General features: G+C 51.0%; 1 protein-coding gene across 1 annotated transcript; it reads left to right on the forward strand.

Moving 5' to 3' along the window:
- The first annotated feature begins 13,835 nt into the window (after positions 1 to 13,835).
- On the forward strand, positions 13,836 to 19,142 carry LOC147094911 (BTB/POZ domain-containing protein 17-like). The gene has a single exon (XM_085974536.1). It carries the CDS (start codon positions 13,836 to 13,838, stop codon positions 15,144 to 15,146), a length of 1,311 nt encoding a protein of 436 aa, XP_085830662.1. The 3' UTR covers positions 15,147 to 19,142.
- Positions 19,143 to 71,501: the final 52,359 nt, after the last annotated feature.

A 71,501-nucleotide genomic window follows, 5' to 3' on the forward strand; every position in this document is an offset into this window, starting at 1 on the left:
CAGACACAAACTGTGGTCCATTGTCGGAGCAAATCTGTTCAGGCAGCCCATTTCTGGTGAATATGGTTCGTAAGACGGTGATGGTTTTTTCTGTGGTGGTTGAGGACATTTTTATTACCTCTGGCCACTTTGAATGTGCATCCACCGCAATTAAAAACATTGAGTCCATAAAGGGACCAGCAAAATCAACGTGCACCCTTTGCCATGGAGATGAGGGCCACTCCCATGGATGTAGAGGAGCTTGTGGTGGGGCGTTTTGGACCTTCTGGCATCCTGCACAGCTCTTGGTCATCTCTTCGATTTCTCTATCAATTCCCGGCCACCACACAAACGCTCTGGCTAAGTTCTTCATTTTTTCCCCACCCAGATGTCCCTCATGAAGCTCATTGAGCACTCTATCTGTCAACTTAGGTGGAATTACTACTCTGGATCCACACATCAAGGTTCCTCTGCACACTGACAGCTGTTCTCTTCTCGCTGAGAATGCTGGCAGCAGTGGTTCGCCATGTGCTGGCCATCCCTTCACCATTAAATCATAGACCCGGGATAGTGTCGGGTCATTCCGTGTTTCCTTTTCTATGCTTGCATTCGTCACAGGGAGACATTCGACTATGGTCGAGTGGAATATCTCCATTGGATCCACTGCAAGTTCTTCTTCCACCGTCGGCAACGGTAGGCGCGACAATCCATCAGCATTCCCATGCTGTTTAGTTCCTTTGTACTCGATGCCATATTGGTGTTCCCCTAGGAAAAGGGACCACCTCTGTAGCCGTTGTGCTGTCATTATCGGTATGCCCGTCTGAGGGTTGAAAATGGAGACAAGAGGTTGATGATCAGTTAGTAGAGTAAATTTTTGACCGTGCAGGTAGTGATTGAACTTCTTCACCCCCCACACTAGGCTGAGGGCCTCTCTGTCAATCTGGGCATAGTTACGCTCGGCAGAAGTTAACGAGCGTGACGCAAAAGCTATCGGCCTCTCTAAACCATCAAGGAATTTACGTGACAGTACCGCCCCAATGCCGTAGGGAGACGCATCACACGCCAGTCTCATCGGCAGTGCTGGGTTGTAGTGAGCCAATACTTCTCTTGAAGTGATTAAGTCCTTACTCTTCTGAAAGGCCCGCTTACAGTCATTGCTCCATTTCCACGCTACTCCCGTTCGTAGTAGGGCATTCAGTGGGTGCAGAATTGTGGACATATTCGGTAAAAACTTATGGTAGTAATTCACCAATCCGAGGAATGACCTCAGTTGCGACACATTTTCAGGCGCTGGGGCCTTAACAACCGCTTCAATTTTGTCAGGGGACTTATGTAACCCCTCTTCATCAATCACGTGGCCACAATACTGTAAAGTCTGTGTGTTCTAGTTGTAATTAATAACACACAGACTACAAGATTAAAGTTCAACAGGTCTTTACTGGTTGGAGGTCAGGACTATACTAAATACAATCTTACTACACAGTGCTTATATACCGGTGGTCACCACCGGTATTATGTATACAACAGCCAGAGAAAGTAGTACATCTCTTAAGGTGGAACAAGCTTAAGTTCTCTTAAGGTGGAACAGGTTACATACACCACAATCCTCCCTTTTTAGCTTAATAGTCATATCCCCATTTAACATAACATCATAACATATATACATATATAACTTCAGGTATAAACAGTTCAAAGGTTCAGTCTCTCAGGAGGCCTTCTGATTCGGTCTGGCTAATGCCTTTCAGTGGTCTCTGATTCTTGTTGCTGAGGTGACTCTTCTTGTTGGTTTCCTATGTATTGGACGTCATCATCAGGTACAGTCCCTGCTGAGGTAGATGCTTCAGGTTCATTAACGTCTTCCACAGTTGTCTCTGTCGCAACCATGGGTTCGACCCTTGCTCTTGATTCTACCAGTTGATCCGCATGATGCCTTATCACATTGTTACCAATATCTACTGTGTACATCAGAGGTCCTTGTCTGGCCCGAATTGTTCCGGGCTGCCATTTTTCGTTTCCATAGCCCTTTGCCAACACTGGTTGTCCTACTTCGAAACTTCGAGTGGACTTGTTATTAATATGCCGGAACTGTTTGTTTTCCACTTCCCTCCGCACATTTGGTTTCAACAAGTCCAACCTGGACCGCAACCTCCTGTTATAAAACATCATGTCAGGACTTTGGTTAGTTACTGCATGAGCGGCGTTTCGATACGCCATTAGGAAATTGTCCACCTTGTGCTGTAGCGGAATCTGATCATCGTTCATGGCCTTTATTGCCTTTTTGAATGTTTGGACAAATCTCTCGGCCAACCCGTTTGTCGCCGGATGATATGGGGCAGAGGTATAATGTTTCACCCCATTCTTCTTTAAGACTTTTTGGAATTCTTCCAACATGAACTGTGGTCCGTTGTCCGAACAGATCTGTTCTGGCAATCCGTTCCTTGTGAATATTGTTCTTAACACCGCAATTGTCTTTTCTGAAGTAGTGGTATTCATCTTGATCACTTCTGGCCATTTGGAATGTGCGTCCACCGCAATTAGGAACATGGAGTCCATGAATGGACCAGCAAAGTCAATATGTACGCGTTGCCATGGGGCTGAAGGCCATTCCCATGGGTGCAGTGGTGCGATCGGAGGTGCATTTTTCACTTTTTGGCACCCAGCGCAGCTTTTCGTCAACTCCTCTATCTGTTGGTCAATACCCGGCCACCATACATAAGCCCTAGCAAGACTTTTCATCTTAACTCCCCCCAGATGACCTTCATGCAGTTCTTTTAGAACTCTTTCCCTTAACTTGGGAGGAATAATCACTCTTGTCCCGTACATCAAAGTACCATGGCAGACGGACAGCTGGTCTCGCTTTGCCGAGAATGCCGGTAACAGAGGATCACCACGTGTTGGCCATCCTTTCACTGTCACCTCGTAGACTCTGGACAGTGTCGGGTCGTTCCTGGTTTCTCTTTCAATACTTGCATTGGTGACTGGTAAACACTCGATGATGGTCGAATGAAATAACTCAACAGGGTCAACTTTCGTCGTTTCTTCTTCAGGTAGTGGCAGGCGCGACAGCCCATCAGCATTGCCATGCTGCTTCGTACCTTTGAATTCTATTTGATATTGATGTGCCCCTAGGAAAAGGGACCATCTCTGGAGACGCTGTGCTGTCATCACTGAAACACCCTTCTTAGGGTTAAAAATGGATACCAACGGCTGATGGTTTGTCAGAAGTGTGAATTTTTGGCCTTGCAGGTAATGATTAAACTTCTTCACTCCCCATACAAGGCTGAGAGCCTCCCTATCGATCTGCGCATAGTTGCGCTCAGCGGAGGTCAATGATCTGGATGCAAACGCGACTGGCCTTTCCACGCCATTAGGAAACTTGTGTGAGCGTACTGCCCCAATACCATATGGAGAAGCATCACAAGCCAACCGAATAGGCAGTGTCGGGTTGAAGTGAGCCAACACTTCCTCTGAGGTGATCAATTCTTTGCTTTTGCGAAATGCCTTCTTACAGTTTTCGCTCCATTCCCATGGTACCCCCTTCTGTAAAAGAGCGTTTAGCGGGTGCAGTACCGTGGATAGATTTGGTAGAAATTTATGGTAATAGTTAATCAATCCTAGAAGCGACCTCAACTGAGAGACATTATCCGGAGCGGGAGCCTTTACAACTGCCTCTATCTTGTCAGGAGACTTATGAAGCCCCTCCCGGTCAATGACATGACCACAGTACGAGATCTGCTTCTGGAAGAACTCACATTTCTGCCGATTAACTCTAAGTCCATACTCTTTCAGTCTGTTGAGCACCAGTTCCAAGTTTGCGAGGTGTTCTTCATCACCATCACCTGTAATCAGAATATCATCCAGGTAACATTGTGTGCCTGGAATTCCCTGTAATACCTGCTCCATGGCCCTCTGCCAAATTGCTGGAGCCGATGCCACTCCAAAAACCAGCCTATTGTACCGGTACAAACCTCAATGCGTGTTGATCGTGAGGTATTGGCGTGACTCTTCCTCAACCTCCATCTGCAAGTACGCCTGCGCCAGGTCTATCTTGGTGAAGTGTTTCCCGCCAGACAACGAAGCAAAAATATCCTCAATCCGCGGAAGCGGATACTGCACCGTGTGAAGCACCGGATTAACAGTGATTTTGAAATCTCCACAGATGCGAACCTTCCCTGGTTCTCCTGGCTTGTTGCTCGAAGGACGTTTCACAACGGGAACAATGGGCGTAGCCCACTCACTCCAATCTACCTTAGACAGTACACCTGAATGTTCTAGCACTTCCAGTTCCGCTTCTACAGTAGGTCGTATTGCATAGGGTACCGGTCTGGCTTTAAAAGTTTTTGGGTGTGCATGTTCATCAATCTTGATGTTTGCCGTAATTCCTCTCAGTGTTCCCAGTCCCTGCTGGAACACCTCTTTAGCATCATCCAATATTCTGGACAATCGTTTAGGTTTGACATCTGTTTCCCCGGAATCTACCGTTAGTGCCTTCAAGGAGTGCCAGTCCATATTCATTTTCCTAATCCACTCCCGTCCCAGTAGTGGTGGACCTCCTTCAGGTAGCACATATAAGTCCATTACTTGGCTTTCTTCGCCCTTGTGGACCACCTTTACCTCTATCTTTCCGATGGGATACACTCTTTGCCCCGTGTATGTTTTCAATATAATCTCCGTATCCCGTAGGGGAATATGTTGGAATAACCTTTTGTAATCTTTCTTATTCATGACCGTCAATGCCGATCCAGTGTCCAATTCCATCTTTACTTGGATTCCTGCTATCTGAAGGGTGACCCAAATTGTCTGGAGATCTGCATCCTTACCAACGTTGTGTACTCTTAAGCTACCCAGTTCATTACTGCTAGTGTCTGAATCTGACTTCTGTTCGGTCGAACTGTTCTTTGTCACCTTGTGTACCTTTATGTATTTTCCTTGCGGTGACTTTTTGTTGCTGGTCTTCTTTCCTGACCGGCATACTTTAGCTATGTGGCCAAGCCTGCCACACGTTCTGCATTCTTGGTTTTTAAACCAACACTGGCTCTGATCGTGTGTTGTCTTTCCGCAACGATAACATTTTACAGTACTCAAACCCAATTTATTTGTACTGAGTTCCGGTGACCATAGCTGCATTACTGCCGTGCCTCTCGCTGCGGCTTCGTGTGCTGCTGCCATAGTGACCGCTTTCTCAAGCGTCAGCTCATTCTCCTCGAGCAATCGCTTTTGTGTATCTTCTTTTAATAAACCACACACAAATTTATCTCGTAGCGCCTCTGTCAGTCTCGTTCCAAATTGACAGTACTTTGCTAGCTTACGCAATTTAATTAAATATTCAGCATTGCTTTCATCCTTCAGCTGCCTTCTGCTGTAAAATTTAAATCGTTCCGCTAGCATCAGCGGCGTGGGGTTTAGGTGATTTTTCAGGACAGTAACAATCTCCTCGAACGTCTTATCCGCTGGTTCATCTGGTGATAAAAGGTGTTTCAATTGCCCGTATGTCTTCACACCCATTAAGTTTAATAATGTTAGTGCTTTCTCTTCATCTGGGATTTTATTTGCTTTACAATAATTTTGTATGCGTTCTACATACATAGCCCAATCTTCGATGTCGCTATCAAAGGTATTAATGTTCCCATGTTTAGGCATCATTGCAATTTAATTTATTTTAATTTTTATCCAAGATGGCGGCTTCCGCGCTCTTGTCTTCGTCCTCCGCCTACAAAATGGCGGTTTTCCCGCGCTTGGCGGTCTTCACCCGTCCCCCGACACTGTCTCCGCTTCACCGCGGCTCTCGCGCCTTCAGTTGCCCCCAGACGCTGCGCCTTTTTAGCCCGAATGCGGCCCGGCCCTTATCACCAGCCGCGATCGATTTCCCCGCGCTGCGCCTTTCGGCCCGAATGCGGCCCGGCCCTTATCTCCGGTCGCGATCGATCTCACCGCCCTTATTCCTCCGTCTTCCCTCCCCGTCTGTACAGCCAACGCGGCCGACTTTCTGGTCACGTCGCTGCCCGGCTTACCCACTACCGAGGTAGAAAGAAGATAGCTGACAGCCGCTGATGAAGGCTTCGAGTTCAGGATGTCTTCTGCCCTCTGGTTTCTCGATGTCTGCCGCGCGACGTGTCTTCCAGCAGTGTGATGAGGGTGGAAGCCTCTCTTCGACGTCCGTTCTGTGGACGAAGCCGCCGTGGATATAACTGCCGCAGGGTAAGAATCTGACTCGTCGCCACTGTAAAGTCTGTGTGTTCTAGTTGTAATTAATAACACACAGACTACAAGATTAAAGTTCAACAGGTCTTTACTGGTTGGAGGTCAGGACTATACTAAATACAATCTTACTACACAGTGCTTATATACCGGTGGTCACCACCGGTATTACGTATACAGCAGCCAGAGAAAGTAGTACATCTCTTAAGGTGGAACAGGCTTAAGTTCTCTTAAGTTGGAACAGGTTACATACACCACAAATACGATATCTGTTTCTTAAAAAATCGCACTTGGGGCAGTTGGCCCGTAGCCCATATTCCCGTAGTCCAGTGAGCACCTGTTCTAGGTTGCTAAGGTGTTCACTGTCATCTTCACCTGTCACAAGGATGTCGTTCAAGTAACACTGAGTCCCCGGAATCCCTTGCAGGACTTGTTCCATCGCTCTTTGCCATATCGCTGGAGCCGATGCCACTCCGAATACCAATCGATGATACTGGTAAAGACCTTTGTGAGTGTTTATCGTGAGATACTTCCTAGGGGATTCTTCAACCTCCATCTGCAAATATGTTTGTGCTAGGTCAATTTTTGTAAAACGCTTCCCTCCAGATAGTGAGGCGAAGATGTCTTCTATCCTTGGAAGAGGATATTGTACTGTGTGAAGGACTGGGTTCACCATCACCTTGAAGTTCCCACAGATGCGAACCTTCCTTGGCTCCTCAGACTTATTGCTTTACGTTTTTTTCATGACAGGAATGATGGGTGTCGCCCACTCGCTCCAGTCGACCTTAGACAACACGCCTGCCTTCTCCAGATTCTCCAGCTCTGCCTTGACGGCTGGGCGAATTGCATATGGTACCGGTCTTGCTTTGAAAAACTTGGGAATTGCATTCTCTTCTATTTTTATCGAGGCGGTTACGCTTTTAAGAGTGCCCAGTTCTTGTTGAAATACCTCTTTGGCGTTAGCTAAGATTGTTGACAATCGTCCAGGAGTGATGTCTTCATCTTTTTTACCATCCACCGTCATTGCATAATCTAAGCTTATCTTCCTGATCCATTCATGTCCCAATAACGGTGGTCCACCATTTTGCAGTATGTAGAGATACAATTTCCGTATTTTCTTGCCGTTGTATTCGACAGGCACCCTTATTTTTCCTCTGGGGTATACTTTTTGCCCCGTATACGTCGTCAAGACGATGGATGTCTCTCTCAAGGGTATGTGTGAGAATAGCCGCTCGTAGTCTCGTCGATTCATGACGGTTAGCGCTGATCCTGTATCCAATTCCATTTTACCTTGGGACCCTGCTATCGTGAGGGTGACCCAAATGGTTCGGTGATCCTCTTTTGCAATTACATTGTGAAGTTTGAGACAGCTTAGTCTCTTGTTCCCGGATTCACTATCGCTCATCTGGTCTTCGGAACTACTGTCCGTCATCTTTTGTACTTTCTTGTACGGTTCCTTAGTAGCCTTTTTGTTGTCGCTGGTCTTCTTCCCAGACCTGCAAACTCATGCAATGTGTCCCATCTTTCCGCATTGCCTGCATATTTTGTTCTTGGACCAGCAGTCCTTCTGGTCATGGTTAGTTCTGCCGCAGCGATAACATTTTGCAAATCCCCGTGTCATTTCGTGGGTGCCGTATTCCTGTGGCTTTTGTTGTATTTCCGCAGCTCCCCTGGCTGCTGCTTCGTACGATACTGCCATGCTGAAAGCCTTATCTAGCGTCAACTCTTTCTCTGAGAGTAACTTCTTCTGTGTTCCTTCACTCAGGAGTCCACAGACAAATTTGTCCCGTAGGGTATCTGCCAGTCCTGCTCCGAACTGGCAGTGCTTTGATAGCTTGCGTAGTTCCGTAAGGTACTCAGCATTGCTCTCATCTTTATGCTGAGTTCTCCTGTGGAATTTAAATCTTTCTGCTATCAGCAGCGGTGCAGGGTTTAGGTGTTCCTGTAGGACAGCAACAATTTCGTTAAAACTCTTCGCCTTCGGTTTGGCTGGAGTAATCAGGTCCCGCAATAGGCCGTACGTTCTAGCGCCCATTAAGTTTAGTACTACCGATACCTTTTTCACATCAGCTATTTCATTTGCCTCGCAATATACCTCGACTCTTTCCACATACGTGGTCCAGTCCTCTATTGTATTATCAAAGGCAGTGATACAGCCAGTCTTCGGCATCTTGAAAATCTAAAATGGCGCCTCCCGTGCTTTGCCTTCTTCCCCGATTTAACAAAATGGTGCCTCCCGCGCTTTGCCTTCTTCCCCGCTGATTAAGATGGTGCCTCCCGCGCTTTGCCTTCTTTCCCGCTGTTGCTAGCGCTGCTTTCTGCGGTTTCTGTTGCAACCTGCAGCTCCTCGCGGTTTCCTGCGTGTTTAATATTTCTTTTTTTTATTATTTTCCCGTCGTGGAACAACCCTGTGGGACTCTTGCCATCCTCTTCTCGGGTCTGTACGCTGCCCGGCTTCGTAGCACCAGCCGCGCCCTGTGTTCTCCACCCTCTCTCTCTCTCCTCTTCCCGACAACGCTGCTCGGCCCCGTTGCAAGCCACCCGCTCGAGTTCGCAACTGCCGCAGCCCAGGAAGGATCAGTGTACTACCTGCCACCAGCCCGATTAGCTGAAGCACTGTCGACAGGAACCAGGCCCCGCTTTCGACAGCTTCTCCAGCAATCTTCAACTCCGCTGACTCAGGGGTGGATGCCCACGGTCGACGCCCGTTTCTACTGCTGCTTTCTTCCTTCTGGCCTCAACCTCTGCTCACTTCGCTTCAGGAATGGATCCCAGGAGGTGGTGCAGACTGTAGGTAAGTTCGTATCTGCTCGTCGCCAGTATTATGTCCACGTATAATTGAGACACGGACAGCAGGAGTTGATTTAAACAAGTCTTTACTGAATGGAGCCAATCGGGAAACTGAAACTACAGAGGCTTGCTAGCCCCTTTTATACAGGGGTGGTCACGGCTGGTACTGCAGTCTGAGACCAGTTATTCTCTTAAAGGTACATACACAACACTATGGAGCCATGGCAGGTGATAAACAGCAAGGATGATGGACCCTACACCGTCAGGACAGCCCTTGGATGGGTAGTCAATGGACCGGTAAGGAGAGATGATGGCAACAAGTCGAACAAGGAGGAACGACAAAATGTCACAGTTAATCGCATCTCTATCGCAAGCATTGAAGAGCTGTTGATACAGCAGTTCAACGCAGACTCCTCAGAATGCAGCTGTGAGGAAAAGACAGAGATGTCATCAGAAGACTATCAGTTCATGGATTTGATGACAAGGTCTACACAGTTCATTGATGGCCACTATCACATTGGTTTGCCGCTGAGAAGACAGACCGCGAAGATGCCGAATAATCGCTGCATAGCAGAGCAGCGCGCCATCAGTCTAAAGAGAAAGCTGAACAAGAACCCTGACTTTCACGAAGACTACAAAGGCTTCATGAGAAACATCATAGCGAAAGGCTATGCTGTAAAAGTGCCCGAGGAACAGTTGAACAGAGAAGATGGAAGGGTCTGGTACATTCCTCATCATGGTGCGTATCACCCAAAGAAGAAAAAGATCCATGGTTTGACTGCACCGCTTCATTCAGATGAACTTCACTGAATGACCAGCTGCTTCAAGGTCCTGATCTTACTAATACCCTCATTGGCGTCTTGACGAGGTTTAGACAAGAGCTCTTTGCCATGATGGCAGATATAGAATCAATGTTCTACCAAGTCAGAGTCCCTGATGAAGATGCTTATCTCCTGTGTTTCCTTTGGTGGCCAGATGGCGATGTTAGTCAAGCTATGGTGGAATGTAGAATGGCTGTACACTTGTTCAGAGCCACATCATCTCCCAGCTGTGCAAGCTATGCTCTCAGAAAAACTGCAGAAGATGGCAAAGGCAAGGCACCATCAGAGGCTGTGGAGACAATCTTCAGAAACTTTTACGTCGATGACTGTCTGAAGTCCGTGTCAACAGAAGATGATGCCATTGCACTGTCAAGAGACCTTAGAACTCTGTGTTTGAATGGAGGATTCCATCTGACTAAGTTGATAAGCAACAGCAGAGCAGTTCTAGCTTCTATCCCAGAAAAGGAAAGAGCCACTGAAGTCAAAGATCTGGACCTGAGCCACGATGTCCTTCCTATCGAGAGAGCTCTTGGTGTACAATGGTGCATTGAGTCAGGCACATTCAACTTCAGAATAATGGTGAACGAAAGACCATCCACAAGACGAGGGATTATCTCCATGGTCAGTTCCATCTACGACCCTCTTGGATTCCTGGCACCACTCATTCTGCCGGTGAAGCTGATCTTATGAGAGCTGTGTAGAGGCAAGAGAGGATGGGATGAAGATATCCCAGAAGGTCAAGCTCAGAGATGGCTCAGATGGTTGACAGATTTGCAACAACTTTCTAGCTTCAACGTCAGTAGATGCATCAAGCCTGTGAGTTTTGGAGTTACAAAGACGGCTCAACTACATCATTTCTCGGACGCCAGTGAGGACGGCTATGGCATGGCTACTTACCTCTTGCTGACAAATCAACAGAGCCAGAACCATTGTTCCTTCCTCATGGGGAAATCCAGGGTGGCTCCGCTGAAGCAGGTCACCATCCCGAGACTGGAGTTGACGGCAGCGGTTGTTGCAGTTAAAGTTGACAAGGTGATGCGGAAAGAGTTGCAGCTCCCACTAGAAGAATCTGTCTTCTGGACGGATAACACTACAGTGCTGAAGTATGTAGAAAATGAGAAGGTATGCTTCAAGACCTTCGTAGCAAACAGAATCTCATCCATTAGGGAAGCTACCCAACCATCTCAGTGGAGGTATGTAAACACCTCATTAAACCCAGCAGATCAAGCCTCACGGGGATTGAAGGCTGAAAACTTCATGAGGAGCGAAACTTGGATACAAGGCCCAAGTTATCTGCTGGAAACAGAGAGATCATGGCCAGAAAGACCAGATATGCTGTCAGATTGCTGAAGACGACGTTGAAGTTAAGAGATCAGTCACAGCAAACGAAAGAGAACTTTGACACAGTGAACAAGCTTGTTAACCATTTCTCAGGATGGCACCAGTTGAGGAAAGCAGTTGCATGGTTTCTAAGGCTGAAAGAGTTGCTGCTACACCTGAGCAGTAAGAGAAAAAAGTATCGAGCCACTATCAGTCAGTCTGAAAGTAACCCTGATAAGCAGAGAATGCTTCTACGGCAGTATATGCACCATCACAAGACCACATTGGGTAAGAATTCATTTGACCGTGGAGGATTTGGCCAAGGCTGAGATGGAGATAGTTTGCTTCAGTCAAAGACAAAGATATCCAGAAGAAATCGAAGCTTTACAGCGAAATACTCCAATCAAGAAAGGTAGTCATATCTACAAGCTGGACCCTACACTCCAAGATGGAGTACTGAGGGTGGGAGGGCGACTGAACAAATCTGCTATGCCTGAGGAGGCCAAACATCCTGCTATCCTTTCTAAGGACCTCCGGGTTGCTACTCTCATTCTTCAGCATATACACCAGAGTATTGGACACAGTGGGAGGAACCACGTGCTTGCGAAGCTAAGACAAAGATACTGGATTCCAGGAGCTAATTCTGTAATAAGAAAAATACTCTGTGAATGCATTGTTTGCAGATGGTTACACGCTAGAGCTGGGGAGCAGAAAATGGCAGACCTGCCTGAAGACCGTTTGTTACCAGACAAGCCCCCATTTACAAACGTAGGGGTGGACTATTGCGGGCCTTTCGAGGTAAAGCGAGGTCGGAGCCTTGTCAAGAGATATGATGTGCTTTTCACTTGTTTGACCATCAGAGCAGTTCATATTGAGGTGGCACACACGCTTGACACTGATTCCTGTATTAACGCCCTGCGGCGCTTTGTCTGTAGAAGAGGACAGGTGTCCATTATGCCTTCTGATAATGGCACTAATTTTGTCGGAGCAGAGAGAGAACTACGGGAAGCTATTGAAGGTTGGAATCAGCTCAAAATACAGGAAGCCATGATGCAGACAGGAATTAAGTGGATCTTCAATCCACCAGCTGCATCCCACCACGGAGGTGTCTGGGAAAGACAGATATGCACCGTAAGAAAACTACTCAGTTCTGTACTGAAGCTGCAAATGCTTGACAACGAGGGACTTCAAACCGTTCTGTGTGAGGTTGAAGCCATCATTAATGACCGACCGATAACTAAGACATCAGATGATCCCAATGACCTCGAAGCCCTGACCCCAAACCACCTGTTGTTGTTGAAAACACAGCCAGTCATGCCCCCGGGAGTCTTCAAAAAGGAAGATCTGTATGCACGTCGGAAGTGGAGGCAAGTTCAGTATATGTCAGACCTTTTCTGGACCAGATGGACAAGAGAATACAGGAGTTACAGGAGCGTCAAAAATGGTCCAAAGTAAAGAGGAACTTCATTGTCGGAGACATCGTCTTAATCGTGGATGATTCAGCTCCCAGAAATTCTTGGTTGATGGGAAAAATAATTAAGACCATGCCAGACTCAAGAGGCGTTGTTCATCGCGTTTGTTTGCAAACCAAGACCAGTACCCTGGAAATACCGATCACAAAGCTCTGCCTGCTACAAGAAGCAGCGTGAAAGGTTCCTGAACAAAAAAAAGGGGACATTTATATTGTAAATATGTTGAACTCATTAGTTTATGACTCTTAAGAATGTTTGAGTAATTGCTATGCTTCATGTGCCTAGTCAATTAGGGGCCGGAATGTAAGAGTCATGAAAGTTTAAGAAAGTGTAAAGAAGGAAGAAAATACTTTAAAATATTGGTTAAATATTATGGTACAGTTTGTATGTACATTTGTTTATTATTGATGCATATTCTAGTATAATATAGTTAATTTACCTGACTGACTTATTGTATTGAGAAACCCCCTCTTTTCTTGTTCCAATAGTATAGTCTGAGAGACCCCCTTCATTCTTGCTCCAATGGTATAGTCCTTAAGCTTGTCACATGATATATCCAGCCATTTTTACAGTTCAAGCTCCACGAGGCTGGAAAAGGTAGAAGCTTTGAGGGCTGTGGAGCAATACAGTTTTTGACCATGTGTGTTAAACGTGTTTTACTTTGAAATTCTGTTTGAAATGTACTACAGTAAACAGTTAAAAGACAAAGTTATGTTTTGGAACGTTTTATTTCGACACGCGTCTACTCGTTGCTAAAAGCCTCAAAGCTCAGTGGCTGCATATTGAAAACTACGGAGCGCCACTACACTTTCCTCATTAGATAACCCGCCCATTCCAGATATTAAGTCTAGTAAACCTTCTCTGAACTGCTTCCAATGCATTTACATCCTTCCTTAAATAAGGAGACCAATACTGTACACAGTACTCCAGATGTGGTCTCACCAATGCCCTGTATAACTGAAGCATAACCTCCCTACTTTTGTATTCAATTCCCCTCGCAATAAACAATAGCATTCTATTAGCTTTCCTAATTATGTGCTCTACCTGTATAGTAACCTTTTGCGATTCATGCACTAGGACACCCAGATCCCTCTGCATCTCAGAGCTCTGCAATCTCTCACCATTTAGATAATATGCTTAGATAGGAACAGTGACAATGAGGGAGAGACAGTGAAAGAGAGGGGAGAGACAGAGACAGAGAAAGAGCTGGTTGATCTGTACATTAACTGCATGGTTTGCCCTTCACCGCCAGGTCATGGATGCCGTGGGGCCCTTGGAGCCACTGGATCACCACGCCAAGTTGATCGGGATCCTTTCCGCCCTGTTCAACAAGGAGGAGCTCAGTGACCTCCGACTGACCGTGAACAAGAAGCTAACGCTGAACGCCCACCGCTTCATCTTGGCCGCGCGCAGCGACGTCTTCAAGGCCTTGTTGGACACCGAGAGCTGGTCGGATGCCAGAGGCCGGGTTGTCCACCTCACCGAGGACGAGGGCTGCCTGGCCCACTTCCCCGACTTCCTGAGGTACCTCTACAGCGGCAGCATCACCCTCAGCACCGGGAGCGCGGTGCCCCTTCACGTTCTGTCGGAAAAGTACAACGTCCGGGAACTGAGGGAAGGCTGCCAGCGGTTCATGTTGACCAACGTGGCCGCCCGGGGCTCCTCCAACCATGCCATCACCTGGTACAAGTACGCCAAGCTGGCAGGCCTTGTCCAACTGGAAGAGGAATGCCTGAGGTTTATAAGCTGGAACATTGGCACTGTGATCAAGTCCCCAGACTGGACGTTGATGGAAGCCCAGCAGCTCTCTGCTCTCCTCCAAAGCTCCAACACTGTGGTGGAAGATGAAGTGGTCCTTTTCCAAGCCCTGGCGAGCTGGCTCTCCCTGCATCCCACCCACACCGAGGAAATGCTCGCCCACATTCGCTACCCCATGATGCCTCCCGAGAAGCTGTTTGACCTGCAAGGCCCCGGATGCCTGCCCGCGGCCATCTCTTCCTACCTGCTCCGTGAGAGCCTGCTGGCCTACCAGGCTCACCTTCTGCCCGCGGAGGCCATCGGCCGGCGCCACGACATCACCGCCATCCCTTTCACCATGAGGCTGTATACGTCGGGCAGTTTCAGCATGCCCTGGGACATCCCAGGTTACAAGGCGATGGCCAAAACTGCTCTTAATAAAACCCTATCCACCAAATTCTTCCACCTGAAGACTGAATGGAACCTCACCTATTCCCCGAAAGGGCAACGGATTGTAACACAGCAGAATTACAGCCAGTATTACGGTAGATATGATGAGGTTGTGCAAGAGGACAACTTCTCAACACTTTCTGTCCACTTGAAAGGCTGCGACACAGCTGACAAGAACCACTCTCACAAGCTGAGCATTCTGCTCTACCGGTGTGTCAATGGTGAGTGGTTTGTGTCTGACGTGAAAACCCTCGAGGTCCCACACACGGGGAATGCCAAGATAGACGACCTGATCCCCCTGTCGGAGCGGGACCAGTACGTCAGCGACGACACCATGAAGCTGCATCTCGTGGGTCTGACCATCTCTGAGAAATGTTAGCGGGCGTAGCGAGGAGTGTTGCGGCCAATTCTTGGGTGCCACACTTTCGAAAGGATGAAGGGGACTTCAGTGACGTGGAGAGGCTGGAGAAGTAGGGCATACGAACACACGCATTAGGAGCAGGAGTCGGTCACTCGGCCCCTCGAGCCTGCTCCACCATTCAATAAGATCATGGCTGATCTGATTACTCCACATTCCCACCTACCCCCGATAAGCAAGGGGTGAAAGATTATCAAGAATCTATCTAACTCTGCCTTAAAAATAGTCAAAGTCTCTGCTTCCACCGCCCTCTGAGGAAGAGAGTTCCAAAGACTCACGACCCTCTGTGAGAAAAAATTTCTCCTCATCTCTGTCTTAAATGGGCCACCTCTTATTTTAAACAGTGACCCCCTAGTTCTAGATTCTCCCACAAGAGGAAACATCCTCTCCACATCCACCCTGTCCAGATCCCTCAGGATCTTATATGTTTCAATCAAGTCACCTCTTACTCTTCTAAACTCCAGCGGATACCAGCCCTGCCTGTCCAACCTTTCCTCATAAGACAACCCGCCCATTCCAGGTATTAGTCTAGTAAACCTTCTCTGAACTGCTTCCAACGCATTTACATCCTTCCTTAAACAAGGAGACCAATACTGTACACAGTGCTCCAGATGTGGTCTCACCAATGCCCTGTATAACTGAAGCATAACCTCCCTACTTTTATATTCAATTCCCCTCGCAATAAACGATAACATTCGATTCATTTTCCTAATTACTTGATGTACCTGCATACCAACCTTTTGCTCTCCTTAGAGCAGAGAAGGTTAAGGGGAGATTTGATGGAGGGGTTCAAGATTACGAAGGGTTTTGTTAGAGTGAATAAGGAGAAACAGAAAGTCCAGAGGACACAGATTTAAGATAATCGACCAGAGGGGGAGATGAGGAGAACTTTCTTTACGCAGCGAGTTGCTGTGATCTGGAATGCGCTGTCTGAATGGGCGGTGGAAGAAGATTGAATAGTGTCTTTCAAAAGGGAATTGGCAAATAGTTGAAAAGTAAAAAATTCCAGGGCTAAGGGGAAAGAGCAGGGGAGCGTGTGTCTAATTGGAGAGCTCGGCCAAAGAGCCGGCACAGGCACGATGGGCCGAATGGTCTCCGGAGCATGCTGGGAAGCTTGGCCAAACTCCAAAAGCGTTCTGCCGGCTGTCGGGAAAGCTACTATAGTAATCTGGGATGTAATGTTTAAGTTATCCACCAGATGGAGCCAAATATTAAGGGTTCACATTAACCAGTATTTAAGGTACTGGGTCATGTATTCAATGTCCTGAAACACCAGTTAATTCGGTAATGTGGCATTGCATTATGGGTATGACTCAGAGGTGGATCCTCCATCTTGTGCTCGTGCAATAAGATTGTGCCTTGCCTCCAGCTTGTAAGAGATATGTTTCTCTGCTACACCGTGTAAATAAACAGTTGGGTTTTGTTCCTAATATCTCGCTTCTCTTAGTTTCTGACCTTACCACTCGGATATCACAGCTACGGATAAGGAGGCCTCGAGCGACAGTGGGGAAAGCAGTGTAAACACCAGGTGCTGCTGGGTAACATCTGTCTGTGTGACCATGGGAGACAGAAAGCAACATTAGTGAGAGGGATTACGATTGTCAGGAAGAATGGTCAAAGAGGCAGTCCACCAGACTGACCAGGGCTCCGTGCATGAGGCAGTTCAGGCTTGGGCTGATAAGTGGCAGGTAACATTCGCACCACCCAAGTGCCAGGCAATGACTATCTCCAACAAGCGAGAGTCTAACCACCTCCCCATGACATTCAATGGCATTACCATCGCTGAATCCCCCACCATCAACACCTTGGGGGTCACCATTGAACAGAAACTTAACTGGACCAGCCATATAAATACTGTAGCAACAACAGCAGGTCAGAGGCTGGGTATTCTGAGGCGAGTGTCTCACCTCCTGACTCCCCAAAGCCTTTCCACCATCTATAAGGCACAAGTCAGGAGTGTGATGGAATACTCTGCACTTGCCTGGATGAATGCAGCTCCAACAACACTCAAGAAGCTTGACACCATCCAGGACAAAGCAGCCCGCTTGATTGGCACCCCATCCACCACCTTAAATATTCACTCCCTCCAGCACCGGCGTACCGTGGCTGCAGTGTGTACCATCCACAAGATGCACTGCAGCAACACACCAAGGCTTCTTCGGCAGCACCTCCCAAACCCGCGACCTCTTCCACCTAGAAGGACAAGGGCAGCAGGCGCATGGGAACATCACCACCTCCATGTTCCCCTCCAAGTCACACACCATCCTGACTTAGAAGTATATCGCCGATCCTTCATCGTCGCTGGGTCAAAATCCTGGAACTCCCTCCCTAACAGCACTGTGGGAGCACCTTCACCACACGGACTGCAGCAGTTCAAGAAGGCGGCTCACCACCACCTTCTCAAGGGCAATTAGGGATGTGTAGGGGGTTTCTCTTGCTCGTTCTGGTCTCCTGCCAGGCTTTGTGCAATAATTACCCTTGAGTGGTTCGACCCACTCTCCCCTACGGTTCTAGACCTTGGACTTAGATGCAGAGAACTGTAGTGCAGAGAAAGGACTCAATAGACCTGGTTGAATAGCACGAAATGGATGCTTTTATTTTTAAACAGTTTGAAGCATTACAAAATACATGTCACAGGCACAGATTAAAGTAACTACAATCATGCACAAATTTATGAACTTGACTCTATGGAAATGGGGAACACACGGCACGTCGTAAAAGGGGAAACACATTACGATTTAACCTTACTCCCTCCCCTAAATACCTAAACTAAGTTTCGATTTGAGGAACTCGGGATCATGCTCACCACTATCGGAATCGCAAAAAGGGGTTCGCAATCTTTTAGCACAGCTTTCCGTCATCACGTGGATCTGGAAACTTCTGGCGCAGTCGATATTCTCTCTCTCTCTCTCTCTCTCTCTCTCTCTCTCTCGAGGCGGCGGGATAGACACAGCCTCGATGAGCGCTTGTCAAGGTTGAGATCCACTATTGTGGATTTGGGTTCATGGAGCAGTTCCTGCCACCAATGTGGTATTGAAGAAATGGATGCACGTGTCGAGGCCTTGCCTGGCTCGGCTCGGAATATCCTTTTTATCCGACCTGGATCGTCGGTTTTTCCCGAGGGCGTCTTCTCCTTCGGCCTGGGTCGTCGATGATCTCCCGACAACAGCACCCGGGCCACCCTCGTCATCTTCCCGTCGTGGCCGAGCCTTGTCTGGCTGAACACCGATCATGTCCCGAAATCGAAGTGCTGCCTTGCACTGAAAAGTCCGTCCGAAGCGCCCTCGAAAAGAAGAAACGTCTTGGTCGAATTCCGAAGAAGTGAAACGTGAACTTGGTCCTGGATCTGTGTAACCGTAACTTTGATGGACTTTCAATCCATAGTTATACCCTTTTGGGACAGTCTTATCTCCCGCCAAATCATAGTCCTGTCTTTGTATTAATTTTGGCGGGCAGAAATCTCTGCAGGGGCGCTTTGTCTTGTAACGGGAGCCGGTGATAACTTAACTGGCCTTCCTGGCCAATAATGTCTTTTAATGTCTTTTACATTGTCACCGTGACTCGGTTCGCATATTGATCGGTCTGGAGATTTCCCTTGATGGCTGTTAAACGGTTTCTCCTTTGTACATTAAATGGGTATAAGTGTTCATGCATTGTCCGCCCATATCTTGATGGGCCCCATCCTGTTTGCCTGAAACCGTCCTGTACTTAGAATCCATTGAATATGTATGCTGTTTCCCTGAGTTTCGGTTCCCCGATACTGGCTTTCGGGGGCTTACTGTTTTCAATCCACAAGCCTGTCTGGCTTGCAGTAACAGAAATCAAATGGTCCAGAAACTGATCACGAGGCCCGGCGGCCATTTTGTATGCCCTTTTATCAAAGGTTTTTCTGTGCAAGCTTACTTTGGTCAATAAACTGTCTTATTTTATCCTGTTTTCTTGCGTGATTATTGCTGAAAATTTCGAATCTTACAGGCCCCCCTGTGATACTGATAGCTTGCTAAAGGTATCAATGATCCTTGGTGAGCAAATTTTCCCTGATTCCCCACATCCAAACATTCCTGGCACTTAACTATCTATGACCCTCATGACACATGCAGTTCCCATTTCCGAAAAAAACGAAAATTACTTTGTGCACATTTGGACAATCATAGGCAGCACTTCTTAAACTATAACACATTCATCTGTCAGATGTGCAGGGGTTGATACCCTCTTGCACCACCTGCATACACCTTTTATTAATCCAAAAACTTAAGAATGACTAATAACATAACAATATTCATATTTTTAAAACAAAAACACGCAAATGGCCAAAATCTAAAAATGGAGGGACGCTTAACCTTTAATACTAGCAACTTAAAGTGGGGTGTCTTCTTCCCCCATTCGCACATAGCGTTCTCTCCATTGTCCTGTGTTCTCATGCCTCTGGAGGCGTTTGCCTCTTTTGCAATGCACGAATAGCAAAAATATCACAATTAAAACCTGACACACTACTAGGATGTGGGATGCTATTCTAATCCAGGCCGGGACCTCTATGTTAGTGAACAAGTCCCACCATGGTGGGATGACTATGTCCAATATGTCTTTTCCTATCTCTAAAGTCTTCTGCTCCAGTGTGTAAAAATGTTTCTGTGAAACTATAACGGCTTTTAAAATCTTGGTGAGGTGTTCGGGAAGAGGGGGAATGACATAACCAAAATGCGCGACGAATCGTTATAAGTCCGTGAAATTCTCTTTGACAGTGAGGTGAACGGTGGAGGGTGCAGGAATGGGGACTTGAACCTCGGCCCTGGGTTTGACACAGAAACTGCTATCATTGATCGAACACCACTCGTGTTGTCCGTAGCGGTAGTGAGGTGCTGCAGTGGTGACGCAGTATGTCCCACCCCCGATATATGCTACCTGCGGGGGCACATGGTCCTCTGCCATTGCCTCCATGGTGCAATTTATCGGCTTCACGCTAGCGGTTCTGAACCCGCACTGTGGTTTCAAAAAGGCATTCAAGTGCTGGGGACACAGGATGATGTGTGCTCCCCGGCTCCGACACCCCGAGAGGTCGGTGCCTGTCATCGTACGCTCCCATCTGATGACGTAAGGCGGGACCACTGCGTAACGAATGTGTGCGCCCCCCTGAATGACTCCAATGTTCTCCACCCTGTATACCGGGGTGGGCTTTGCTGCGGGACCCAACACCGGCATTCTTACCACTATTCCCATGATAGTATGATTCGAACGCCCGCAGTCCACTGGGACTGGGCACGCTTCTGCAGCTAGTCTGAGCTGGCACGGGCTTAATGCATTCTCAAAAGGGTGGAGCACTTGCAAGTGCTTGTTGCTGATCCAGGACGGGACCAAACCCTGTTTTAAATCCTCAAGATTACTGCGGCCCTCGCCCAGTAACAGGCCTCGTTTTGCGCAGCTTGATCGGACGCATTCCGATCCTCCTTAATGAGCGCATTTACCGTTCTCGCGTGTTTCTCCAGCTCAGCTATTATTTCCTTAATGTGTAGTGTCATGGCCTGGTCCTCATGTAACTCAGAACCCACTACCTTATTTTCATCTGTCAGTATGTTCCTTAACTGGGCTTTTAAACCATTGATCTGTGTCTGCAGCTCCACGTTATCTAGAGCGTTGACGACAGATGTCCTGGTATTAAAAGCAGTGAATATGTCATTTACTGTACCCCTTCTTTGCCTCCTGACTCGATCCAAAACTTCTGGCGGTGTGGTGTATAATTTGTCTTTGTCGATGTCGGCAAAGTCAAACTCGTAAAACTGTCTAAACATTCGGGTTAACAGGACCTGGTATAATTGTTCCGTTTCTTTGGGACACCACTCCGGCAATCGTACCTTAGTGAGGTTTAAAATCACTGAGGCCACCACGTAGTGTACCCCTTGGTACAGCACCTGACCGGTGGGTACCAATACTAAACTGTTCCCGGGTCCCTTGGTGGTGGTGGGGCACCCTTCTTTCTGGGCTAGTGCTACCGGAAGCGTGGGCAGGGGCTTGCGTGGGCGGGTGATGAGTTCAGTGGCGTTTACCGGAATAGGGGAGTATGGGGCTCTGCACGCTCGAGTGCTGACATCCCATCTCATCCCCTTTCCTTCATCCTGCCACTGCCTCTGGAAGAAGATGGATACGCCCTTGGGGCAAACGCGTTTTGAACCCCACATACAGACATATATTCCTTCATCTGGTTCCCACCATTTGTCCCAACACACACGTAATTGTCCGTGAGTCCCCGTAATAGTCCGATGGGTATTATTACCCAGTCGCTCCCACTCGACCGTAGAGTTCTTCATGTCCTTTCCCAGCTTTCGCAGCCACCACCATCGCCTTAGTGGTACGTTCCCATTACACACCAGACAGATCCTCTTTCCCACGGTAACGCTGACTCTGGGTGCAAGGATCCTCACCCGAGGGCACGTTAACGAAGTCTCTTGGTAGGCAAAACCGAAATTGCTGGAGTATTCCGTAGAATTCGTCCCCAGCCAACCTGGCCATCTCCCCTGGTGGAAGTAGGTGGCAGTTTCCTCAACCTCTCGCTCCCCTGTCCCATCCGTTGCGATGGGGGCCGTGTCCCCGGAACACCAGAAGATGATGACGTCCTTGGTGCGGCCTCGGTAGGCTCACTCGCACCCAATCGCCACGAACACGATGAGAATCTTTTTCATCATATCCCAGGTTTCTGTAACCAATAAAATGATGTAGCCAGGCTCCCAATAGGCGCTGGCCTAATTAAATGGACGCGCGGGTTCCTGGACCCCGCTCCCAAACAAGCACACATACCGGGCAGACTTCAAAATTGTACTCTTAACATTTCTTAACACCGTAAACTTTATATTCCTTAAACTATCATCATAATTACCTAACTTAACTTATGTACAGCGCCGCCCTCCGCTGGGCGGCCTACTGAATTCCTGTGAGGGCTGCAGCGTGCCACACCCTGTGGTGGGGCTGCACTGGCCTTCGGCTTTGATCCCCCGCAGCCTGTTGCTGTTGAACGGGAACCATGCCTTTCTGGGGCTGCTCCAAACCGACGTTGGGAAAAATGTGGAGAATCTGGCCAAAACTTTCTGGGCTGGGGCGCTCGAGTCGACCTACGAGGGGCTGCTTTGGGTGAGGCTCCCGGGGCTGATGGACCGGGGGTTGGGACTGTCACCGTCACAGCCTGTGGTTCCACCACAGCTGCCGGCTCCAGCTCCCCTCCCTCACGCTCTGCCCCCCCGGGGCCGGGATTTGTGGCTTCCGACTCCACCTCACCTGTCCCTACAGGTAGTGACTCTCCGCCCCCATTCCCTACCTCCCCCAAGCTTGAGTCAAGGGCGGGATCGTCGTCCTCTGACTCTTCCTCCTCCGTGATTGGGTCTAAGGCGAGTTCGAGCTGTTCGGGCTCTTCCTCGTCCGAATCCCAAATTAGAGGGGAGACCTCCCACTCCGATGGGGTGGCCCCTCCCTTCACGCAGGCTACTGTTCCAGCCTGTGTGGTCTGTGACTCTGTTACAGGCTGAGGATTTTTGTTCTCAGGCCTGGTCCCTTTTGTTGGCCCTTGTGCACCCGATTTATACAGTTTACACTGGTTAATGTGAAACCATTTGGTACGTCGGGGCACCTTCACTGCATAAACCATGGGGCTGGCCTTGTCTACAATGCTGTAAGGCCCCATGTACAATGGTTCAAAACTCCCTACCCTGGCATAGTTTCGGACCGTGACCTGGTCTCCGACTACCCACTCTTGTTGCTTACGAGGTTCCAGTAACAGTCGATTTCTCTGGTGCTGTCTTCCCATGTTCCCAGCCGCCTGCCCATAAATCTGTTTCAGGCGCTCCAAAAGGGTTTGGACGAATTTGTCTCGCTTCACCTCTCGGAGCTGGCCCTCAGTACATGGGTGGGTGTTCGCATGATCCTTCCAGTCATTAATTCGTGCGGGGAATACCCCGTACTTTTGGACTGGCTGGCCCGGATCCCCATGAGGACTAAAGGCAGGATCTCCGCCCATTTCTGGGGCGAGCCCATTGTCTCTTTCCTCAGCTTTTCCTTGAGGGTCCGATTCATGCGTTCAACAATCCCGGATGACTGGGGATTGTATGCTACGTGCCACTTCCCCTCAATGCCCAAGAGCATGAGGGCGTTCTGCATTACTTGACCGGTGAACTGACTCCCTTGGTCGGACTCTACAAGACGGGGGAGTCCCCACCGTGAGAACACTTCCCGAATCAAGATCTTAGCAGTGCCCAGTGCCGTAGCTGTTCTGCACGGGAAAGCTTCTACCCATTTGGTGAACACATCTACCAGGACAAGGCAGTACTTATATCCTCCCTGGGCGGCGGGCAGGGGCCCTATGTAGTCGACCTGAATCGACTGCCATGGTCCCTCTACCCTCCTGATGTGCCCCATGGGCACCTTCCTTTTGTGGGGGTCTGGGTTGTTTGCAGCGCACACAAGACAGCTTGTGCAGAATTCACGGACATCGTCCCGAAGTCCCGGCCACCATCCCGCCTGCTCTACCCGCTGCCAGGTAACCTCAGGCCCGGGATGTCCCACCCCTGGACCCTCGTGGGCCAGTTGCAGGAATTCCCTCCGGTGCTGCTGCGGCGCAACCCACTGCTTCTCTCGGAACAGCATGCCTTCTTTGACTGAGAGGGCTGCCGTACTGTACAGACCCTCTACCTGCTTGCCTTCTGTGATGGCTTTTAGGACTGTTTTTAGGGCGGGATCCAGGGTTTGGACGGTCTTTAGGTCTGGGGGCGGTGTCACCCCTGTGTTCCCTGGAATTCCCTCCCTGCCTTGGATCGCCGCCACGGGTCCGGGTCCATAGGGGTCCCAGAGAATGCCGTTGCGGGCACCCTCCCTGGCTAGCACATCCGCCTGCTGGTTGCCCTGACTGTGGGGTTCTGTGGTGGAATGAGCCTTCACCTTATGGATGAACACCTCCCTTTCCTCTCCCACAGCTGCCAGGATCTTTTCCAGCAAGGGCTTAACTGTTAAAGGCCGCCCGTCCGCGGAGGTATATCCGCGGCGGGACCAGATGGCGAGGTACTCCGTACACGAATTGCATGTGAACATGCTGTCTGAGCAAATCGTGTATGGGGTTGGGAAAATCGCGGGGTGGGTAACCACGTACGCCACCGCGGACAGTTCAGCCTGCTGTGCGCTCATAGTGCTGGGGAGCTTAATTGCCAGGGCAATGTTTGCCGCAGGGTCATAAACTCCACACCCTGTGAGTCGTTCACCAGCAGATACAGTGCTAGAACCGTCTACGTAGATTTCGCGGCCTGTGGGGTGTATCCCGGCCCGTAAACCTATGTTGACCTCCCATACCCCTTCTACGGAACACCGATAGGCTGTTCCGGGATATACCATGTTGGCTGTGAGCTTTGGCTCGCAGAGGCCTTTAACTTTGAGATCCATCTGGGAAAGGAGGAGGGTCCAGCGCACAATCCGAGCGCTGCTTACGGTCCCATCCTTAATCCTTCCATCCAGAAGCATCTTTGTGGGGGTGTGATGGGTGAGGAGCGTGATGGGAGAGGTTCCTGTGAAGATCACTGATCTGTTCACAGCCCAATGCGTGGCCAGGAGATGCCGTTCGCAATTGGAGAAACTCCTCTCTACATCCGTGAGCACCCTGGAGGAATAAACTACTGGTCTCAGCTTGCCGTGCCGCTCCTGGAGCAACACGGCACTCAGGCTGTCCCCACTAGCGGCTACCTCCAGGAAGAACTCCTCTCCCCCATCTATGGCCCCTAGGGCTGGCGCGGTCTGCAGATCTCTTTTCAACTTCTCGAATGCTGCCTGGCACCCCTCATCCCAAGACCACTCGACTCCCTTGTGTAAGAGTCGGAGTAGCAGGGCTGCTGTGGCAGCATAGTCCTCGATGAAATCTCTGCAGTACCCGGTCAATCCCAAAAAGGACCTTACACCCGTTACTGTGTTGGGGATCGGCAGATCTTGTACTGATTCCCTTCTGGCCTTATCTATGGCTCTTTCTCCAGTGCAGATGGCCAGACCCAGGAATTTGACTTCCTGCTGGCCGATCTGTGCTTTCTTTGGGTTTACTTTGAAACCCTTCCTTTCTAACAGTTCCAATAATTCGGCTAATAGTGGGCCGTGCTCCTCCCTTGTGTCCGTGAACAGGAGTAGGTCGTCCACATACTGTACTATCTGGTTGGGCTGGCTAAACTCTTTTAAACTCCCCGCCATGCATTGATGGAAAATGCTGGGGCTGTTGTGAAAATCCTGTGGCAAGCAGTTCCAAGTGTACTGTTGCCCTTTCAAAGTAAAGGCAAACTTGTACTGATCCTCCCGCCGCAGCGGAATGGACCAGAAACCGTTCGAGATGTCCAGCACCGTGAACGTGGTCGCCGATGCTGGAATACTCCCTATTAGGTCTGCAACTGCTGCTACCGTAGGCGCGCAGGCTGGGATGTTACTATTGAGGACTCTGTAGTCCACCGTGGCTCTCCACGAATTGTCCGGCTTCTTTACCGGCCATAAGGGGGAGTTCACGTGAGTGGCTATTGGTCTCAATACGCCCTGCTGCACCAATGAAGATATTGCGGTCTCCATGTCGGGTTCTGCCTCCTTGGGGAATTTTATACTGCTTTTGGGGTCGGATCATGGGGTCCCCGTCTACGCTGACTTCAAACCCAGTGACTCTCCCACAGTCGTGCTTGTGGGTGGCAAACGCGGTCAGATTTTCCGACACACACGCCTGCAAGTCCGTTGGGATGTTCGCTACCATGAGCTCGAGATCGTAACCTCCTGACGGCTTCATGGTGCACAGGGCCCCCTTTTCTTCCCTCCCTGGGATTACGACTACCTTACCTAAACCGCTCTCGGCTCCCCAGAGACAGTGATTTCTCAGGTCCACGAGGATCCCGTGTTCCACCAAGAAATCAGCCCCGAGGATGCCTTTTCCACCCCCCTCACTCCACTTCAATAGGATACACGTCCATGTGGTGTGGAGTGCTCCCAAATGAATGTAGAGCGGGATGGAGTACGCGCCAGCCTGTTCTCTGCCTGTGAAACCCGCTACTAAGAATGGAGCCTGGGTGGACAGAGGTGAGGCAAAAGGTCTAGCTGTGTGGATCACGGTACACGAAGCTCCCGTATCCAACAGGTAACTACCCTTTTCCCTTTCCACCTCCATTTCCACCACAGGTCTTCTCCAGGCGTCATAGCGGAGCGGACACAAGTAGACGGGCTGCGCAGGCGTCAGTCATTTAGGTGCTTCGGTTGGGGTCTCAGGAGCGATAGGGCTGTTGGCGACCGCTACCTTCCCCTGCGAGGTCATCAGAGACCGCATAGTCTCCAAGATTGACTCAATCGTAGCGGGATCCACAACCGCACCACCTCCTGTTGTTGGGGCAGGGGCTACGGTTGGGTTCTGGGCTGGTGCTGGGGCAACGGTCTGGGCTTGGGCTTGGACTGGTGCTGGGGCAACGGTCTGGGCTTGGGCTCGGGCTTGGGCTGCGGCGAACATTCTCTCTCTCTTATCCTTCCATGGATTTCTACAGTCCTTGCGCCAATGACCCTCCTTCCCACACCCGTAACAGCTGCTGTTGGCTTGGGGAGGGCGATTCCCCTCCTGATGCCATTCCTTTTTAGCAGAAGCTGCGGGCCTTGCCTCATGTACCTTTCCTTTTAAAACAGGCGTTTTCCTACCCTTGTTGTTCCTGTAACTGATCGTGAGCTGATCAAGTACTAGTTCCCCCGTGGAGCGGGCGTTAGTGGGGTCAAACCATGCTTTGGCCTGCTCCCTCACTATTGGGAAGCAACCTGCTACCAGGCACCGGAGCCAATGAGCCCTTTGTTCATCATTTAGCGCTTTCCGTTCCGGTCCTCCCGGGCAGCTGCGCCGATACACGGGCCACAACCTTCCGGCGAAAACCCGTGGGGGTTCTCCCTCTAGCTGCACTGTCTTTTCTAAATGGAGGAACGGAGTTCCGTCACCCTCTCCTATAATCTCCAGGATCTCGTCCCGTAACAACTCATATTCCCTGTGCCCTCTCTTGCTCTCGTCAGGGAGACACTGGAGGAGCGAGCTGTCCAGGGAGAACAGCAGCATCTTAGACTGTTCAGCCCCGTCGCAGTCATTAACTGCTGCGGTCTGCTCCACGTCCCTAAAATGGACGGAGGGATCTCCTGACTCAGAGAGTTTTGGGATGTGACTTATCATTGCCCTCAGCTGTTGTGCGCTGTGGGGCATTATGATCTGATTCACAAGGGGTCCGTCTTCGCCATTGTCTTCATTTGGACCGAGCCTCCGGTGTCGAGTTGGACACATCGGCACCGGCCCCGACTCTACTATCTGGTGTTGCTCTACCTCAAGAATCTCTTCCTCTACCGTCTCCGTCTCCTTCCCCGGAGTCCAAGACTCATCATAAGCAGGAGGCGCAGAGGGTTCGGGGGTTGGTTCCTGAACTATCTCTTGTGGAATCGGTCTTTTGGATTCCTTGGCTAGCAATAACTGGCTCGCTGGTGGGTTTATGAGACACACCAACCCGTTTGCCTTGGCTAGGGCCGTTCTCAGGTCCTTTTGCTCCCTGCGGCAAGCGCTGTGGTCGGTGCTCTCAGATCTATCCTCCATGGCCATCTTATATGCTGCCCTGGCTCCCAGAAGTTTTCCTCTTGGGTCTCTATTTGCTTAGCTAGACGGAAACACCTCTCTCTCATTCTACCTTCACAGGCCTTGGCTTCAATGACCTGACATTTTAAATACTCTACCCGGGTTTCGTGGCAGCGAGTTGTGGAGTGGCGTTCCTGATTCAGCGCGTTAAGCGATTCAATCAGTTTTTGACCTCCCGCAACCTTTTCCTCTACGTCTGTAAGCAACCCTTTGATCTGGGCTGTTTGTGCTGCAACGACTTGGTCCAAAAGCTGGACTTGCTTCTTGTAGCACATCGGCCAGACCGCCTTTTCTACAGATTTCTTATGCTCTTTACCCTCTGTCCCCTTGATGGCTGCGTCTAGCGGGCGCCTATCTCTTAATAGGTCGGATATCCACTGTTTTGTAAGGTTTACCTTCCCAAAAACATAATCCGCTATCCTCTCATCCATCACATTTTGTTTATTCAGACCTTGATCTAACACACTACTTTCCTGCTGCCAAGGTCCTGCCACGGTCACCATTTCTGTAGGGGGTTTCTCTTGCTCGTTCTGGTCTCCTGCCAGGCTTTGTGCAATAATTACCCTTGAGTGGTTCGACCCACTCTCCCCTACGGTTCTAGACCTTGGACTTAGATGCAGAGAACTGTAGTGCAGAGAAAGGACTCAATAGACCAGGTTGAATAGCACGAAATGGATGCTTTTATTTTTAAACAGTTTGAAGCATTACAAAATACATGTCATAGGCACAGATTAAAGTAACTACAATCATGCACAAATTTATGAACTTGACTCTATGGAAATGGGGAACACACGGCACGTCGTAAAAGGGGAAACACATTACGATTTAACCTTACTCCCTCCCCTAAATACCTAAACTAAGTTTCGATTTGAGGAACTCGGGATCATGCTCACCACTATCAGAATCGCAAAAAGGGGTTCGCAATCTTTTAGCACAGCTTTCCGTCGTCACGTGGATCTGGAAACTTCTGGCGCAGTCGATATTCTCTCTCTCTCTCTCTCTCTCTCTCTCTCTCTCGAGGCGGCGGGATAGACACAGCCTCGATGAGCGCTCGTCAAGGTTGAGATCCACTATTGTGGATTTGGGTTCATGGAGCAGTCCCTGCCACCAATGTGATATTGAAGAAATGGATGCACGTGTCGAGGCCTTGCCTGGCTAGGCTCGGAATGTCCTTTTTATCCGACCTGGATCGTCGGTTTTTCCCGAGGGTGTCTTCTCCTTCGGCCTGGGTCGTTGATGATCTCCCGACAACAGCACCCGGGCCACCCTCGTTGTCTTCCCGTCGTGGCCGAGCCTTGTCTGGCTGAACACCGATCGTGTCCCGAAATCGAAGTGCTGCCTTGCACTGAAAAGTCCGTCCGAAGCGTCCTCGAAAAGAAGAAACGTCTTGGTCGAATTCCGAAGAAGTGAAACATGAACTTGATCCTGGATCTGTGTAACCGTAACTTTGATGGACTTTCAATCCATAGTTATACCCTTTTGGGACAGTCTTATCTCCCGCCAAATCATAGTCCTGTCTTTGTAATATTTTGGCGGGCAGAAATCTCTGCAGGGGCGCTTTGTCTTGTAACGGGAGCCGGTGATAACTTAACTGGCCTTCCTGGCCGATAATGTCTTTTAATGTCTTTTACATTGTCACCGTGACTCGGTTCGCATATTGATCGGTCTGGAGATTTCCCTTGATGGCTGTTAAACGGTTTCTCCTTTGTACATTAAATGGGTATAAGTGTTCATGCATTGTCCGCCCATATCTTGATGGGCCCCATCCTGTTTGCCTGAAACCATCCTGTACTTAGAATCCATTGAATATGTATGCTGTTTCCCTGAGTTTCGGTTTCCCGATACTGGCTTTCGCGGGCTTACTGTCTTCAATCCACAAGCCTGTCTGGCTTGCAGTAACAGAAATCAAATGGTCCAGAAACTGATCACGAGGCCCGGCGGCCATTTTGTATGCCCTTTTATCAAAGGTTTTTCTGTGCAAGCTTACTTTGGTCAATAAACTGTCTTATTTTATCCTGTTTTCTTGCGTGATTATTGCTGAAAATTTCGAATCTTACAGATGGGCAATAAATGCTGGCCTTGCCAGCGACGCCCACATCCCATAAACGAATTAATAAAAAGTCCGGAGGAACGCGACTACAACAACATCCATTTATATAGCGCCTTTACCTAGGATTACACAGGATATACAGCACAGAAACAGGCCATTCGGCCCAACCAGTCCATGCCAGCGTTTATGCTCCACTCGAGCCTCCTCCCGTCTTTCCTCGTCAAACTCTATCAGCATAACTCTCTATTCCCTTCTCCCTCATATGCTTGTCCAGCCTCCCCTTAAATACATCGATACTATTCGCCTCAACCACTCCCTGTGGCAGCGAGTTCCACATTCTCACCACTCTCTGGGGAAAGAAGGTTCTCCTGAATTCCCTATTGGATTTCTTGGTGACTATCTTATATTGATGGCCTCTAGTTATGCTCTTCCCCACAAGTGGGAACATTCTCTCTGTATCCACTCGATCAAAACCTTTCATCATTTTAAAGACCTCTATTAGGTCACCCCTCAGCCTTCTTTTTTCAAGAGAAGAGACCCAGCCTGTTCATCCTTTCCTGATATGTTACCCTCGCATTTCTGGTATCATCCTTGTAAATCTTCTCTGCACCCTCTCCAGTGCCTCTATATCCTTTTTATAATATGGCGACCAGAACTGTACGCAGTGCTCCAAGTGTGGTCTAACCAAGGTTCGATACAGGTTTAGCATAACTTCCCTACTTTTCAGTTCTAACCCTCTAGAAATAAACCCTAGTGCTTGGTTTGATTTATTTATGGCTTTGTTAACCTGTGTCGCTACTTTTAGTGATTTGTGTATTAGTACTCCGAGATCCCTTTGTTCCTCTACCCCACCTAGACTAGCACCCTTCAAGTGATAAGTGACCTCCCTATTCTTCCTACCAAAATGTAATACCTCACATTTATCTGTTTTGAACTTCATTTGCCAATTTTATGCCCATTCTACGAGTTTATTAATGTCCTCCTGTAACTTGTTGCAGTCCTCCTCAGTATTGACGATCCCCCCCCTAATTTGGTATCATCCGCAAAATTAGAAATTGTGTTTTTGATTCCAAAGTCTAAATCGTTAATATAAATTGTGAACAACAGTGGTCCCAGCACTGACCCTTGTGGAACACCACTACCCACCTTCTGCCACTCTGAATAGCTTCCCTTTACCCCTACTCTCTGCTTTCCAGTGCTGAAACCCTTATCCATGCCTTTGTTACCTCCAGACTTGACTATTCCAACGCACTCCTGGCTGGCCTCCCACTTTCCACCCTACGTAAACTTGAGGTCATCCAAAACTCGGCTGCCCGTGTCCTAACTCGCACCAAGTCCCGTTCGCCCATCACCCCTGGGCTCGCTCACCTACATTGGCAATGCCTCGATTTTAAAATTCTCATCCATCTTTTCAAATCCCTCCATGGCCTCGCTCCTCCCTATCCCTGTAATCTCCTCCAGCCCCACAACCCCCCCGAGATATCTGAGCTCCTCTAATTCTGCCCTGTTGAGCTTCCCTGATTACAGTCGCTCAACCATTGGTGGCCGTGCCTTCTGTTGCCTAGGCCCTAAGCTCTGGAATTCCCTGCCTAAACCTCTCCGCCTCGCTACCTCTCTCTCCTCCTTTAAGTTGCTCCTTAAAACCTACCTCTTTGACCTAGCTTTTGGCCATCTGCCCTAATTTCTCCTTATGGGGCTCGGTGTCAATTTTTTTGTCTTCTAATGCTCCTGTGAAGCGCCTTGGGATGTTTTACTACATTAATGGTGCTAGTTGTTCTTCTTCTGTCCTGAAGCCAGCCAGCAATCTATTCTGCTACTTGTCCCCTGACTCCGCATTCACTGACCTTGTCCATTAGTCTATTATGTGGTACCTTATCGAAGGCCTTTTGAAAAATGAGTTAAATTACATTGCATCTACTGCCTTTAACGCTAGTAAAACATCCCAAGGCTTCACAGGAGAGTCAATCAGACAAAGTTTGACACGAGCCACGTAAGGAGATATTGGGCCGTATTTTCCGATCGGAGGCTTCCTGCGCGTGGAGGCCTCTGATCTGGTAAAAATCTACGAACTTACCCGAGGGCTCCCGAAGTCCGGATACTTCCCCGCCTGGGCCTCTCATAGAAACATAGAAAAACAGGAGCAGGAGTGGGCCATTCGGCCCTTCGATATGATCATGGCTGATCCTCTATCTCAATACTATATTCCCGCTCTCTCCCCATACCCCTTGATGCCTTTTGTGTCTAGAAATCTATCTATCTCCTTCTTAAATATATTCAGTGACGTGGCCTCCACAGCCTTCTGTGGTAGAGAATTCCACAGGTTGACCAACCTCTGAGTGAAGACATTTCTCCTCATCTCAGTCCTAAATGTCCTACCTCGTATCCTGAGACTGTGACCCCTCGTTCTAGACCCCTCCAGCCAGGGGAAACATCCTCCCTGCATCCAGTCTGTCTAGCCCTGTCAGAATTTTATACGTTTCAATGAGATCCCCTCTCATTCTTCTAAACTCTAGTGAATACAGGCCTAGTCGACCCAATCTCTCCTCGTACGACAGTCCTGCCATCCCAGGAATCAGTCTGGTGAACCTTCGCTGCACTCCCTCTATGGCAAGTATATCCTTTCTTAGGTAAGGAGATCAGAACTGCACACAGTACTTCCTGGGACTGGGGATAGGGTCATTGGCAAGGCTTGGAAGTCTAAGCAGAGCCAGGCCTGGTTAGTACCTGGAGGGGTGACCATCAGAGAAGATCAGGTGTAGATAGGTCACAGAAGGAGCTCCGAGGAGGGGTGATTGGTGAGAAGGTCACGGAAGGAGCCCCGGGAGGGGCGGCTGGTGAGCAGGCCCGGGCGTAGGGCTGAAGATTGTCAGACAGGAGGAACGGTGGAAATGGAATGGCGGCGCGCACAGACGCAGCGGTTTTGCTTCTCCCAGGACGGTGCTATTTACGTTTAATGTTATTTGTACTGATCCTCTACCTCAACTGAAACTTCCCGACCTAACCCCGTATCTCTCGATTCCTGTAATGTCCAAATCCATCTCGGTTAGGAATGTACTCAACGACTGAACAGCCTCAGCCTTCTGCGGTCGAGAATTCCAAAGATTCACAACCCTTAGAATGAAGACATTTCTCCTCATCTCAGTCCTAAATGGCCGGCCCCTTATTCTGAAACTTTGACCCCTAGTTCTGGACTCCACAGCCAGGGTAAACTGCCTCTCAGCATCCGCCCAGTCAAGCCCTGAAAGAATTTATATGTTCTTCCTTCGTACAGTGTGCTGATTTCATTTCACCACAGAAAACAATGTTTAACAGGATGGACACGCAGCAAGAAATACAATGCAGCCGCAGATTTATTCTCCAACCGCTTTCTGAGACTCGCACGTGGCCGTAAAGAGGGGAAAAAAAGTAGCACATGAGAGAAAGGGCGATTTGAATCCTAAATAACAACAGAAAATGCTGGAAAAAACTCAGCAGGCCAGGGCAACATCCGTGGAGAGAGAAACAGAGTTAACGTTTCAGGTCGAAACCCTTCGTCAGAACTGAGAAAAAAGCAGGAAATGAAACAGATTAAAAAGCAAGTTTGGGGGCTGGGAAATGGGGGAGGGGATGAAAGAACAAAAGGGAAGGTCTGGGAGGGGTGAGGAGACATTAAGAGATATTCAAGGCGAGACGAGACGGTAATAGGACAGGCAAAGAGACAAAGGATGGCTCTAGATGAAGTGTGAAATGCGCTGGCAGAGTGAGAGACAGTTGCCATGTGGGAGAGAGAAAAAAAGGAAAAGGCGCAAACCAAAAGTTAAAAGAAATGTTGTAGTGGTAGGGGATAGTATCGTTAGGGGGATAGATAGGGTTCTTTGCAGCCGAGAGCGAGAGTCCCGAAGGCTGTGTTGCCTGCCCGGTGCCAGGGTTAAGGACATCTCCTCTGGACTGGAGAGAAACTTGGAGTGGGAGGGGGAGGATCCAGTTGTCCTGGTCCATGTTGGTACCAACGACATAGATAGGACAAGGAAGGAGGTTCTGCTGAGGGAGTTTGAGCAGCTAGGGGCCAATTAAAAAGCAGAACCACAAGGGTAATAATCTCTGGATTATTACCTGAGCCATGAGCGAATTTGGCTAGGACAAATAAAATTAGAGAGTTAAATGCGTGGCTCAAAGGCTGGTGTGGGAGAAATGGGTTTTGCTTCCTGGGACACTGGCACCAGCACTGGAGCAGGAGGGAGCTGTTCCGTTGGGTCGGGCTTCACTTGGCCAGTGCTGGGACTAGAGTCCTGGCGGATCATATAAATAGGGCTGCAGAGAGGGCTTTAAACTAACGAGTGGGGGGACGTTCCTAGAGAGCAAATAATAAAAATGACAACAGAGAAGGTCATAGACTTAGGTAGCAGTGGGGAAATTAAAAACCAGAGCATGTCAGGAAGGGGCAGAAGGTATGGATTAAAAGGTAAAGTAATAAAAAGGGCAAAAGCAGGAACTAAGTGTCACAAAACATATTTGAAAGTTCTCTATCTGAATGCACGTAGCATTCGTAACAAAATAGATGAGTTAATGGCACAAATTACTACATATGGGTATGATCTTGTGGCCATTAGAGAAACATGGCTGCAGGGTGACAATGACTGGGAATTAAACATACCAGGTTATTTAACGATCAGGAAGGACAGGCAGGAAGGAAGGGGAGGTGGGGTGGCTATGTTAATAAAGGAAGGAATCACTGTAATACAGAGAAATGATATTGGGTCAAAAGATCAGGATAATGAAACAGTTTGGGTGGAGGTAAGGAATAATAAGGGGAAAGAAACACTAGTGGGCGTAGTCTATAGGCCTCCGAACAGTTGCAACTCTGTTGGACGGAGTATCAATCAGGAAATAGTTGAGGCTTGGAATAAGAGAACATCTATAATTATGGGGGATTTTAACTATCATATTAATTGGACAAATCAAATTGGGCAGGGCTGCCTTGAGGATGAGTTCATTGAGTGTATTAGGGATGGGTTTCTTGAGCAGTATGTAACTGAACCGACCAGGGGGCAAGCAACCTTAGATCTGGTCCTGTGTAACGAGACAGGATTAATTAAAAATGTCCTAGTAAAGGATCCCCTTGGAATGAGTGACCATAACATGGTTGAATTCCATATTCAATTAGAGGGTGAGAAGGCTGGATCTCAAACAAGCGTGCTAAGCTTGAATAAAGGAGACTATGAAGGTATGAGAGCGGAATTGAGTAGAGTGGATTGGGAAAATAGATTAAAGGGTAAGACGATACATGATCAGTGGTGTACATTTAAGGAGTTATTTTACAACTTCCAAAAAAAATATATTCCACTGAGAAGAAAAGGGTGTAAAAGAAAAGACAGCCATCCATGGCTAAGTAAAGAAATTAAGGATAGTATTTGACTAAAAACAAGGGCATATAAGGTAGCCAAATCTAGTGGGAGGATAGAGGATTGGGAAAACTTTAAAAGACAGCAAAAAATAACCAAAAGATTGATTAAGAAAGGGAAGATAGATTATGAAAGTAAATTAGCAAAAAATATAAAAACAGATAGTAAGAATTTTTATAGTTATATAAAAAGAAAAAGGGTGGCTAAAGTAAATGTTGGTCCCTTAGAGGATGAGACCGGGAAATTAATGGTGGGAAATATGGAGATGGCAAAAACACTGAATGAATATTTTACATCAGTCTTTACAGTAGAAGACACTAAGAATATCCCAATACTGGACAAACAGGGGGCTAAAGGGGGGGAGGAGCTAAACATGATCAAAATCACTAAGGAAGTGGTACTCGGTAAAATAATGGGACTCAAGGCGGATAAATCACCTGGACCCGATGGCTTACATCCTAGGGTCTTGAGGGAAGTGGCGGTAGGGATTGTGGATGCATTGGTAATAATTTTCCAAAACTCCCTGGACTCGGCAAAGGTCCTGGCAGACTGGAAAACTGCTAATGTAACACCCTTATTTCAAAAGGGCAGTAGACAGAAGGCTGGAAACTATAGACCGGTTAGCCTAACATCTGTGGTAGGTAAAATTTTGGAGTCCATTATTAAGGAGACAGTAACAGGACATTTGGATAATCATAATTTAATAGGACAAAGTCAGCATGGTTTTATGAAGGGGAAGTCATGTTTGACAAATTTGCTGGAGTTCTTTGAGGAAGTAATGTATAGGGTGGATAAAGGGCAACCAGTGGATGTAGTGTATTTAGACTTCCAAAAGGCATTTGACAAGGTGCCATACAAAAGATTATTGCTTAAGATAAAAAATCACGGGATTGGGGGTAATATTCTGGCATGGATAGAGGATTGGCTATCTAACAGAAGGCAGAGAGTTGGGATAAATGGATCATTCTCAGACTGGCAATCAGTAACTAGTGGTGTTCCGCAGGGGTCAGTGCTGGGACCCCAACTCTTTACAATCTAATTTAACAATTTGGAGGAGAGGACCGAGTATAACATATCAAAGTTTGCAGATGATACTAAGATGGGAGGGAAAGTAGTGAGTGAGGAGGACATAAAAAACCTGCAAGGGGACATCGACAGGCTAAGTAAGTGGGCAGAGATTTGGCAGATGGAATACAATACTGGAAAGTGTGAGATTATGCACTTTGGCAGGAAAAATCGTAGAGCAAGTTATTATCTTAATGGCAAGAAACTGGAAAGTACTGAAGTACAAAGGGATCTGGGGGTCCTGGTGCACGAAACTCAAAAGGTTAGTATGCAGGTGCAGCAAGTGATTAAGAAGGCCAATGGAATGTTGGCTTTCATTGCTAGGGGGATAGAATATAAAAAAAGGGAGGTATTGCTTCATTTTTACAAGGTATTGGTGAGACCACACCTGGAATACTGCATACAATTTTGGTGTCCATACTTAAGAAAGGACATACTTGCTCTCGAGTCAGTACAAAGAAGGTTCACTCGGTTAATCCCGGGGATGAGGGGATGGACATATGAGGAGAGGTTGAGTAGATTGGGACTCTACTCATTGGAGTTCAGAAGAATGAGAGGTGATCTTATTGAAACATATAAGATTGCGAAGGGGTTGGATCGGGTGGATGCGGGGAAGATGTTCCCGATGATGGGTGAAACTAGAACTAGGGGGCATAGTCTTAGAATAAGGGGCTGCTCTTTCAAAACTGAGATGAGGAGGAACTACTTCACTCAGAGGGTGGTAGGTCCATGGAATATGCTGCCCCAAAAAGCTGTAGAAGCTACATCATTACATAAATTTAAAACAGAAATAGACAGTTTCCTAGAAGTAAAGGGAATTAAGGGTTACGGGGAGCGGGCAGGAATTTGGACATGGGTCTAGGTTCGGGTACCTGTGGGTAGCGGAGCGGGCCCAGGGGCTGTGTAGCCTGATCCTGCTCCTATTTTGTGTGTCTAATTCTGTTAGATTCAGGAGATGGTTCTGTGATAGTAGATTGGTGGTTAGGGTCAGATCAGCCATGATCTTATTGAATGGCGGAGCAGGCTCGAGGGGCTGATTGGCCTACTCCTGCTCCTATTTCTTATGTTAAGTGTGGATAAAATATATAAAAATATGATAGGGGCCGAGGTTATGATCTGAAATTGTTGAACTCGATATTGAGTCCGGCAGGGAGAGGTAGAGAGGTCGAGAGGTTTAGGAAGGGAATTCCAGAGCTTAGGGCCCAGGCGGCTGAAGGCACGGCCAGAGGAAGTGGGTGCAATATTAACTTCTCAGCATGTCGGATATGGTACAGTAGCATAGTGGTAATGTCATTGGGCTAATAATCCAAAGCACCTGGTATAAGGAGATAGGAGATCAAATCCTACTCACAGGCAGATGGGGAATATAAATTCAATTAAATTAATCTGGAATTAAGAACTAGTATCAGTAATGGTGACTATCAAGCTACCAGATTGTTGCAAAAAACCCATCTGGTTCAATAATATTCTGCAGGGAAAGAAATTTGCTGCCTTTACCCGGTCTGGCCTATATATGTCTCCAGACCCACAGCAACGTGGTTGACACTTAACTGCCCCTCTTGATGTTTACTCAAGGATGGGCATTAAATGTTCAACATTGCCAGTGACGCACACATCGCATAAAAAAATACAATATTGGTAAAGAATTAACCTTTCAGTCTTCATAAAACAGAGTAATCGTGCAATCTGAGTTTTGAATTCTACAACTGATTTTAAGATTGTAACCCAGCACTGTTTTACTGTTAATAACACCAAGAGTTCAAAACGTTTTGAGAGTCTTGCTGGAGCTCAGCTCGGATTGCCCTAAAGCTTTAAGGGATTAAAAAAAACAAATATCGCACACGGTATAGGCCGTGGCTCAGTGGGTACCATTCTAGCCTCTCAGTGAGGATGTTGTGGGTTCACGTCCCAATCCAGAGACTTGAGCACCTAAAGCTAGGCTGAGACTCCAGTGCGGTACTGAGGGAGCGCTGCACTGTCGGAGGGGCAGTACTGAGGGAGCGCTGCACAGTCGGAGGGTCAGTACTGAGGGAGCGCTGCACTGTCGGAGGGGCAGTACTGAGGGAGCACTGCACTGTCGGAGGGGCAGTACTGAGGGAGCGCCGCACTGTCGGAGGGGCAGTACTGAGGGAGCGCCGCACTGTCGGAGGGGCAGTACTGAGGGAGCATTGCACTGTCGGAGGGGCAGTACTAAGGGAGTGCTGCACTGTGGGAGGGGCAGTACTGAGGGAGCGCTGCACTGTCGGAGGGGCAGTACTGAGGGAGCGCTGCACTGTCGGGAGGGGCAGTACTGAGGGAGCGCTGCACTGTCGGAGGGGCAGTACTGAGGGAGCGCTGCACTGTCGGAGGGGCAGTACTGAGGGAGTGCTGCACTGTCGGAGGGGCAGTACTGAGGGAGCGCTGCACTGTCGGAGGGGCAGTACTGAGGGAGCGCTGCACTGTCGGAGGGGCAGTACTGAGGGAGTGCTGCACTGTCGGGGGGGCAGTACTGAGGGAGCATTGCACTGTCGGAGGGGCAGTACTAAGGGAGTGCTGCACTGTCGGAGGGGCAGCACTGAGGGAGCATTGCACTGTCGGAGGGGCAGTACTGAGGGAGCGCTGCATTGTCGGAGGGGCAGTACTGAGGGAGCGCTGCACTGTCGGAGGGGCATTACTGAGGGAGCACTGCACTTTCAGAGGGACAGTACTGAGGGAGCGCTGCTCTATCAGACGGGTAGTGCTGAGTGAGCGCTGCATTGTCGGAGGGGCAGTACTGAGGGACTGCCGCACTGTCGGCGGGGCAGTACTGAGGGAGTGCTGCACTGTCGGAGGGGCAGTACAGAGGGAGCACCATACTGTCGGACGGGCAGTACTGAGGGACCGCTGCAATGTCGGAGGGGCAGTACTGAGGGATCACTGCACTGTCAGAGGGGCAATGCTGAGGGCGCACTGCACTGTCGGAGGGCCAGTACTGAGGGAGTGTCACACTGCCGGAGGGGCAGTACTAAGGGAGCACTGCAATGTCGGAGGGTCAGTACTGAGGGAGCGCTGCACTGTCGGAGGGACAGTACTGAGGGAGAGCCGCACTGTTGGAGGGGCAGTACTGTGGGAGCGCTGCAATGTCAGAGGGTCAGTACTGAGGGAGCGCTGCACTGGCGGAGAGCCAGTAATGAGGGCGTGCTGCACTATCAGAGGGTCAATACTGCGGGAGTGCTGCACTGTCAGAGGGGCAGTACTGAGGTATTGCGGTACATTTGGAGGGGCAGTACTGAGGGAGCGCTGCACTGTCGAAGGGTCAGTACTGAGGGAGTGCTGCACTGCCAGAGGGGAAGGACTGAGCGAGTGCAACACTGTCAGCGGGGCAGTACTGAGGGAGCGCTGCACTGTCAGAGGGGCAGAACTGAGGGAGTGACGCACTGTCGGAGGGGCAGTACTGAGGGAGCGCTGCACTGTCGGAGGGGCAGTACTGAGGGAGCGCTGCAATGTCGGAGGGGCAGTACTGAGGGAGCGCTGCACTGTCAGAGGGACAGTACTGTGGGAGCGCTACACTATCAGACGGGTAGTACTAAGTGAGCGCTGCACTGTCGGGGGGCAGTACTGAGGGACTGCCGCACTGTCGGAGGGGCAGTACTGAGGGAGCGCTGCACTGTCGGCGGGACAGTACTGAGGGAGCGCTGCACTGTCAGAGGGGTAGTACTGGGTGAGTGCTGCACTGTCGGAGGGGCAGTACTGAGGGAGCGCTGCACTGTCGGAGGGGCAGTACTGAGGGAGTGCTGCACTGTCGGAGGGGCAGTACTGAGGGAGCGCTGCACTGTCGGAGGGGCAGTACTGAGGGAGCGCTGCACTTTCAGAGGGACAGTACTGAGGGAGCGCTGCACCATCAGACGATAGTACTGAGTGAGCGCTGCACTGTCAGAGGGGCAGGACTGAGGGACTGCCGCACTGTCGGAGGGGCAGTACTGAGGGAGCGCTGCACTGTCGGAGGGGCTGTATGAGGGAGCACTGCACTGTCGGAGGGGCAGTACTGAGGGAGTGTCGCACTACCGGAGGGGCAGTACTGAGGGAGCACTGCAATGCCGGAGGGTCAGTACTGAGTGAGCGCTGCATTGTCGGAAGGACAGTACTGAGGGACAGCCGCACTGTCGGAGGGGCAGTACTGTGGGAGAGTCGCACTGTCAGAGGGTCAGTACTGAGGGAGCGCTGCACTGGCGGAGAGCCAGTAATGAGGGCGTGCTGCACTGTCGGAGGGTCAGTACTGAGGGAGTGCTGCACTGTCAGAAGGGCAGTACTGAGGTGGGGCGGTTCTTTTGGAGGGGCAGTACTGAGGGTGCGCTGCACTGTCGGAGGGTCAGTACTGAGGGAGTGTTGCACTGTCAGAGGGGCAGGACTGAGCGAGCGCAACACTTTCGGAGGGGCAGTACTGAGGGAGTGACACACTGTCGGAGGGGCAGTACTGAGGGAGCGCTGCACTGTCGAAGGGGCAGTACTGAGGGAGCGCTGCTCTGTCGGAGGGGCAGTACTGAGGGACTGCCGCACTGTCGCAGGGGAAGTACTGAGGGAGCGCTGCACTGTCGGAATGGCAGTATGAGGGAGCACTGCACTGTCAGAGGGGCAGTACTGAGGGAGTGCTGCACTGTTGGAGGGGATGTACTGAAGAAGTGCTGCACTGTCGGAGGGGCAGTACTGAGGGAGCGCTGCACTGTCGGAGGGGTAGTACTGAGGGAGCGCTGCACTGTCGGAGGTGCAGTACTGAGGGAGCGCTGCACTTTCAGAGGGACAGTACTGAGGGAGCGCTGCACTATCAGATGGGTAGTAATGAAGGAGCGCTGCACTGTCGGAGGGGCAGTATGAGGGAGCACTGCACTGTCGGAGGGGCAGTACTGAGGGAGTGCTGCATTGTCCGAGGGGCAGTACTGAGGAAGTGCTGCAATGTCGGAGCTCAATACTGAGGGAGCGACGCACTGTCGGAGGGGCAGTACTGTGGGAGCGCTGCACTGTCGGAGTTCAGTACTGAGGGAGCGCTGCACTGTCGGAGAGCCAGTAATGAGGGCGTGCTGCACTTTCGGAGGGTCAGTACTGAGGGAGTGCTGCACTGTCAGAGAGGCAGTACTGAGGTAGTGCTGCACTATCAGAGGGGAAGTATTGAGCAAGCGCAACACTGTCGGAGGGGCATTACTGAGGGAGCGCTGCACTGTCGGAGGGGCAGTACTGAGGGGCTGCTGCACTGTCGGAGGGGCAGTACTGAGGGAGCGCCGCAATGTCGGAGGTGCAGTACTGAGGGAGCGCCACACTGTCGGAGAGGCAGTACTGAGGGAGCGCTGCACTGTCGGAGGGGCTGTACTGAGGGAGCACTGCACTGTCGGAGGGGCAGTACTGTGGGAGCGATGCACTGTAGGAGGGGCAGGACTGAGGAAGTGCTGCAATGTCGGAGGTCAGTACTGAGGGAGCGCCGCACTGCCGGAGGGTCAGTACTGAGGGAGTGCTGCACTGCCGGAGGCGCAGCTCTGAGTGAGTGCTGCACTGTCGGAGGTCAGTAATGAGGGGGCACTGCACTGTCGGAGGGGCCGTACTGAGGGAGCGCTGCACTGACAGAGGGGTAGTACTGAGCCAGTGCTGCACTGTCGGAGGGTTAGCACTGAGGGAGCTCCACACTGTCGGAGGGGCAGTAGTGAGGGAGCATCGCGCTGTCGGAGGGGCAGTACTGAGGGACCGCTGCACTGTCAGAGGGGCAATGCTGAGGGAGCACTGCATTGTCGGAGGGGCCGTGCTGAGGGAGTGTCGCACTGCCAGAGGGGCAGTACTGAGGGAGCGCTGCACTGCCAGAGGGGTAGTACTGAGGGAGCGCTGCACTGTCGGAGGGGCAGTACTGTGGGAGCGCTGCACTGTCGGAGTTCAGTACTGAGGGAGCGCTGCACTGTCGGAGAGCCAGTAATGAGGGCGTGCTGCACTTTCGGAGGGTCAGTACTGAGGGAGTGCTGCACTGTCAGAGAGGCAGTACTGAGGTAGTGCTGCACTATCAGAGGGGAAGTATTGAGCAAGCGCAACACTGTCGGAGGGGCATTACTGAGGGAGCGCTGCACTGTCGGAGGGGCAGTACTGAGGGAGTGCTGCACTGTCGGAGGGGCAGTACTGAGGGAGCACCGCAATGTCGGAGGTGCAGTACTGCGGGAGCGCCACACTGTCGGAGAGGCAGTACTGAGGGAGCGCTGCACTGTCGGAGGGGCTGTATGAGGGAGCACTGCACTGTCGGAGGGGCAGTACTGTGGGAGCGCTGCACTGTCGGAGGGGCAGTACTGAGGAAGTGCTGCAATGTCGGAGGTCAGTACTGAGGGAGCGCCGCACTGTTGGAGGGTCAGTACTGAGGGAGTGCTGCACTGCCGGAGGCGCAGCTCTGAGTGAGTGCTGCACTGTCGGAGGTCAGTAATGAGGGGGCGCTGCACTGTCGGAGGGGCAGTACTGAGGGACCGCTGCACTGTCAGTGGGGCAATGCTGAGGGAGCACTGCATTGTCGGAGGGTCAGTACTGAGGGAGTGTCGCACTGCCGGAGGGGCAGTACTGAGGGAGCACTGCAATGTCGGAGGGTCAGTACTGAGGGAGCGCTGCACTGTCGGAAGGACAGTACTGAGGGAGAGCCGCACTGTCGGAGGGGCAGTACTGTGGGAGCGCTGCACTGTCGGAGGGTCAGTACTGAGGGAGCGCTGCACTGGCGGAGAGCCAGTAATGAGGGCATGCTGCACTGGGAGGGTCAGCACTGAGAGAGTGCTGCACTGTCAGAGGGGCAGTACTGTGGTGGTGCGGTACATTTGGAATGGCAGTACTGAGGGAGCGCTGCACTGTCGGAGGGTCAGTACTGAGGGAGCACTGCACTGGCGGAGAGCCAGTAATGAGGGCGTGCTGCACTGGGAGGGTCAGCACTGAGGGAGTGCTGCACTGTCAGAGGGGCAGTACTGAGGTGGTGCGGTACATTTGGAATGGCAGTACTGAGGGAGCGCTGCACTGTCGGAGGGTCAGTACTGAGGGAGCGCTGCAGTGGCGGAGAGCCAGTAATGAGGGCGTGCTCACAGAAATCACAGAATCACAGAAACCCCACAGTGCAGATAGAGGCCATTCGGCCCATCGAGCCTGCACCGACACATATCCCACCCGATCCCCGTAACCCCTACACTAACACATATCCCACTCTATCCCCGTAACACCACGTATTTAATCCCCCTAACACTGAGGGTCAATTTATCATAGCCAATCAACCTAACCCGCACATCTTTGGACTGTGGGAGGAAACCGGAGCACCCGGAGAAAACCCATGCAAACACGGGGAGAATGTGCAAACTCCACACAGACAGTCACCTGAGGCCAGATTCGAACCCGGGCCCCTGGCGCTGTGAGGCAACAGTGCTAACCAGTATGCCACCGTGCTGCCCTGGGAGTGTCAGTACTGAGGGAGTGCTGCACTGTCAGAGGCGCAGTACTGAGGTGGTGCGGTACATTTGGAGGGGCAGTACTGAGGGAGCGCTGCACTGTCAGAGGTTCAGTACAGAGGGAGTGCTGCATTGTCAGAGGGGTAGGACTGAGCGAGCGCAACACTGTCGGAAGGGCAGTACTGAGGGAGCGCTGCACTGTCGGAGGGGCAGTACTGAGGGAGTGACGCACTGTCGGAGGGGCAGTACTGAGGGAGCGCTGCACTGTCGGAGGGGCAGTACTGAGGGAGCGCTGCACTGTCGGAGGGGCAGTATGAGGGAACACTGCACCGTCGGAGGGGCAGTACTGAGGGAGCGCTGCGCTGTCGGAGGGGAAGTACTGATGAAGTGCTGCACTGTCGGAGGTCAGTACTGAGGGAGCTCCGCACTGTCGGAGGGGCAGTACTGAGGGAGCGCTGCATTGTCGGAGGGGCAGTACTGAGGCAGCGCTGCACTTTCAGAGGGACAGTACAGAGGGAGCGCTGCATTATCAGACGGGTAGTACTGAGTGAGCACTGCACTGTCGGAGGGGCAGTACTGAGGGACTGCCGCACTGTCGGAGGGGCAGTACTGAAGGAGCGCTGCACTGTCGGAGGGGCAGTATGAGGGAGCACTGCACTGTCGGAGTGGCAGTACTGAGGGAGTGCTGCACTGTCGGAGGAGCAGTACTGAGGAAGTGCTGCAATGTCGGAGGTCAGTACTGAGGGAGCGCCGCACTGTCGGAGGGGCAGTACTGAGGGATCGCTGCACTGTCGGAGGCGCAGTACTGAGGGAGCGCTGTACTGTCGGATGTGCAGTACTGAGGGAGCGCTGCACTGCCAGAGGGGTAGTACTGAGGGAGCGCTGCACTGTCGGAGGGGCAGTACTGTGGGAGCGCTGCACTATCAGACAGGTAGTACTAAGTGAGCGCTGCACTGTCGGGGGGCAGTACTGAGGGACTGCCGCACTGTCGGAGGGGCAGTACTGAGGGAGTGCTGCACTGTCAGAGGGGAAGGACTGAGCGAGCGCAACACTGTCAGAGGGGCAGTACTGAGGGAGCGCTGCACTGTCGGAGGGGCAGAACTGAGGGAGTGACGCACTGTCGGAGGGGTAGTACTGAGGGAGCGCTGCACTGTCGGAGGGGCAGTACTGAGGGAGCGCTGCACTGTCGGAGGGGCAGTACTGAGGGAGCGCTGCACTGTCAGAGGGACAGCACTGTGGGAGCGCTGCACTATCAGATGGGTAGTACTAAGTGAGCGCTGCACTGTCGGGGGGCAGTACTGAGGGACTGCCGCACTGTCGGAGGGGCAGTACTGAGGGAGCGCTGCACTGTCGGAGGGACAGTACTGAGCGAGCGCTGCACTGTCAGAGGGGTAGTACTGGGTGAGTGCTGCACTGTCGGAGGGGCAGTACTGAGGGAGCGCTGCACTGTCGGAGGGGCAGTACTGAGGGAGCGCTGCACTGTCGGAGGGGAAGTACTGAGGGAGTGCTGCACTTTCAAAGGGACAGTACTGAGGGAGCGCTGCACTATCAGACGGGTAGTACTGAGTGAGCGGTGCACTGTCAGAGGGGCAGTACTGAGGGACTGCCGCACTGTCGGAGGGGCAGTACTGAGGGAGCGCTGCACTGTCGGAGGGGCTTTATGAGGGAGCTCTGCACTGTCGGAGGTCAGTATTGAGGGAGCGCCGCACTGTCGGAGGGTCAGTACTGAGGGAGCGCTGCACTGCCGGAGGCGCAGCACTGAGTGAGTGCTGCACTGTCGGAGGTCAGTACTGAGCGAGCGCTGCGCTGTCGGAGGGGTAGTACTGAGGGAGCACCACACTGTCGGAGGGGCAGTAGTGAGGGAGCACCACAGTGTCAGAGGGGCAGTACTGAGGGACCGCTGCACTGTCGGAGGGGCAGTACTGAGGGAGCACTGCACTGTCAGAGGGTCAGTACTGAGGAGGTGCTGCACTGTCAGAGGGTCAGTACTGAGGGAGCGCTGTACTGTTGGACGGGCAGTACTGAGGGAGCGCTGCACTGTCAGAGGGGCAATGCTGAGGGAGCACTGCATTGTCGGAGGGGCAGTACTGAGGGAGTGTCGCACTACCGGAGGGGCAGTACTGAGGGAGCACTGCAATGCCGGAGGGTCAGTACTGAGTGAGCGCTGCACTGTCGGAAGGACAGTACTGAGGGACAGCCGCACTGTCGGAGGGGCAGTACTGTGGGAGAGTTGCACTGTCGGAGGGTCAGTACTGAGGGAGCGCTGCACTGGCGGAGAGCCAGTAATGAGGGCGTGCTGTACTGTCGGAGGGTCAGTACTGAGGGAGTGCTGCACTGTCAGAAGGGCAGTACTGAGGTGGGGCGGTTCTTTTGGAGGGGCAGTACTGAGGGTGCGCTGCACTGTCGGAGGGTCAGTACTGAGGGAGTGTTGCACTGTCAGAGGGGCAGGACTGAGCGAGCGCAACACTGTCGGAGGGGCAGTACTGAGGGAGCGCTGCACTGTGGGAGGGGCAGTACTGAGGGAGTGACACACTGTCGGAGGGGCAGTACTGAGGGAGCGCTGCACTGTCGAAGGGGCAGTACTGAGGGAGCGCTGCTCTGTCGGAGGGGCAGTACTGAGGGACTGCCGCACTGTCGCAGGGGAAGTACTGAGGGAGCACTGCACTGTCAGAGGGGCAGTACTGAGGGAGCGCTGCACTGTCGGAGGGGATGTACTGAAGAAGTGCTGCACTGTCGGAGGGGCAGTACTGAGGGAGCGCTGCACTGTCGGAGGGGTAGTACTGAGGGAGCGCTGCACTGTCGGAGGTGCAGTACTGAGGGAGTGCTGCACTTTCAGAGGGACAGTACTGAGGGAGCGCTGCACTATCAGATGGGTAGTAATGAAGGAGCGCTGCACTGTCGGAGGGGCAGTATGAGGGAGCACTGCACTGTCGGAGGGGCAGTACTGAGGGAGTGCTGCATTGTCCGAGGGGCAGTACTGAGGAAGTGCTGCAATGTCGGAGCTCAATACTGAGGGAGCGACGCACTGTCGGAGGGGCAGTACTGTGGGAGCGCTGCACTGTCGGAGTTCAGTACTGAGGGAGTGCTGCACTGTCGGAGAGCCAGTAATGAGGGCGTGCTGCACTTTCGGAGGGTCAGTACTGAGGGAGTGCTGCACTGTCAGAGAGGCAGTACTGAGGTAGTGCTGCACTATCAGAGGGGAAGTATTGAGCAAGCGCAACACTGTCGGAGGGGCATTACTGAGGGAGCGCTGCACTGTCGGAGGGGCAGTACTGAGGGGCTGCTGCACTGTCGGAGGGGCAGTACTGAGGGAGCGCCGCAATGTCGGAGGTGCAGTACTGAGGGAGCGCCACACTGTCGGAGAGGCAGTACTGAGGGAGCGCTGCACTGTCGGAGGGGCTGTATGAGGGAGCACTGCACTGTCGGAGGGGCAGTACTGTGGGAGCGATGCACTGTAGGAGGGGCAGGACTGAGGAAGTGCTGCAATGTCGGAGGTCAGTACTGAGGGAGCGCCGCACTGCCGGAGGGTCAGTACTGAGGGAGTGCTGCACTGCCGGAGGCGCAGCTCTGAGTGAGTGCTGCACTGTCGGAGGTCAGTAATGAGGGGGCGCTGCACTGTCGGAGGGGCAGTACTGAGGGAGCGCTGCACTGACAGAGGGGTAGTACTGAGCCAGCGCTGCACTGTCGGAGGGTTAGCACTGAGGGAGCTCCACACTGTCGGAGGGGCAGTAGTGAGGGAGCATCGCGCTGTCGGAGGGGCAGTACTGAGGGACCGCTGCACTGTCAGAGGGGCAATGCTGAGGGAGCACTGCATTGTCGGAGGGGCCGTACTGAGGGAGTGTCGCACTGCCGGAGGGGCAGTACTGAGGGAGCACTGCAATGTTGGAGGATCAGTACTGAGGGACGCTGCACTGTCGGAAGGACAGGACTGAGGGAGAGCCGTACTGTCGGAGGGTCAGTACTGAGGGAGCGCTGCACTGTCGGAGGGGCAGTACTGAGGGAGCGCTGCACTGATAGAGGGGTAGTACTGAGCGAGCGCTGCACTGTCGGAGTGGTAGTACTGAGGGAGCACCACACTGTCGGAGGGGCAGTAGTGAGGGAGCACCACAGTGTCAGAGGGGCAGTACTGAGAGACCGCTGCACTGTCGGAGGGGCAGTACTGAGGGAGCACTGCACTGTCAGAGGGTCAGTACTGAGGAGGTGCTGCACTGTCAGAGGGTCAGTACTGAGGGAGCGCTGTACTGTTGGACGGGCAGTACTGAGGGAGCGCTGCACTGTCAGAGGGGCAATGCTGAGGGAGCACTGCATTGTCGGAGGGGCAGTACTGAGGGAGTGTCGCACTACCGGAGGGGCAGTACTGAGGGAGCACTGCAATGCCGGAGGGTCAGTACTGAGTGAGCGCTGCACTGTCGGAAGGACAGTACTGAGGGACAGCCGCACTGTCGGAGGGGCAGTACTGTGGGAGAGTTGCACTGTCGGAGGGTCAGTACTGAGGGAGCGCTGCACTGGTGGAGAGCCAGTAATGAGGGCGTGCTGCACTGTCGGAGGGTCAGTACTGAGGGAGTGCTGCACTGTCAGAAGGGCAGTACTGAGGTGGGGCGGTTCTTTTGGAGGGGCAGTACTGAGGGTGCGCTGCACTGTCGGAGGGTCAGTACTGAGGGAGTGTTGCACTGTCAGAGGGGCAGGACTGAGCGAGCGCAACACTGTCGGAGGGGCAGTACTGAGGGAGCGCTGCACTGTGGGAGGGGCAGTACTGAGGGAGTGACACACTGTCGGAGGGGCAGTACTGAGGGAGCGCTGCACTGTCGAAGGGGCAGTACTGAGGGAGCGCTGCTCTGTCGGAGGGGCAGTACTGAGGGACTGCCGCACTGTCGCAGGGGAAGTACTGAGGGAGCGCTGCACTTTCGGAATGGCAGTATGAGGGAGCACTGCACTTTCGGAGGGGCAGTACTGAGGGAGCGCTGCACTGTCGGAGGGGATGTACTGATGAAGTGCTGCACTGTCGGAGGTCAGTACTGAGGGAGCGCCGCACTGTCGGAGGGGCAGTACTGAGGGAGCGCTGCACTGTCGGAGGGGCAGTACTGAGGGAGCGCTGCACTGTCGGAGGGGCAGTACTGAGGGAGCGCTGCACTGTCAGAGCGGTAGTACTGAGGGAGCGCTGCACTGTCGGAGGGGCAGTACTGAGGGAGCGCTGCACTTTCAGAGGGAAAGTACTGAGGGAGCGCTGCACTATCAGACGGGTAGTAATGAAGGAGCGCTGCACTGTCGGAGGGGCAGTATGAGGGAGCACTGCACTGTCGGAGGGGCAGTACTGAGGGAGTGCTGCATTGTCGGAGAGGCAGTACTGAGGAAGTGCTGCAATGTCGGAGCTCAATACTGAGGGAGCGACGCACTGTCGGAGGGACAGTACTGAGGGATCGCTGCACTGTCGGAGGCGCAGTACTGAGGAAGTGCTGCAATGTCGGAGCTCAATACTGAGGGAGCGACGCACTGTCGGATGGGCAGTACTGAGGGAGCGCTGCACTGACAGAGGGGTAGTACTGAGGGAGCGCTGCACTGTCGGAGGGGCAGTACTGTGGGAGCGCTGCACTGTCGGAGTTCAGTACTGAGGGAGCGCTGTACTGTCGGAGAGCCAGTAATGAGAGCGTGCTGCACTTTCGGAGGGTCAGTACTGAGGGAGTGCTGCACTGTCAGAGAGGCAGTACTGAGGTAGTGCTGCACTATCAGAGGGGAAGTATTGAGCAAGCGCAACACTGTCGGAGGGGCATTACTGAGGGAGCGCTGCACTGTCGGAGGGGCAGTACTGAGGGAGTGCTGCACTGTCGGAGGGGCAGTACTGAGGGAGCGCCGCAATGTCGGAGGTGCAGTACTGAGGGAGCGCCACACTGTCGGAGAGGCAGTACTGAGGGAGCGCTGCACTGTCGGAGGGGCAGTACTGAGGAAGTGCTGCAATGTCGGAGGTCAGTACTGAGGGAGCGCCGCACTGCCGGAGGGTCAGTACTGAGGGAGTGCTGCACTGCCGGAGGCGCAGCTCTGAGTGAGTGCTGCACTGTCGGAGGTCAGTAATGAGGGGGCGCTGCACTGTCGGAGGGGCCGTACTGAGGGAGCACTGCACTGACAGAGGGGTAGTACTGAGCCAGTGCTGCACTGTCAGAGGGTTAGCACTGAGGGAGCTCCACACTGTCGGAGGGGCAGTAGTGAGGGAGCATCGCACTGTCGGAGGGGCAGTACTGAGGGACCGCTGCACTGTCAGAGGGGCAATGCTGAGGGAGCACTGCATTGTCGGAGGGGCCGTACTGAGGGAGTGTCGCACTGCCGGAGGGGCAGTACTGAGGGAGCACTGCAATGTTGGAGGATCAGTACTGAGGGAGTGCTGCACTGTCGGAGGGGCAGTACTGAGGGAGCGCCGCAATGTCGGAGGGGCTGTATGAGGGAGCACTGCACTGTCGGAGGGCAGTACTGTGGGAGCGCTGCACTGTCGGAGGGGCAGTACTGAGGAAGTGCTGCAATGTCAGAGGTCAGTACTGAGGGAGCGCCGCACTGTTGGAGGGTCAGTACTGAGGGAGTGCTGCACTGCCGGAGGCGCAGCTCTGAGTGAGTGCTGCACTGTCGGAGGTCAGTAATGAGGGGGCGCTGCACTGTCGGAGGGGCAGTACTGAGGGAGCGCTGCACTGACAGAGGGGTAGTACTGAGCCAGCGCTGCACTGTCGGAGGGTTAGCACTGAGGGAGCTCCACACTGTCGGAGGGGCAGTAGTGAGGGAGCATCACACTGTCGGAGGGGCAGTACTGAGGGACCGCTGCACTGTCAGAGGGGCAATGCTGAGGGAGCACTACATTGTCGGAGGGGCAGTACTGAGGGAGTGTCGCACTGCCGGAGGGGCAGTACTGAGGGAGCACTGCAATGTCAGAGGGTCAGTACTGAGGGAGCGCTGCACTGTCGGAAGGACAGTACTGAGGGAGAGCCGCACTGTCGGAGGGGCATTACTGTGGGAGCGCTGCACTGTCGGAGGGTCAGTACTGAGGGAGCACTGCACTGGCGGAGAGCCAGTAATGAGGGCGTGCTGCACTGGGAGGGTCAGCACTGAGGGAGTGCTGCACTGTCAGAGGGGCAGTACTGAGGTGGTGCGGTACATTTGGAATGGCAGTACTGAGGGAGCGCTGCACTGTCGGAGGGTCAGTACTGAGGGAGCGCTGCAGTGGCGGAGAGCCAGTAATGAGGGCGTGCTCACAGAAATCACAGAATCACAGAAACCCCACAGTGCAGATAGAGGCCATTCGGCCCATCGAGCCTGCACTGACACATATCCCACCCGATCCCCGTAACCCCTACACCAACACATATCCCACTCTATCCCCGTAACCCCACGTATTTAATCCCCCTAACACTAAGGGTCAATTTATCATAGCCAATCAACCTAACCCGCACATCTTTGGACTGTGGGAGGAAACAGGAGCACCCGGAGAAAACCCACGCAAACACGGGGAGAATGTGCAAACTCCACACAGACAGTCACCTGAGGCCAGATTCGAACCCGGGCCCCTGGCGCTGTGAGGCAACAGTGCTAACCAGTATGCCACTGTGCTGCCCTGGGAGTGTCAGTACTGAGGGAGTGCTGCACTGTCAGAGGCGCAGTACTGAGGTGGTGCGGTACATTTGGAGGGGCAGTACTGAGGGAGCGCTGCACTGTCAGAGGTTCAGTACTGAGGGAGTGCTGCACTGTCAGAGGGGTAGGACTGAGCGAGCGCAACACTGTCGGAAGGGCAGTACTGAGGGAGCGCTGCACTGTCGGAGGGGCAGTACTGAGGGAGTGACGCACTGTCGGAGGGGCAGTACTGAGGGAGCGCTGCACTGTCGGAGGGGCAGTACTGAGGGAGCGCTGCACTGTCGGAGGGGCAGTACTGAGGGACTGCCGCACTGTCGCAGGGGAAGTACTGAGCGAGCGCTGCACTGTCGGAATGGCAGTATGAGAGAGCACTGCACCGTCGGAGGGGCAGTACTGAGGGAGCGCTGCACTGTCGGAGGGGAAGTACTGATGAAGTGCTGCACTGTCGGAGGTCAGTACTGAGGGAGCTCCGCACTGTCGGAGGGGCAGTACTGAGGGAGCGCTGCACTGTCGGAGGGGCAGTACTGAGGGAGCTCTGCACTGTCAGAGCGGCAGTACTGAGGGAGCGCTGCACTGCCAGAGGGGTAGTACTGAGGGAGCGCTGCACTGTCGGAGTTCAGTACTGAGGGAGCGCTGCACTGTCGGAGAGCCAGTAATGAGGGCGTGCTGCACTTTCGGAGGGTCAGTACTGAGGGAGTGCTGCGCTGTCCGAGAGGCAGTACTGAGGTAGTGCTGCACTATCAGAGGGGAAGTATTGAGCAAGCGCAACACTGTCGGAGGGGCATTACTGAGGGAGCGCTGCACTGTCGGAGGGGCAGTACTGAGGGAGTGCTGCACTGTCGGAGGGGCAGTACTGAGGGAGCGCCGCAATGTCGGAGGTGCAGTACTGCGGGAGCGCCACACTGTCGGAGAGGCAGTACTGAGGGAGCGCTGCACTGTCGGAGGGGCTGTATGAGGGAGCACTGCACTATCAGACGGGTAGTACTGAGTGAGCGCTGCACTGTCGGAGGGGCAATACTGAGGGACTGCTGCAGTGTCGGAGGGGCAGTACTGAAGGAGCGCTGCACTGTCGGAGGGGCTGTATGAGGGAGCACTGCACTGTCGGAGGGGCAGTACTGAGGGAGTGCTGCACTGTCGGAGGGGCAGTGCTGAGGAAGTGCTGCAATGTTGGAGGTCAGTACTGAGGGAGCGCCGCACTGTCGGAGGGACAGTACTGAGGGAGCACCACACTGTCGGTGGGGCAGTACTGAGGGAGCGCTGTACTGTTGGAGGGGCAGTACTGAGGCAGCGCTGCACTTTCAGAGGGACAGTACTGAGGTAGCGCTGCACTATCAGACGGGTAGTACTGAGTGAGCGCTGCACTGTCGGAGGGGCAATACTGAGGGACTGCTGCAATGTCGGAGGGGCAGTACTGAAGGAGCGCTGCACTGTCGGAGGGGCAGTATGTGGGAGCACTGCACTGTCGGAGGGGCAGTACTGAGGGAGTGCTGCACTGTCGGAGGGGCAGTACTGAGGAAGTGCTGCAATGTTGGAGGTCAGTACTGAGGGAGCGCCGCACTGTCGGAGGGACAGTACTGAGGGATCGCTGCACTGTCGGCGGCGCAGTACTGAGGGAGCGCTGCACTGTCGGATGGGCAGTACTGAGGGAGTGCTGCACTGCCAGAGGGGTAGTACTGAGGGAGCGCTGCACCGTCAGAGTGGCAGTACTGTGGGAGCGCTGCACTGTCGGAGGTCAGTACTGAGGGAGCGCTGCACTGTCGGAGAGCCAGTAATGAGGGCGTGCTGCACTTTCGGAGGGTCAGTACTGAGGGAGTGCTGCACTGTCAGACGGGAAGGATTGAGCGAGCGCAACACTGTCGGAGGGGCAGTACTGAGGGAGCGCTGCACTGTCGGAGGGGCAGTACAGAGGGAGTGATGCACTGTCGGAGGGGCAGTACTGAGGGAGCGCCGCAATGTCGTAGGTGCAGTACTGAGGGAGCGCCACACTGTCGGAGAGGCATTACTGAGGGAGCGCTGCACTGTCGGAGGGGCAATACTGAATGAGCGCCACACAGTCGGAGAGCCAGTACTGAGGGCGTGCTGCACTGTCGGAGGGTCAGTACTGAGGGCGTGCAGCGCTGTCAGAGGGGCAGTACTGAGGCAGTGCTGTACTGTCAGAGAGGCAGTATTGAGGGAGTGCTGCATTGTTGGAGGGACAGTACTGAGAGAGTGCAGCAGTGTCGGATATTCAGTACCAAGGGTATGCTGCACTGGTGGAGGGGCAGTACTGAGGGAGCTCTGCACTGACGGAGTGGCAGTACTGAGGGTGTGCTGCATTGTCGGAGGGGCAGTACTGAGGGAGCGCGGCACTGGCGGAGGGGCATTACTGAGGGAGCTCTGCACTGTCGGAAGGGCAGTACTGAGGGAGCGCTGCACTGTCGGAGTGGCAGTACTGAGGGAGTGCTGCATTGTCGGAGGGGCAGTACTGAGGGAGCGCTGCACTGTCGGAGGGACAGTACTGAGGGAGGGCCGCACTGTCAGAGGGGCAGCACTGAGGGAGCGATGCACTGTCGGAGGGGCAGTAATGAGGGAGCGCTGCACTGTCAGAGGGGCGGTACTGAGGGAGCGCTGCTCTGCCGGAGGCACAGCACTGAGTGAGTGCTGCACTGTTGGAGGTCAGTAATGAGGGAGCGCTGCACTGTCGGAGGGGCAGTACTGAGGGAGCGCTGCACTGACAGAGGGGTAGTACTGAGCGAGCGCTGCACTGTCGGAGGGGTAGTACTGAGGGAGCACCACACTGTCGGAGGGGCAGTACTGAGGGAGCACTAAACTGTTGGAGGGGCAGTACTGAGGGACCGCTGCACTGTTGCAGGGGCAGTACTGAGGGAGCACTGCACTGTCAGAGGGTCAATACTGAGGAGGTGCTGCACTGTCAGAGGGTCAGTACTGAGGGAGCGCTGGACTGTTGGAGGGGCAGTACTGAGGCAGCGCTGCACTGTCAGAGGGCCAATGCTGAGGGAGCACTGCATTGTTGGAGGGGCAGTACTGAGGGAGTGTCGCACTGCCGGAGGGGCAGTACTGAGGGAGCACTGCAATGTCGGAGGGTCAGTACTGAGGGAGCACTGCACTGTCGGAAGGACAGTACTGAGGGAGAGCCGCACTGTCGGAGGGGCAGTACAGTGTGAGCACTGCACTGTCGGAGCGTCAGTACTGAGGGAGCGCTGCACTGTCGGAGGGGCAGTACTGAGGGAGTGACACACTGTCGGAGGGGCAGTACTGAGGGAGCGCTGCACTGTCGGAGGGGTAGTACTGAGGGAGTGCTGCACTTTCGGAGGGGCAGTACTGAGGGACTGCCGCACTGTCGCTGGGGAAGTACTGAGGGAGTGCTGCACTGTCGGGATGGCAGTATGAGGGAGCACTGCACTGTCGGAGGGGCAGTACTGAGGGAGCGCTGCACTGTCGGAGGGGAAGTACTGAGGGAGCGCTGCACTGTTGGAGGGGCAGTACTGAGGGAGCACTGCACTGTCAGAGCGGCAGTACTGAGGGAGCGCTGCTGTGTCGGAGGGGCAGTACTGAGGGAGCGCTGCACTTTCAGAGGGACAGTACTGAGGGAGCGCTGCACTATCAGACGGGTAGTACTGAGTGAGCGCTGCACTGTCGGAGGGGCAGTACTGAGGGACAGCCGCACTGTCGGAGGGGCAGTACTGAAGGAGCGTTGCACTGTCGGAGGGGCAGTATGAGGGAGCACTGCACTGTCGGATGGGCAGTACTGAGGGAGTGCTGCACTGTAGGAAGGGCAGTACTGAGGAAGTGCTGCAATGTCGGAGGACAGTACTGAGGGAGCGCCGCACTGTCGGAGGGGCAGTACTGTGGGATCGCTGCACTGTCGGAGGCGCAGTACTGAGGGAGCGCTGCACTGCCAGAGGGGTAGTACTGAGGGAGCGCTGCACTGTCGGAGGGGCAGTACTGTGGGAGCGCTGCACTGTCGGAGGTCAGTACTGAGGGAGCGCTGCACTGTCGGAGAGCCAGTAATGAGGGCGTGCTGCACTTTCGGAGGGTCAGTACTGAGGGAGTGCTGCACTGTCAGAGGGGCAGTACTGAGGTAGTGCTGCACTATCAGAGGGGAAGGACAGAGTGAGCGCAACACTGTCGGAGGGGCAGTACTGATGGAGCGCTGCACTGTCGGAGAGGCAGTACTGAGGGATCGACGCACTGACGGAGGGGCAGTACTGAGGGAGCGCTGCACTGTCGGAGGGGCAGTACTGAGGGAGTGCCGCACTGTCGGAGGTGCAGTACTGAGGGAGCGCCACACTGTCGGAGGGGCCGTACTGAGGGAGCGCTGCACTGTCGGAGGGGCAGTACTGAATGAGCGCCACACTGTCGGAGAGCCAGTACTGAGGGCGTGCTGCACTATCGGAGGGTCAGTACTGAGGGCGTGCAGCACTGTCAGAGTGGCAGTACTGAGGCAGTGCTGTACTGTCAGAGAGGCAGTATTGAGGAAGTGCTGCATTGTCGGAGGGACAGTACTGAGAGAGTGCAGCAGTGTCGGATATTCAGTACTGAGGGTATGCTGCACTGGCGGAGGGGCAGTACTGAGGGGGCTCTGCACTGTCGGAGTGGCAATACTGAGGGAGTGTTGCATTGTCGGAGGGGCAGTATTGAGGGAGCGCTGCACTGTTGGAGGAACAGTACTGAAGGAGCGCCGCACTGTCAGAGGGGCAGCACTGAGGGAGTGATGCACTGTCGGAGGGGCAGTTCTGAGGGAGCGCTGCACTGTCAGAGGGGCGGTACTGAGGGAGCGCCGCACTGTGGGAGAGGTGGTACTGAGGGAGCGCCGCACTGTCAGAGGAGCAGTACTGAGGGAGCGCCGCACTGTCAGAGGGGCGGTACTGAGGGAGCGCCGCACTGTTGGAGGGGCAGTACTGAGGGAGTGCCGCACTGTCAGAGGGGCGGTACTGAGGGAGCGCCGCACTGTCGGAGGGGCAGTACTGAGGGAGCGCCGCACTGTCGGAGGGGCAGTACTGAAGGAGCACTGCACTGTCGGAGGGGCAGTACTGAGGTAGCGCTGCACTGTCGGAGGGGCAGTACTGAGGGAGCGCCACACTGTCGAAGGGGCAGTACTGAGCGAGCGCTGCACTGTCGGAGGGGCAGTACTGAGGGAGCGCCGCACTGTCGGAGGGGCAGTACTGAGGGAGCGCTGCACTGTCGGAGGGTCAGTACTGAGGTAGCGCTGCACTGTCGGAGGGGCAGTACTGAGGGAGCGCCACACTGTCGAAGGGGCAGTACTGAGGGGGCGCTGGACTGTCGGAGAGGCAGTACTGAGGGGGTGACGCACTGTCGAAAGGGCAGTACTGAGGTAGCGCTGCACTGTCGGAGGGGCAGTACTGAGGGAGCGCCACACTGTCGAAGGGGCAGTACTGAGGGGGGCTGCACTGTCGAAGGGGCAGTACTGAGGGAGCACTGCACTGTCGGAGGGGCAGTACTGAGGGGGTGACGCACTGTCGGAGGGGCAGTACTGAGGGAGCGCTGCACTATCGGAAGTGCCGTCTTTCGGTTGAGACGTTAAACCGAGGACCCGTCTGCCCTCTCAAGTGGATGTGAAATATTCGACGACCACTATTTTGAAGAAGAGCAGGGGAGATCGCCCCAGTGCGCTGGGCTGAGGATTATCCCTCGACCAATATCTGAAACAGATGATCTGGTCATTATCTCATTGCTGTTTGTGGGAGCTTGCTGTGCGCAAATCTTCTGCCCCTCTCAAACTGGCTATCCTAAAACTCTTCAACTTGGTTCTGAGTGTCGGTTACTTCCCTGATATCTGGAACAAAGGACTCATAATGCCCATATACAAAAGTGGGGACAAAATCGACCCAAATAACTATCGAGGCATCTGTGTGAACAGTAACCTGGGGAAGGTATTCTGTAGCATCATAAACAAAAGCCTTATAAACTTCCTTGAGGAGCACAATGTCTTGAGTAAAAGCCAAATTGGATTCCTGCCAAACTATAGAACATCCGATCATATCTTCACCCTACAGACCCTAATTGACAAACACGTTCACCATAACAAAAGCAAAATCTACGCATGCTTTATAGATTTCCAGAAGGCTTTCGACTCCATCTGGCATGACGGTTTATTCCTGAAACTTATCGAAAGCGGGGTAGGGGGAAAAACATATGATGTAACTAAATCAATGTATACAAACAACAAATGTGCAGTTAAAATTGGAGACAAACAAACAAAATACTTCCCACAGGGGCGGGGGGTGACGCAGGGCTCGCCAATCTCACCGACACTCTTTAATATTTACATAAATGAATTGGCAAAACTACTTGAACAATCTACAGCACCCGGCCTCACCCTATATGAATCCAAGGTTAAATTCCTCCTCTAGGCAGACGACCTGGTTCTGCTGTCACCAAATAAGGAGGGTCTACAGCAGAACCTGGACCTGCTGGAGTCGTACTGCCAGACTTGTGCCCTGACAATAAATCCCCAAAAAAACAAAGTCCTTGTGTTCCAGCAAAGATCCAGACATCAGGGACCCAAAATAAATTTCACAGTAGGAACAACCAAAATTGAACAAACCACTAACTACACATACTTGGGCTTAAAAATCAGTTCTACGGGAAACTTCAAACTGGCTGTGAATGAACTGAAAGAGAAAGCAAGAAGGGCTTTCTATGCCATTAAAAAATCAATCCAAATAGAAATCCCAATTAGCATTTGGCTCAAAATTTTCAAATCAGTAATTGAACCAATTGCACTCTATGGCAGTGAGGTATGGGGACCGCTAACACAACAAGAATTTGCAAAATGGGACAAACACCCAATTGAGATCCTACATGCAGAATTCTGTAAAAGTATCCTCCGCACTCAAAGGAAAGCAGTAAACAATGCATGCAGGGCGGAACTAGGCCAATATCCATTAATAATCACTATCCAAAAAAGAGCCACCAAATTTTGGAATCACCTACAAATGAGCAACCCCCAATGCTATCACTACGACGCCCTGAAATGCCAAGAGCTGACCATAAAGAAGAATACCCTCAGTCAACTAGTCCTGGGACTCAGTGAAGTAACTACTAACACTACTAACAATAACCAGCCACAGGACAGTGACAGCGTAACACAAAGAATTCGACCCAACAGAATCGTCGCTAAGCAAAAGGAAAAATATCTGACATATTGGGCAGAAACAACAAAAACCCAAAGCAAACTCAATTGCTACTTGGCCCTAAACAGACAATACAACATAGCTGATTACCTGACCATGGTAAAGGACAGCAAACTGAGAAAAATGCTGACAATGTACAGACTTAGTGAACATAGCCTGGCGATCGAAAAAGGTAGACACAGGCAGACCCGGCTACCAAGAGAGGACAGGATATGCCCTCACTGCAGTCAGGGAATGGTGTTGACAGAGATGCACTTCCTCACAGCTTGTAGAAAATATCAGGGCACAAGGGAGAATTTCTACCCAAAATTTACAAAAATATGCCCGGAATTCAGAAAATTGAATGACAACCAAAAACTCCCATACCTACTAGGGGAAGAGAGAGATTGTGTAACACTAGCGGCACACTATGTTACAGCTTGCCATAAACAGAGGGACAACCACTAAAGATAAGATGAGAGTATATATAAATTATGTGAAAGTATATTTATACACTCAGGGATATATCTGTTTATACACTGTATGGATAGATCTGTATTTTTGTGAACAAACATGAATGTTTTCCGATGCTTTGGCAACATAAGATGTAACTCGTCATGCCAATAAAGTGATTTGAATTTGAATTTGAATTTGACTCCCCTTCAAAAAGTTCTCATTGGCTGTGATGCGCTTTGGGACGTCCTGAGATGGTGAAAGGCACGATATTTCTTTCACCTGAAGTCTACATGTGATCTTTCCTCGGAACTTGTTCAACCACCTCTCGCCGAGATATCTCGGGATTCGCTCTGATTCGTCTCCTTGGCAACTCAGAGAGACGCTCGCAGCCTTCAGTCTGTCCGGCATCTCCATCTCCAGCAGAGGGAGCTGGTGTCCCACTGAACTTTGCTCGCACAAGCTGGACCTACATTGCCAACACTGTCGATCTCGGGTTCATGGGACAGGACACATCGTCAAGGAAGCTTTCTTGATTGGTCACCTTCTGAGACCCGATCTCAGCGTGTTTAGTGGAGTCTACACAGAGAATTGGTTACACTTATACAGCGATGTTACTGGTTAGGCCTCAGCTGGAGTATTGTCTCCAGTTCTTGGGCACCACACTTGAGGAAGGATGTGAAGGCCTCAGAGAGGGTGCAGAGGAGATTGACCGGAATGGTACCAGGGATGAGGGGCTTCAGTGATGTGGAGAGACTGGAGAAGCTGGGGTTGTTCTCCTTAGAGCAGAGAAGGTTAAGGGGAGATTGACCAGAGATGTTCAAAATTACGAGGGGTTTCAATAGAATCAATGAGGAGAAAATGCTTCCAGTGACAGGAGGGTCGGTAACCAGAGGACACAGATTTAAGGTAATCGGCAAAAGAACCAGAGGTGAGAAGAGAAACTCTTTACACAGCGAGTTGTTGTGATCTGGAATGCGCTGCCTGAAAGGGCGGTGGAAGCTGATTTAAAAATTAAAAAAAAAAATTCATTGATGGGATGTGGGCGTCGCTGGCTAGGCCTGCATTTAGTGCCCATCCCTAATTGCCCTTGAGAAGGTGGTGGTGAGCCGCCTTCTTGAACCGCTGCAGTCCGTGTGGTGTAGGTACACCCACAGTGCTGTTAGGGAGGGAGTTCCAGGATTTTGGCCCAGCGACAGTGAAGGAACGGCGATACAGGTCCAAGTCAGGATGGTTTGTGGCTTGGAGGGGAACTTGAAGGTGGTGGTGTTCCCATGCATCTGCTGCCCTTGTCCTTCTAAGTGGTAGAGGTCGCGGGTATGGAAGGTGCTGTTGAAGGAGCTTTGGCGAGTTGCTGCAGTGCATCTTGTAGATGGTACACACTGCAGCCATAGTGCGCCGGTGGTGGAGGGAGTGAATGTTGAAGGTGGTGGATGGAGTGCCAATCAAGCGGACTGCTTTATCCTGAATGGTGTCGAGCTTCTTGAGTGTTGTTGGAGCTGCACTCATCCAGGCAAGTGGAGAGTATTCCATTACACTCCTGACTTGTGCCTTGTAGATGGTGGAAAGGCTTTGGGGAGTCAGGAGGTGAGACACTCGCCGCAGAATTCCCAGCCTTTGGCCTGCTCTTGTAGCCACAGTATTTATATGGCTGGTCCAGTTCAGTTTCTGATCAATGGTAACCCCCAGAATGTTGATAGTGGGGGATTCAGCGATGGTAATGCCATTGAATGTCAAGGGGAGATGGTTAGAGTCTCGCTTGTTGGAGATGGTCATTGCCTGGCACTTGTGTGGTGCGAATGTTACTTGCCACTTGTCAGCCCAAGTCTGAATGTTGTCCAGGTCTTGCTGCATATGGACACGGACTGCGTCAGTATCTGACGAGTCCCGAATGGTGCTGAACAGTGTGCAATCATCAGCGAACATCCCCACTTCTGACCTTATGATGGAGGGAAGGTCATTGATGAAACAGCTGAAGATGGTTGGGCCTCGGACACTGCCCTGAGGAACTCCTGCAGTGATGTCATGTGATTGAGATGAATGACCTCCAACAACCACAGCCAACTTCCTTTGTGCTAGGTATGATTCCAACCAATGGAGAGTTTTCCCCTTGATTCCCATTGACTTCAGTTTTGCTAGGGCTCCTTGATGCCACACTCGATCAAATGCTGCCTTGATGTCAAGGGCAGTCACTCTCACCTCACCTCTTGAGTTCAGCTCTTTTGTCCATGTTTGGACCAAGGCTGTAATGATTCAGTAGTAACTTTCAAAAGGGAATTGGATGAATTCTTGAAGCCAGGTATTGGCAGGGCTATGTAGAAGGAGCAGGGGAGTGAGACTAATTGGAGAGCTCTTTCAAAGAGCCGGCACAGTCACAATGGGCCGAATGGCCTCCTTCTGTGCTGTGTGATTCTATGATCTTGTGATACCAGGAGCAGTTGAGTCCGTATCTCATGTGTACAATTGACGTTCAGCAGGTTTTGACTCAAAGTTGAATCGTTACTTGTACTCTGAATCAAGGCCACAGCAGACAAGCAAACACAGCGGGCTGGTGAGCCAAGTGGCGTTGACAATTTGTTTAGCAAAGATGACGCCACAAGCTGTAAACAAGCCTCGCCTGAGTTTCAATCAGCAAATTGCAAATGGTATGTTGACCTTCATAGCCAGAGGATTCGAGTACAGGAGCAAGGATGTCTTGCTGCAGTTGTACAGGGCCTTGGTGAGGCCACACATTGAGTATTGTGTGCAGTTTTGGTCGCTTTATCTGAGGAAGGATGTTCTTGCCATGGAGGGAGTTCAGCGAAGATTCACCAGGCTGATACCTGGGATGGCAGGAATGACGTATGAGGAGAGATTGGGTCGATAAGGCTTATACTCGCTGGAGTTTAGAAGAATGAGAGGGGATCTCATTGAAACTTATAAAATTCTAACAGGACTAGACAGACTAGATGCAGGAAGGATGTTCCTGATGGCAGGGGAGTCCAGAACCAGGGGTCACAGTTTAAGGATAAGGGGTAAGCCATTTAGGACAGAGATGAAGAGGAACTTCTTCACCCAGAGAGTGGTGAACCTGTGGAATTCTCTACCACAGAAGGCAGTTGAGGCCAATTCATTAAATATATTCAAGAAGGAGTTAGATATATTTCTTGAGGCTAAAGGGATCAAGGGATATGGGGAGAAAGCAGGGACAGGGTACTGAGTTTTAACGATCAGCCATGATCTCATTGAATGGCGGAGCAGGCTCGAGGGGCCGAATGGCCTACTCCTGCTCCTATCTTCTCTGTTTCTATGTTCTATGAATTGCAAAATCCTTGATTTTATTCCTTTGTTATTTGTCTGTCTATTTGTTCCCAGGATATGGGTGATGCTGGCAAGGCTGGCATTACTTGGCCATCCCCCTGAGAACAGGGTGGGTGTTCAAATTGAACCGCCGCAGTCCTGGTGGTGAAGGTACTCCCGCAATACTGTTACAGAAGTAATTTCAGGCTTTTGACCCAGTGACGATGAAGGAACGGCGATACACGTCGAAGAACTTTGAGGATGTAACTAGTGGAGTAGACAAAGGGGAACCGGTAGATGTGGTGTATCTGGATTTTCAGAAGGCCTTCGATAAGGTCCCGCACAAGAGGTTGGTGAACAAAATTAGGGCACATGGAATTGGGGGTAATATACTAGCATGGATTGAGAATTGGTTATCAGACAGAAAACAAAGAGTAGGGATAATCGGGTCATTTTCAGGATGGCAGGCTGTGACTAGTGGGGTACCGCAAAGGTCGGTGCTTGGGCCCCAGCTATTCACAATCTATATCAATGATTTGGATGAGGGGACTAAATGTAACCTTTCTAAATTTGCTGATTATACAAAGCTAGGTGGCAGTGTCAGTTGCGAAGAGGATGTGAAGAGGCTTCAAGGGGATCTCGACAGGCTCAGTGAGTGGGCGAGAACATGGCAGATGGAATATAATGTGGATAAATATGAAGTTATCCACTTTGGCAGAAAAAACAGAAAGGCAGAGTATTTCCTAAATGGTGAAAGATTGGGGAATGCAGATGCTCAAAGGGACCTGGGTGTCCTTGTACATGAGTCACTGAAAGTGAATGTGCAGGTGCAGCAAGTCATTAGGAAGGCAAATAGTATGCTGGCCTTCATTACAAGAGGATTTGAGTACAGGAGTAAAGAAGTCTTACTCCAATTATACAGGGCCTTGGTGAGACCACACCTGGAGTACTGTGTGCAGTTTTGGTCTCCTTACCCATGGAAGAATATACTTGCCATAGAGGGAGTGCAACCAAGGTTCACGAGATTGATTCCTGGGATGGCGAGAAGAGATTGAGTAAACTAGGCCTGTATTCTCTTGAATCCTGAAGAACGAGAGGGGATCTCATTGAAGCACACAAAATTATTACAGGGCTTGATAGGGTGGATGCTGGGAGAATGATTCCCTTGGCTGGGGATCTAGAACCAGGGGCCACGGTCTCAGGATAAAGGGTCGGCCATTCAGGACTGAGATGAGAAGAAATTTCTTCACACAGAGGGTGGTGAATCTTTGGAATTCTCTACCCCAGAGGGCTGTGGAGGCTCAGTCATTGGGTATATTCAAAGCAGAAGTCGATAGATTTCTGACTTGTAAGGGCATCAAGGGATATGGCGATAGGGCCGGTGAATGGAGTTGAGACAGAAGATCAGCCATGATCTCATTGAATGGCGGAGCAGGCTCGAAGGGCCGAATGGCCTACTCCTGCTCCTATTTCTTATCTTCTTATGTTCTTATGTTAAGTCTGGGTGGTGTGTGTCTCGGAGGGGGGAAGCTTGGAGGTGATGGTGTTTTGTGCAACAGTCCGAGAATCTCTCTCTGTCTCTCACTCTCTCTCTCTCTCTCACTCCCTCTCTCTCTCTCTCTGTCTTTCTTTCTCTCTCTCACACACTCTCTCTCTCTCTCTGTCTCTCTCTGTCTCTCAATTCAATTCAATTCAATTCAAATGCTTTATTGGCATGAAAGTTTACAGGGAACCATATTGCCAAAGCTTACATAACAAAAAGTACAGTTTTCCAACATTCTGTAGGTGTCAAACAATTTTGACCTTCGTTGGGTACAGACAATATTAATTTAAACAGTCGTTGACCCTCGTTGGGTACATTCAGTATTAATTTTTAAACAGTCGTTGGGTACATTCGGTATTGATTTAAGCATTCTTAATGTTTATATATGCTATGGGTGTGCTCGTTAGTCCCTCACTGTTCCTCAGGTTGTGACATGTTGTTACATATTGGGCACCAAGGTATGGTCTGTCTCCTTCTCCCAGGGCTAATCTTAATTTTGACAGGTCATCCAATTCTTTGAAATCTGGGGTTGTTTGGCTGAGCTTGTCAAAATATATGTTTCTTGTTTTGTTGAATTTTTCGCATTTTAGGAGGAAGTGCATCTCTGTCTCAACCTCGCCGGCCAGACATTGATCACATATTCTATTCTCTCTAGGCTGCCAGGATTGCTTGTATCTTCCTTTTTCAATTGCCAGTTGGTGGTCGCTTAGTCTGTACCTGGTGAGGGTCTGTCTCTGTTTTGTGTCTCTGATGGTCGAGAGATAGTCTGCCAGTTTATATTCTCTTTTTAGGGCCCGGTAACATTCTAATCTGCTTTGGCTTTTGGTTATTTTGTTCCAATGTTCCAGGTAGGTTTCTTTGCATTGTTTAATGATTTGGTTCACTCGGATTGGTGTTTGGAGGGCAGTGTTGGTCTGGGACTGGTCAGGGTCCGGCTGAGTAGGAGTACTTAGTTTCAGTAGCAGCTGACTCAGGGGACTCATTTCTGAGTTCAGCTCTTGGGTCTGGAGGGCTTTAAAATGAAGGGTGTCTGGGGAACTAGATTTGAGGTGATTTAGAAAGTTTAGTGCTCATTTTTGGATGTTTATTATCAGTGGGTATCTGCCTAGTTCGGCTCTACATGCATTTGTTGGTGTTTTCCTTTGGGTGCGAAGAATGCTTCGGCAAAATTCTGCATGTAGGGCTTCTATTGTGTGTTTTTCCCATTTAGTGTAGCTATGGTGATTGAGCGGGCCCCATACTTCACTACCGTACAGTGCAATGGGCAGGATTATGCTGTCAAATATTTTGAGCCAGATTTTGATTGGAATTTGGATGTTGTAGAATTCTCTCTCTGTCTCTCACTGTCTCTCTCTCTCTCTCTCTGTCTCTCTCTCTCTGTCTCTCACTGTCTCTGTCTCTCTCTCTCTGTCTCTCTCTCTGTCTCTCTCTCTGTCTCTCTGTCTCTCTGTCTCTCTCTGTATCTCTCTCGCTGTCTCTCTCTCTCTCTGTCTCTCTCTCTGTCTGTCTCTCTCTGTCTCTCTCTCTCTGTCCCTCTCTCTGTCTGTCTTTCTCTCTCTCTCTGTCTGTCTTTCTCTCTCTCTCTGTGTCTCTCTCTGTGTCCCTCTCTCTCTCTCTGTCCAATTCCAATTTCCAATTCCAATTCCAATTAAAATGCTTTATTGGCATGAAAGTTTACAGAGAACCATATTGCCAAAGCTTACATAGCAAAAAGGTACAGTTTTCCAACATTCTGTAGGTGTCAATCGATTTGACATTTGTTGGGTACATACAATATTACTTTTAAACAATATTAATTTTAAACAGTCTTTGTACTTCATTTGGTACGTTCAATATTAATTTTAAACAGTCTTAATTTTAAACAGTCCTCAGGTTGTGACATGTTGTTACATATTTGGCCCCAAGGTATGGTCTGTCTCCTTCTCCTAGGACTAATCTCAATTTTGACAGATCATCCAATTCCTTGAAATCTGGGGTTGTTTGGCTTAGCTTGTTGAATAATATGTTTCTTGATGTGTTGAATTTTTCGCATTTTAGGAGGAAATGCATTTCTGTTTCAACCTCGCCAGCCAGACATTGATCGCATATTCTATTCTCTCTAGGCTGCCAGGATTTCTTGTATCTGCCTTTTTCAATTTCCAGTTGGTGGTCGCTTAGTCTGTACCTGGTGAGGGTCTGTCTCTGTTTTGTGTCTCTGATGGTCGTGAGGTAGTCTGCCAGTTTATATTCTCTTTTTAGGGCCCGGTAACATTCTAATCTGCTTTGGCTTTCGGTTATTTTGTTCCAATGTTCCAGGTAGGTTTCTTTGCATTTTTTAATGATTTGGTTCACTCGGATTGGTGTTTGGACGGCTGTGTTGGTCTGGGGCTGGTCAGGGTCCGGCTGAGTACTTAGTTTCCGTAGCAGCTGACTCAGGGGACTCTTTTCTGGGTTTAGCTCTTGGGTCTGAAAGGCTTTGAAATGAAGGGTGTCTGGGGAGCTAGATTTGAGGTGATTTAGGAAGTTTAGTGCTCGTTTTTGGATGTTTATTATCAGTGGGTATCTGCCTAGTTCGGCTCTGCATGCATTTGTTGGCGTTTTCCTTTGGGTGCGAAGGATGCTTCGGCAGAATTCTGCATGTAGGGCTTCTATTGTGTGTTTTTCCCATTTAGTGTAGCTTTGGTGATTTAGCGGGCCCCATACTTCACTACCGTACAGTGCAATGGGCAGGATTATGCTGTCAAATATTTTGAGCCAGATTTTGATTGGGATTTGGATGTTGTAGAATTTTCTTTTTATTGCATATAGGGCTCTTCGGGCTTTTTCTTTTAGTGCATTCACTGCTATGCTGAAGCTCCCTGATGCTGTAATAGTTAGACCAAGGTAGGTGTAGCTCATAGTGTGTCCTATAGTGATATCACTGAGGGTAAACTGGTATTTGTTTTCCTGACATCTGGGCCTTTTTTGAAAAATCATGATGTTGGTTTTCTTTAGATTTACTGTTAGAGCCCAATTTTGGCAGTATTTGTCGAGTAGGTCTAGTTGTTGCTGTAATCCCTGTTCTGTGGGAGACAGCAGAACCAGGTCGTCCGCATAGAACAGGGATTTCACTTCTCCATCTAGGAGACGGAGACCTGGTGACTCGCTTTGCTCCAGCATGTCTGCTAATTCATTTATGTATATGTTGAACAGGGTCGGGCTCAAATTGCAGCCCTGCCGGACGCCTCTTCTCTGGGTGAAGAAATCGGTGCGTTTGTCTCCAATTTTGACCCCGCATTTGTTTTTCAGATACATTGATTTAATAAGGTCATAGACTTTGCCCCCTATTCCACATTGAAGAAGTTTATAATAGAGCCCTTCGTGCCATATAGAGTCAAAGGCTTTCTTGAAGTCGATGAAACAGGCGAATATTTTCCCATTTTTTGTTTGGTGTATATGTTTTTCAATGAGGGTGTGAAGGGTATAGATATGGTCGGCGGTGCGGTGTTTTGGAAGAAAGCCTATTTGGTTTTTTCTGAGGATATTATGTTTGTTAAGAAAATCAAGTAATCTACTATTTAGAATACTGCAGAATAACTTCCCTAGACAACTGTTGACACAGATGCCGCGGTAGTTATTTGGGTCTGATTTGTTTCCGCTTTTATATATGGGGGAGATTAGTCCTTGGCACCAGATATCGGGAAAACAGCCTGAACGTAATATGATGTTGAATAATTTGAGTACCGCACCCTGCATCTCCATATTGCTGAACTTGAGCATTTCATTTTTGATGTTGTCTGGGCCACAGGCTTTCTTTAGGTGGAGAGATTTTGTTTTTGTGGCCATTTCTTTCCATGTGATTGGGGAGTCTAGAGGGTTTTGGTTGTCTTTGATTGTTGCTTCTAATGTGTGGAGTTTTTCTGTGACCTGATGTTGACTTGGGTTTGTTTCGTTTATTGGGATGTCTTTGTAGAGGTTTTCAAAATGTGTTCTCCAGATGTCGCCATCTTGGATTGGTAATGCTTGCAATTGTGTTGTACTCAGGTTATTCCACATTTCCCAGAATTGTTTTGGGTTGGTGGAGTTTTCAATTTCTTCTAGTATTTTGTGGGTATAGTTTTGTGTTTTGTTCCTAATGGTGTGTTTATATCTTTTGAGGGTTTCATTGTATCTAGTACGTAGGTCCGGATTGTTTGGTTGGCGATGCTTTTGGTTTGATATTTTTCTCAGGTCTTTTCTGGCATTTTTGCATTCGTGGTCAAACCATTTCTTATTTTTATTTTGTCTTTTGTGACTCTTCCTCTTCTGTTTCACGAGGTCGGCTTTTACAGCTGCCTCATGAAAGATCATATTTATATCCTCTATGGCCATGTTTACCCCATCTCTGGTGATCTCATATAGATTTTCTTTAAATTTTGAAATTTTACTTGTGAGATCAGGTGAATTTAGTGCTGTGATGAATTTATCTCCACTGTCTGGGGCCCATCTGTATGTCTGGTTTATTTTATGTAGCTTACTGGGTTCCTTTTTTGTGTCTGTAGTTTGGGCAGAAAGTTTAAGGTACACATTTATTTGGTTATGGTCTGAGAGGGGGGATTGCTGCCTGACAGTGAATGCGTTGATATCGCAGGGGTCCAGGTCAGTGATTGTATAATCCACCACACTAGACCCAAGAGTTGAGGAATATGTGAGTCTCCCTAAGGAGTCCCCTCTGAACCTACCGTTAACTATGTACAGGCCTAAGGCTCGGCAGAGTTGCACTACCTCCCTACCGCTTTTATTTATTTCACAATCGAGGTTGTTTCGGTTTGCGATGGCTGGTGTGACATATAGAGGGGTCTGGCCAAACACATGGTTGTTGCCCTGTGGGTCTATGAAGTCAGGTTCACATCCTGTCCTTGCATTTAGGTCCCCACATAGTAGCACCTTTCCTTGGGCCTGGAAATGGCTGATTTCCATGTGGAGAGTGTCAAATATCTCCTCTTCAAAATATGGCGATTCTATTGGAGGTATGTAGATCGCACATAAGTAAACATCGTTTTTTGCTATTCCTATATTTTTATCTAATTTTAGCCATACGTGTGATTTTCCCTGTTTTATCGGTGAGATGTGTTTGTTCAGTTCTCCTTTATACCACACCAGGATTCCCCCGGAGGTTCTGCCCTTGCGTGTCTTAATGTTCTTTACTGAAGGCACAATAATTTCATGGTACATTGGGGGACAGTGGGTCGGCATGTCCTTTTGGCACCATGTTTCTGTTAACACAATTATATCAATGTCTTTTATAGCTTTTAGGAATTCAGGGTCTGTACTCTTCATCCCAAAAGTTGAGGAGCGGAGGCCCTGGATATTCCAGCAGCTTATGTGGAAAGAACGCATTTATATAGTTCAATAAAACGAAATAAAATGGACCTATTTTGTGGGATGAGTGTGGAAACACTATTTTCTATAATGCTAAATGATGATTTAGTATAAATTTCATGAGGCATGCACATATATCTATCTAATAGTAGTAATAATACTGATAAGATAACAATAATGATAATGATAAATAACAATATTAATAATTTCTCCGGCTTTCTATCAGGCTGTTCAGCATCGTCATGATCTTTCTCAGTTCTTGGTCTACAGTCTGTGGTCTAGAGGGGGGTCTTGGGTCAGGTATAAAAGCACGGTTCTGTTGTTGGTTTTGTAAAGGGGGGTGGGGGACATTGGTGGTCCTGTTTGGGTTACGGCTCCCAATGGTAGAGGGGGTGGGAGGGCTGCGTCTTTTGGCAGTGTTTATGAGGTTTTTTGCAAAGACCCACATCCGCTGTTTGAGTAGATGTATTTCGTCATAGAGGTCCCTTGTGTTGATGTTTGGATGATGGGCCAGGTAGACGTTGGGGAAGACAGAACATCTCGTGTCGATCTCCCTGTTGGTGTTATGGATTATATAGGCTGGGGTGTCCTTTCTGGGCAGTAGTGTGGAGATCACGATCCGCGCCTCGGGGAATTCCTTGCTGGCCTTTTCCGCCATCCTGCTCACCGCCCTAGCAGTGCCTTCCCGTAGGGTGCGTAGGTCGTTTGTGCCTGTGTGGATCACAAGCCATTTGGGGCTTCCAAGGGATTCTTTGTTCAGGATCTTCATTGCATGTTCTGTGTTGCTGCACCATTTTTTCAGGACTTGATGACCTGGGAACAGCCTCTGGGGGTCCAGAAACTTTCCGTTGGAGTCGGTCAGCAGGACCGCCTGAGGGGCTGGTTTTTCAGACTGGGTAGCAGTAGTCTGGGCAGCACTAGTCTCTCTCTCTCTGTCTCTCTCTCTCTCTGTCTCTCTCTCTCTGTCCCTCTCTCTGTCTGTCTTTCGCTCTCTCTCTGTCTCTTTCTCTGTCTCTGTCTCTCTGTCTGTCTCTGTCTCTGTCTCTGTCTCTGTCTCGCTCTCTCTGTCTGTCTCTCTCTCTGTCTCTATCTCACTCTCTGTCTCTCTCTCTCTGTCTCTCTCTGTCTCTCTCTCTCTGTCTCTCTCTGTCTCTCTCTCTCTGTCTCTCACTCCCTCTCTCTTTCTCCCTCGCTCTGTCTCTCTCTCTCTATCTCTCTCTCTCTGTCTCTCTTCCTCTGTCTCTCTCTCTCTCTGTCTCTCTCTCTCTGTCTCTCTCTGTCTCTGTCTCTCTCTCTCTCTCTCACTCCGTCTCTCTCCCCCTCTCTCTCTGGCTCTCTCTCATTCTGTCTCTCTCTCTGTCTCTCTCTCTCACTCTCCCTCTCTCTGTCTCGCTCTCTCTGTCTTTCTCCATCTGTCTCTCTCCATCTGTCTCTCCCTCAGTCTCTCTCTCTCTGTCTCTCTGTCTCTCCATCTGTCTCGCTCTCTGTCTCTCTCCCTCTCTCTGTCTCTTCATCTGTCTTTCTCTCTGTCTCTGTCTCTCTCTCTGTCTCTCTTTCTGCCTCTCTCTGTCTCTCTCTCTGTCTCCCACACACTCTCTCTCTGTCTCTATCTCTCTCTCTCTCTGTCTGTCTCTCTCTCTCTGTCTCTCTGTCTCTGTCTCTCTGTCCCTGTCTCTCTCTCTCTCTGTTTCTCTCTCTCTGTCTCTGTCTCTCTCTGTCTCACTCTGTCTCTCTGCCTCTCTCTCTCTGTGTCTCACTCTCTCTCTTTCTCTGTCTCTCTGTCTCTCTCTCTCTCTGTCTCTCTGTCTCTTTCTCTCTCTGTCTCTGTCTCTCTCAGTCTCTGTCGCTCTCTCTCTCCGTCTCTCTCTGTCTCTCTCTCCCCAGTCTCTCTCTCTCTCTGTCTATCTCTCTCTGTCATGGAAGGACACCACGTTCAACCTTCATGTGGAAAATCTTAAGGTGAGTTTGTGACACCTAAACTGAATTTTACCGTTAATGCTGATGCAGAATCATCCGTGCTTCCCCTTCGCGTGTATGTATACACAGCGACAGCAGCGTTGATTCTCACAGGTACACAGGTAACGTGCTGAGTCACTGTTCAACGGGATCGGGACAATCATGACCACACCTACAGGATTCATCAGAAGCCTCGGCCTGTATGACCGAGCTCGCGAACCATTCGGTTCTTACATTGAGCGGACGGAAATGTTTATTTAGGGCCAGTAACATTATTAAGACCCGAAGGTGATGATGAGAATGTTCAAGCTCAAAATAAAGTAATTGATGAACAGAAGAAAGCAATTTTTCTAATGGAGATCAAGCCAGAGGTCTACAGAACATTGACAAACCTCCTTGCACCAGGGGAAGTGAAGGATGCGCCGTTTGAAGACATTGGCCTAGAAATTCGGTTTTGGCGCAGCGAGGGCTTTAGCGCCGGAAGTTAGTGCCGGCGCTAAGTCC

This window comes from Somniosus microcephalus, unplaced genomic scaffold, assembly GCF_052327205.1.
Source record: "Somniosus microcephalus isolate GS21.2 unplaced genomic scaffold, FLI_Smic_1.0 unresolved_chr1, whole genome shotgun sequence".
Classification (NCBI taxonomy): Eukaryota; Metazoa; Chordata; class Chondrichthyes; order Squaliformes; family Somniosidae; genus Somniosus; species Somniosus microcephalus.

What these genes read in the sequence shown, in the direction of transcription:
- LOC147094911 (XM_085974536.1), top strand. Translation starts at nt 13,836, where the DNA reads ATGGATGCCGTGGGGCCCTTGGAGCCACTGGATCACCACGCCAAGTTG.